The sequence below is a fragment of the Nicotiana tomentosiformis genome, chromosome 6 (assembly GCF_000390325.3).
Source record: "Nicotiana tomentosiformis chromosome 6, ASM39032v3, whole genome shotgun sequence".
Classification (NCBI taxonomy): domain Eukaryota; kingdom Viridiplantae; phylum Streptophyta; class Magnoliopsida; order Solanales; family Solanaceae; genus Nicotiana; species Nicotiana tomentosiformis.
In genome coordinates, this window is record NC_090817.1 from 21,167,660 (window position 1) to 21,239,748 (window position 72,089).

The 72,089-nt window shown below is 39.1% G+C and overlaps 3 protein-coding genes across 3 annotated transcripts; 1 reads left to right on the top strand and 2 right to left on the bottom strand.

The window, feature by feature from the left end:
- Positions 1–37,258: 37,258 nt before the first annotated feature.
- On the bottom strand, positions 37,259–38,301 carry LOC104119840 (uncharacterized). Its single transcript, XM_009631433.2, has 2 exons — positions 38,179–38,301; positions 37,259–37,840 (listed from the first exon to the last, which is right to left on the bottom strand). Exons 1-2 carry the CDS (start codon positions 38,299–38,301, stop codon positions 37,259–37,261), a joined length of 705 nt encoding a protein of 234 aa, XP_009629728.2.
- A 16,625-nt stretch (positions 38,302–54,926) lies between these two features.
- Positions 54,927–57,509, top strand: LOC104119838 (F-box/LRR-repeat MAX2 homolog A-like). Its single transcript, XM_009631430.4, has one exon. It carries the CDS (start codon positions 55,042–55,044, stop codon positions 57,223–57,225), a length of 2,184 nt encoding a protein of 727 aa, XP_009629725.1. The 5' UTR covers positions 54,927–55,041; the 3' UTR covers positions 57,226–57,509.
- An 8,449-nt stretch (positions 57,510–65,958) lies between these two features.
- LOC104119837 (phospholipase A1-IIdelta-like) lies at positions 65,959–67,552 on the bottom strand. Its single transcript, XM_009631429.4, has one exon. It carries the CDS (start codon positions 67,472–67,474, stop codon positions 66,113–66,115), a length of 1,362 nt encoding a protein of 453 aa, XP_009629724.1. The 5' UTR covers positions 67,475–67,552; the 3' UTR covers positions 65,959–66,112.
- Between the last annotated feature and the right edge of the window lie 4,537 nt (positions 67,553–72,089).

Below are 72,089 nucleotides of genomic sequence, written 5' to 3' on the forward strand. Positions count from 1 at the left end.
CAGTGTTATTGTACTGTTGTGTGTAGTGCAACAGCTTTAACAACTGTAGGAGTTGACTTGTATTGTGATCGGAGGAACTGATATCTATATGTTCCCTCTGCTAATTCTTTAACTGATTTCATTGAAACTTGTGCCAGACATTTGACTTGTTGTTCTGAACGCGGAGGAGCTAATTGTATCAGGTTCCTTAGCTGGTTATTATAAAAAGTTTGTTAGATCATCAAAACAAAGGACACATAACTTATCAATAATGAGTTTGTCTTTTATTGAACTTATAAAGAGCTAGTAAAAGAAAGTGGCTCGCACACGTGAGAAATGCGTCTAGAGGAAATGTTCGTGTATTTTCTCCTTGCGCGCGAGATATACGTAAGGCCTAATCCAAATTTACTTAAGATTAATTATGCCTAATTCCAAAATTATAAGTATTTCTTATTTATGATAATTAATCATCCCTATAACGTTCACATTTTTTTCACTCCTATATAACATAGTTCTGTTCCTGTGAGGAAAACACCAAAGCATTCTTCTTCTCTTCTTTGATCTGCGGGGTTTTTTATTATTAATTTTTTGTTGTTTTTGCTCTTGGTTTATGTCAGGTGAGCTCTTTCGAATCCTGCAGATATACTTTACCGGTAAAAAATATCCTTAACAGTGTCTTTGACGTGCCTCAAACTTTTTGTGTATTTCTATGATATTCCAACAGTTTCCACCTTGATAAGAGGAGTTCCAGTTTTGGGTATAAAAAAATTCTAAAAAAAATGTTTCCCTCTCTAATGAGTCTTACACGACATATATCTGAATTAGAGTATAACTTAAAATATCAAACATCCAATAAGAAATCCAAAAAAAAAATATTTACTTAAAATTCCTCCTTGACTTCATTTTCACCCTTGATGCATGTGTGGATATGGAGATGCCAGGTGGATCATTACATTAAAAGGCCATCGACCGTCCGCGGCGAATGGCCTTCGTAGTTCCACTATCTCAACCTCTATTCATGACACGCTTTCGTTTTTCTCCCTCGCATTTTAAATAGTGTTAAAAATATTATAAAATATAACTCAAAGTAACAATATGGAACAAGAAAAAATAAGCTAAGAGATATATAGAAAAAGAGAGAAGAGATTCTTATTTCTTCTTCAATTGTGTGTATTTTCCTATTTATTATAAGGCCTTTATATAGGCATGAAAAGTGAAGAAAATATGTCATTGAATATGTCATTAAACATAGAAAATATGTCATTGAATATGTCATTAAGCATTTGAGATAAAGATCATGGAGGAAGAGTAGACATCCACCATAATTTAATATTTCTTATAACATTCCCCCTTGGATGTCCATAGATAATGTGCCTCGTTAAAACCTAATTAGAAAAAAAAAATTATAGTGAAGGAAAAAGAGTACACATGTTTAGAAATACGCTTTTTGGTTACCTCATTAAAAATCTTGCAAGGAAAACCCAGTGGGACAAAACTTTGTAAAGGAAAAAGAGTACAACACGTATTAACTCCCCCTGATAAGAGCATCAATTCACATCCCAATCTTGTACACTAGTTTCTTGAAGGTTGACGTCGGTAGAGATTTGCTAAACAAATCAGCCATATTATCACTTAAACAGATCTGTTGATCATTAATATCACCATTCTTTTGAAAATCATGTGTGAAAAATAAATTTAGTGAAATATGCTTTGTCCTATCCCCTTTTATGAACCCTCCCTTCAATTGGGCTATGCATGTTGCATTGCCTTTATACAAAATTGTGGGTAGTTTGTCACACTTCAAACCACATTTGACTCGAATAAAATGTATTATAGACCTCAACCATACACATTCTCGACTTGCTTCATAAATAGCAATTATCTCAGCATGATTAGATGAAGTAGCCATGATTGATTGCTTAGTCGATCGCCAAGATATGACAGTGCCTCCATATGTAAACACTTAGCTTGTTTGAGATCGAGCCTTGTATGGGTCAACTAAATACCCAGCATCGGTATAACCAACAAGATCGGGACTGCAATCATTGCCATAAAATAATTCCATATCGGTAGTTCCTTTTAGATACCGCAATATGTGTTTAATTCTATTCCAATATCTACTTGTTGGAGCAGAGCTATATCTTGCTAAGACATTAACTGAAAAAGTTATGTCAGGACTTGTAGTGTTAGCAAGATATATTAGTGCACCAATTGTACTAAGATATGGTACTTCGGAACCAAGAAACTTTTCATTCTTTTCTTGAGGTCGGAACGGGTCCTTATTCATATCAAGTGATCGAACAACCATCGGAGTACTTAATGGATGTGCTCCATCCATGTAAAACCGTTTCAATACCTTTTCTATGTAGGCAGATTGATGAACAAAAATTCTCTTTGCCAAATGTTCAATTTGCAAACCGAGACATAATTTTGTCTTTTCGAGATCTTTCATCTCGAATTCCTTCTTTAAATAATCAATTACCTTTTGGAGTTCCGTAGGAGTTCCAATAAGGTTTATGTTATCAACATATCACAAGTACAACAAAACTCTGATGTTTTTTTTTTATAATAAAAACACATGGACAAATGGCATCATTTATATAACCTTCCTTTAATAAATATTCACTAAGGCGGTTAGACCACATTCTTCCTAATTGCTTTAGACCATACAAATATCTTTGCAATTTGATTGAAAATATTTCCCTGGACTATGAATTATATGCGTCGGGCATTTTAAATCCCCCGGAAATTTTCATGTATATCTCATTATCAAGTAAGCCGTAAAGCTAGCATGTAACCACATCCATTAAATGCATGTCAAGATTTTCATGGATAGAAAAACTACTGAGATAACGGAACATTATAGCATCCATAATAGGAGAATACGTCTCTTCATAATCGACGTCGGGCCTTTGTGAAAATCCTTGTGCAACAAGGCGTGCCTTATATCTTTGTACCTCATTTTTTTCATTCCTTTTATGTACAAAAACTCATTGATACCCAATAGGCTTAACACCATTAGGTGTTTGGACTACAGCCCAAAAACTTAACTTTTCGCAAGTGAATCCAACTCACATTGGATTGCTTCTTGCCATTTTGGCTAATCACATCTTTGTCGACATTCTCCAACAGATTGAGGTTCAAGATCCTCATTATCTTACATAATTCTAGATGCAGTATTGTATGCAAAGACATAATCTACCATTATATTTAATCGATTCAAATCTGTCTCAATATCGATTTGGTTTATTGATAGTTCCTTATTTTCTTGAGTCTCAGTCTCATTGATTTCCTCATGAATCTCAAGATTGGTTAAATCATGGGTTTCTTTATGAGACTCATTCGTAGTGTCATCTTGATTATTTATTTTCTTTTTTCTAGGATTTCGATCCTTAGAACCCAATGGTCTACCACGCTTTAGGCGTGCTTTTGACTCATTATCTATGACACTAGAAGATTGTCCAGCAGGGACATCAATACGGATTGGAACATTCTCTGTAGGGATACGTGATTTCGTTATCCTTTTTAGATCCGTAAATGCATCTAGCATTTGATTTGCTATTTTCTGCAAATGGATAATCTTTTGCACCTTTTTTTTACAAATAGAGGCACGTGGATCAAGATGAGATAATGATATATTTTTTCACAAAATTAATAGAGGCACGTGGATCAAGATTAGACAATGATGTATTTTTCCACAAAATTTCACGTTTGGTTTTACCAATTTCTCCCCCTAATTTTGGGAAAAATGCCTCATCGAATCGACAATATGCAAATCGAGCAGTGAGCAAATCTCCCGTTAATGTTTCAAGGTAGCAAATAATGGAGGGAGATTCAAACCCAACATATATTCCTAACCTTCTTTGGGGATCCATCTTGGTGCGATACGGCGGTGCTACAAGCACATATACAGCGCATCCAAAAATTCTTAGATGGGGTATATTAGGTTCATGACCCAAAACTAATTGCAATGGAGAATATTTATGATAATTTGTCGGTCTGAGACGAATTAGCATTGCTGCATGCAAAATGGCATGACTCCAAACTGAAGTGGGTAACTTGGTTTTCATGAGTAATGGTCTTGCTATCAATTGCAGACGTTTAATCAAAGATTCTGCAAGACCATTTTGAGTGTTAACATGAGCTACAGAATGTTTTACTTTTATCCCAATTGATAAGTAATAATCATTAAATGCTTGGGATGAAAACTCAATGGCATTATCAAGTCTAATAGACTTAATTGGATTATCGGAAAATTATGCCCGTAATCGGATTATTTGTGCCATTAATTTTGCAAATACTAGGTTGCGAGGCAACAATAGGCATACACGAGACCATCTAGAAGATGCATATATTAAGGCCATAAAATATATAAACAACCCACTAGGTGGTGAATAGGTCCAAAAATATCCCCTTGTATACGTTCCAAAAATGCAGGGGACTCAATCCCAACCTTTGTTGGTGATGGTCTAATAATCAACTTGCCTTGATAATAAGAAGTGCAAGAAAATTCATTATTTAAAAAAATCTTTAAATTCTTTAATGGATTCCCATTTGAGTTCTCTATAATTCGTCTCATCATAATTGATCCGGGATATCCCAATCGATCATCCCAAAGTACAAAAGTATTGGAATTAGTAACCTTTTGGTTTATGATAGAATGTGCCTCCATTGCACTAATTCTTGTCCAATATAGACCACAAGATAAAGATGGGAACTTCTCAATAACCCTTTTTTTGGCTAGAGACATTCTTGGTAATGATGAGATATTCGAGATTATTCTCATCTATTGCCTCAATATGAAATTTATTTCGGCGGATATCTTTAAAACTAACAAGTTCCTCTTGGACTTGGAGGAGAACATTGTATTCTCTATGATAAGTATCGTTCCCTTAGGCAGAGTTATAGTAGCTCTTCTAGAGCCTTCAATTAATTTTGTACTAACATATATTCATCAACATCTATATGGTGAATATCTCTTTTAAAGAGAAAGTTTTACCATTATGGTCATGGTCAAAATTAGATGCAAGATCTGTTTCTTGTATTATTGTTGTCCTTTAATAATCACATTGCCAAAATATTTTGGCATACAATAGGTACGTGACCAATGACCATTCACGCCATAATAATGATATTATTTTCTTATTTCATCTCAAACCCCCTTCTCGAGGTAAGTATGGTATATTTACTATCACTAGCACGTTCATATTCTTGCAAGAATGAATATGTATTCATAATGATTATCACATTATTTTCACATTCACTTCAGGAATGGAACATAATAATTCATGCGTGCTTTATAAAATCTCATGCCATATAAATGGCAAACATCATTTTCACAAAGTGAAGGATTATTTTGAGAGCCGTTATTGTTCTCATTACCATAATGATGACGATTATAATTTCGTCCATTACCACGTCCACATCTATTCATACCTCCACGGTAACACCATGTCTTATTTTAGACTTATGGGACGGGTTTCCACTATTGGTGGCAATTGAATTTAATTTGCATATGCGAATTTTCATTAACTGAACTCAATCAAATATAAAGTATCAAGCAAATATAGAAAAATACATAATCAATTAAAATCTATGTGTCCTTTGTGATAATTATCCCTCTTTAAGATGAAAGAGATATGTGATAAAAAAGAAAGGAAAAATATGTGCTCTCTCAAAAGTCTTCACTTTTACGGCTCACTTGATAATGAGATATGCATAAAAATTTCCGAGGGATTTAAAATGTCTGGCGCACATAATTCGAAGTCCTAGGAAATGTTTTCAATCAAATTACAAAGATCTTTGTATGGTCTAAAGCAATCAGGAAGAATATGGTATAATCGCCTTAACGAGTATTTATTAAAGGAAGGTTATATAAATGATACCATTTGTCCATGTATTTTTATAAAGAAAATAACATCAGAGTTTGTTGTACTTGCTGTTTATGTTGATGACACAAACCTTATTAGAACTCCTACAGAACTCCAAAAGGCAATTAATTATTTAAAGAAGGAATTCGAGATGAAAGATCTCGGAAAGACAAAATTATGTCTTGGTTTGCAAATTGAACATCTGGCAAATGGGACTTTTTTTCATCAATCTGCCTACATAGAAAAGGTATTAAAACAATTTTACATGGATGGAGCACATCCATTACATGGATGGTTGTTCGATCACTTGATGAGAATAAGGACCCGTTCCGACCTCAAAAAAAGAATGAAGAGCTTCTTGGTCCCGAAGTACCATATCTTAGTGCAATTGGTGCACTAATGTATCTTGCTAAAACTACAAGGCCTGATATAACTTTTCAGTTAATGTCTTAGCACGATATAGCTCTGCTCCTACAAAGAGACATTGGAATGGAATCAAACACATATTGCAGTATCTAAAATGGACTACCGATATGAGATTATTTTATGACAATGAATGCAATCCCAATCTTGTTGGTTATGCCGATGCTGGGTATTTATCTGACCCACACAAGTCTAGATCTCAAACATGCTATGTGTTTACATATGGAGGCACTGCCATATCTTGGCGATCGACTAAGCAATCAATCGTGGCTACTTCATCTAATTATGCTGAGATAATTGCTATTCATGAAACAAGTCGAGAATGTGTATGGTTGAGGTCCATAATATATCTTATTCGAGACAAATATGGTTTGATGTGTGACAAACTACCCAAAATTTTGTCTGAAGACAATGCAGCATGCATAACCCAATTGAAGGTAGGATTCATAAAAGGGGATAGGACAAAGCACATTTCACCAAAGTTATTTTTCACGTATGATCTTCAAAAGAATGGTGATATCAATGTGCAACAGATCCTTTCAAATGATAATATGGCTGATATGTTCACCAAATCTCTACCGACGTCAACTTTCAAGAAACTAGTATACAAGATTGGGATGCGAAGGCTTAAGGATGTGAATTGATGTTCTCACCAGGGGGAGTTAATGCGCGTTGTACTCTTTTTCCCTTACAAGGTTTTGTCCCACTGGGTTTTCCTTGCAAGGTTTTTAACGAGGCAACCAAATGGCGTATTTCGAAACATGTGTACTCTTTTTCCTTCACTAGGATTATTTTCCCCATAGGATTTTTTCCTAATAAGGTTTTAACCCGATTAAAGGTTTTGACCAACTCTGGTGGAAAGAAGATAAAAATCGATTAAAGTAGATAACATCAATTGGTAGAGACTCGTGCTGATAACATGTTATGAAATAAAAGCAATTTAGTAAAACATGAACAAGAAATAGAGATAGAGGGAAGGAATAGTTATTCTTCTTCAATTGTGTGTATTTTCCTATCTATTATAAAGCCTATATATAGGCATCAAAAGTGAAGAAAAATATGTCATTGAATATGTCATTAAGCATTTGAGATAAAGATCATGGAGGAAGATAACGGAGGAAGAGCAGACATCTACCATAATTTAATTTTTCTTATAACACTCCACCTTGGATGTCTATAGATAATGTGCCTCGTTAAAACCTTATTAGGAAAAACCCTCTAAAAATCCTATTGAAGTAAAAAGAGTACACATGTTTATAAATACGCCTTTTGATTGCCTCATTAAAAACCTTCAAGGAAAATCCAGCAGGACAAAACCTTGCAAGGAAAAAAGAGTACAACGCGTATTAACTCCCCCTGATGAGAGCATCAATTCACATCCTTAAGCCTTCACATCGCAATCTTGTACACTAGTTTCTTGAAGGTTGACGTCGATAGAGATTTGGTGAATAAATCAGCCATATTATCACTTGAACGAATCTATTGCACATTAATATCACCATTCTTTTGAAGATCATATGTGAAAAATAACATTGGTGAAATGTGTATTGTCCTATCTCCTTTTATGAATCCTCCCTTCAATTGGGTTATGCATGCTGCATTATCTTCATACAAAATTATGGGTAGTTTGTCACACTTCAAACCACATTTGTCTCTAATAAGATGTATTATATACCTCAACCATACACATTCTCAACTTGCTTCATGAATAGTAATTATCTCAGCATGATTAGATGAATTAGCCATGGTTGATTGCTTAGTCGATCGCCAAGATATGGCAGTGCCTCCACATGTAAACACATAGCCTGTTTGAGATCGAGCCTTGTGTGGGTCAGATAAATACCCAGCATCGGCATAACCAACAAGATCAAGACTGCAATCATTGCTGTAAATAATCCCATATCGGTAGTTCCTTTTAGATACCGCAATATGTGTTTGATTCTATTCTAATATCTCCTTGTAGGAGCAGAGCTATATTTTGCTAAGACATTAACTGAAAAAGTTATGTCAGGCCTTGTAGTGTTAGCAAAATACATTAGTGCACCTATTGCACTAAGATATGGTATTTCAGGACCAATAAGCTCTTCATTATTTTCATGAGGTCGGAATTGATCTTTTAATTATATCAAGTGATCTCACAACCATCAGGGTACTCAATGGATGTGCTTTATCTATATAGAATCGCTTTAAAAAATTTTCAGTATATGCTGATTGATGGACAAAAATTCCATCTTTCATATACTCAATTTGTAGACCAAGACAAAATTTTGTCTTTCCAAGATCTTTCATTTCAAATTCTTTCTTTAAACAGTCTATTGCTTTAGGAAGCTTCCCATGAGTTCCAATGATATTTAATTCATCAACATACACGGCGATTCTAACAAATCCAGATCCAGATCTTTTTATAAAGACACAAGAACAAATTGAATCATTCTTGTACCCTTCTTTCAACAGGTACTCACTCACGCGATTATACCACATGCGCCCTGATTGTTTCAATTCGTATACGAAGTTTTGAAGCTTTATTTAATAAATTTCTTGAAAACCGTAATATGCTTCAGAACAATTTAAATCCTTTAATGATTTCCATTATACACATATCATGTTTTTCATGTATTGCCAGATTAAAACCTGAAATGACTATATCTACTACAAGAGAACATGTCTCTATATAATCAATGCTAGGATATTTACAAATCTTCTTGTGGCACAAGTCGTCTTTATGTCTATCGACTTGACTTTTTTTTCGCACAAGAACTCATTTATACCTCCACTGCTTTATACTTTCAGGTGTTGAGGCTATCTATCCAACTTCACATTTTTCAGGTGAAGTCAATTTTCATTGCGTATTTTTTATTTGGCCAATCATTTATCTGTCCAAATTTCATGACAGATTTGAGCTCAAGATCCTCGTCAATATTAATAATATTGAGTGCTACATTATATTAACAACATCGTCGACGATCATTTTAAATCGGTTCCATCATCACTCAATAAAGACATAACTTATCGAGATCTCATTATTTTCAGGTACCTAAGCCTCTTCCATGAGGTCTTATAAAATGTTATGTCATGGTTCTCTTATAAAGCACTTGCCTCCTTAGTATGACCATCTTTATCATTTTCTCCTCTCCTTCTTCAAGGAGTTTTATCTTTGGAACCGATTGGTCTATTGCTCTTCTTGCGTGCTGTAGACTCTGTCCCTTATGGACTTTATTCTATTTGGAGCATTAATAGCTGAAATATGATATTTAGCTTTGGGTCAGCAAATGTGTCTGGCAATAATTTGCAAATGAATTATCACTTGAACTTCAAGTTCATATTTTCTTGTACGAGGATCTATATGTATTCATAATAATTCATTCTACGTATCACTTTCTGAGATGCCCATTTTCTCCCCCTAATGTTGGGATCACCAATAAATTTTTCAACCTTCTTTGGAAACCCATCTTTGTGCATTGTGGTGGCATAATTAAATCATATAGACCATATGTATTTTTAGAAGGAAATTATTTGGTTCCTGACCCTGAACCGATTGTGATAGGGACAACTTTTCATAACTTGGCTAGATGCGTACAAGTGTTGTTGTATATTAAATAATACATCTCATACCAAATTTCATTTTGGGAGTTTTGTTCTCATAACCAATGGTTTAGCTATAAATGGAGGCATACAATTTCTGCTAAACCAACTTGGATTTAAACCAGCATTATCAAGATAAATAACTATAATTTATATTCTGGAATTGTGCTTAAATAATTTGAGCAAGAAACCTTGCAAAAGTCAAACTGCAAGTTGATAACAAATGCACATGTGACCATACAATAGACGTATCTATTAAAATCATATAATAGTAAACGGTTCACATGGCAGGTGACTGGCCCCATATATTTATCACCTTTTATTTGTTCCAGAAATTAAGGTATTCAATCCCAACCTTAACTGGTATATCATGAGAATAAGCAGCACACGAGAATTCTTTAAGAATCTTTTATTTCTTCAATATACGTGAATTCCCAATTAATTTCCCCATCATAATTGAACCGGGATGGCCAACCGGTCATGCCAACTAATATTTGTTTCAATAAATTTCTAGTTTACTTGTGGCATGTGATTCCATAATCATGCTTATACTTGTGTAGTACAAATAGAAGAAAAGTCGGGTAACCTTTTATATTTACCCGGCATGATTATAGTAATTTGGAGATGTTCAATCTTCCTTTCGATATAGTCTCGATATGCCAACCACTTTGTCTTGTACATTTGAAACTCAAAAAGGTTTTTTAGACTTACTACAATATTAATATCATCAACATTTTTACCCATCCGGATCATGACAAATTAGCTCTTCCGGATCTCTTAATTGATTTTGTACTATAAGATCTTTTGTCACACCATCCATATGTTGAATATCTCATTCACGAATAAAATCATATCATAATAATTGTCATGGTCAAAATCATCATAAGCATAATCATTTCTTGCTTCAATTTAATCTTTAATAACCTTTTATAAGACGTAGCAAAATATTTTCGGCATACCACATGTACGCGACCAATAACATATTCATGTAACTACACAGTAATATTCATTATCTTTCTTTGTCTCAAACCTCCATTAGAGGAGAGTTATAGTATTTATCCAACCATGCATAAGTACATTATTATGCATAATCCTTATCACATATATATATTTTTACATTCACTTTCAAGAATGAGTTTGCATTTACAATGCTTATCACAAGTCACATTTTCAAGTGGGCTATAATCATATAGGTGTACTTTATTATTTTTATACCACATTGATGACAAATATCACATTCCCATTTTGCAGGAATATTATAAGAACTCTTATTGTTCGCCTTTTTACAATTATCATAATGATGACTATTATTATTTTGTTATTCTGCACGGCCACATTCATTGGTCTCCACTTATCTTCATTTAGACTTATTATGCAACGCTACCATATTCACTTCGAGAAAATCAAGTGGGACAGGCTTCATGCTTTTTCATGAAAATATATATATATATATATATATATATATATATATATATATATATATATATATATATATATTTAATCATTATTATATCATCAATATGGTGCATTGGGACTCAAACCCAATGCCTTACCAATATAAAGGCATGTGAGGCCATAATGAATTGGGTCTCAACCCCAACTTTTATCATCATGGAACATCAGGACTCGATCCTGATGTCTTACCCTCATGGTACATTTGAACTTAAATCCATCGTCTTATCCTCAATTAATAGTATAATAGGCCAATGCATTGGAACTCATCCTTGATCTAAAGTCGATACTAAAATACCGTGTATGTAATGATCCGACCGGTCGTTACGAGAGTTATAGCCCAGTTTCCCTCATTTCTGCTTCTTTTTGTGTTCTTCAGCTATATTATGATATATCGGGTTAGGTGGTTCGGGTCCGGAATGGTTTCAGAGTGAATTGGGACACTTAGTCTCTTTATTAGAAGCTTAAGTTGGAAAAGTCAATCGGATGTTGACTTATTTATAAATGACCTCGGATTTGAATTTTGATGGTTCTATTAGATCCTTTAGATGATTTTGGACTTAGGAGCGCGTCCAGAATGTGATTTGGAGGTCCGTAGTGGAATTAGACTTGAATTGGCGAAAGTTAGAATTTTGACGATTTTGGCTGGCAGTAGAAATTTTGATATCGGGGTCAAATTGGATTTCCGGAAGTTGGAGTAGATTCGTGGTATCATTTTAGACTTGTGTGAATAATTTGAGGTCATTAGGACTTGGTTTGGTAGGTGTCGACGTCATTTGTGGAATTCAGAAATTTCTAAGTTCATTTGGTTTGAATCCGTGTGTAATTCATGTTTTTGGTGTTGTTGAAGGTGATTTGAAGGTTCGACTAAGTTCGTATGAGGTTATGGGACGCGTTGGTATGTTTGGTTGAGGTCCCGAGGGCTTCGGGTGAATTTCGGGTGATTAACGGATCTTTCTTGGCCTTGGTGAGATTGTTGATATCTGTTGCTGCATTTTTCTGGTTTCCTCTTTTGTGATCGCGAGTGGGCTCTCGCATTCGCGAAAAGTGTTTTCTGAGTGCTGAATTTTTTATTCTACGCATTCGTGAAGGGGAGGATGCAAACGTAAAGGTTTGGTATGCTTGTGCATCACGAACGCGGGAGAAGGGTCGCGTTCGCAAAGAGGAGTGAAGCAGTTGGGGAACCCAGGTCCCTGTTCTATGCGTTCGCGAGGTGGTGGTTGCGTTCGTGAAGGTCTGAGCTAGTAAAGCATCGCGTTCGCGAGGCATGTGTCATGTTCGCGAAGAGTAAAATTGTGAGGCAGTCAAGTTGGTCTACGCGAACGCGAGATGACGGTCGAGTTCGCGAAGGGTAAAATCTGGGCAGGCAGTTTAAATTCAAATCGAGGGTTTGAGCTCATTTTTAATATTTTGAGCTAGAGATCACGGATTTGGGTGATTCTTGAAGGGATGTTTGCGGAGTTGATTGGGGTAAGTGTTTCTCACTTGGTTTTGGTTAAATTTCATGATTATATCTTGATTTTTATCATTTAAATTGTGATTTGGGGTGAAAATTGGGGAAAAAGTAAAAGAGTTCTTGAGATGGAATTTTGAGATTTTGAAGGGGATTTTATTGTCGGATTTGAGTAAATTTGGTATGAATAGACTCGTGAGTGAATGGGCTTTCAGGTTTTGTGACTTTTTTTGGATTTTGAGACGTGGGCCTGGGGGCCGGGTTTGAGCCGATTTCAGAATTTGGCTATAATTTGGTATTTCTCTTGTGGAATTGATCCCTTTAGCCTATATTGATCGTATTATATTTCTTGTGGCTAGATTCTGGACGTTTGGAGGCCGATTCGAGAGGCAAGGGCATTGTGGAGTAGAGATTTGCTCGGATTGAGGTAAGTAACGGTAGTAAACCTAGTCCTGAGGGTATAAAACCCCGGATATTTGTGTCATGTGACTATTTGGAGGTGACGCACATGCTAGTGACGGGCGTGTGGGAATTCACCATTGGGGATTTGTGACTTGGTCCGCCCCGTAGCAACTGTAAAGTTGAACAACCTGTTGTAGCTATATGCTCTTTATGTGCTTTAGAAAAATTCACTGTAAATCATGCTAGATACCATGTCTAGGCCTTATTCCAGTATTGTTTGGACCCTTAGAGGTCGTTTCTTGCTGTCCTCTCACAGCTTTAGTTGATATCTCGTACTCAGTCATGTTCATGCATTCTTACATCATAGCTCAGTCTCTGTTATTCTATTTGTTGCATCATGTTAATGTTGTTTGGGCTGATTTCTTTGATTTCTGAGAGACCGAGAGACTGGAGAGGGTTATGACTGAGTGAGGCCGAGGGCCTATATGTGAGGTATTGTATCTTAGCACGTGAGTTATCCGTGCGGATTCTGATATGATATTATAGCACGTGAGTTATCCGTACAACACGTGAGTTGTCTGTGCAGATTATAGTGCTTGGGTTGTAGGAGCCCCTCCGGAGTCTGTACACATCCCCAATGAGCGCATGTACCTACTGAGTGCGAGTACCGAGTGCTGAGTGATTGGGAGGCATAAGTGATTGTGAGGTTGGAGCGATTGGGAGGACTAAGTGATGTTTTTTGCCCGAGGGGCGGTATTTGATTTCATCTGGTATGCTCATAGCTGCTTTGAGTCCTTCTTTGAGAAATGTTGAAGGATATGTTTATTGGTTTTTACCTGAACTGGATTTAAACAAGCCGATTTGACTTAAACACTGGTTTTTAAAGCATGTTGTACTTTACGGAGTTTTGTGATATGAACTATACTTACATCTAGCTCGTCACTACTTCTCAGCCTTTATTTACTATTGTTACTTACTGAGTTGGTGTACTCACGTTACTCCATGCACCTTGTGTGTAGATCCAGGTATTTCTGGCCACGGTAGCGGTTGTTGATATATTCAGTAGCGGATCATCGGAGATAGCAAGGTAGCTTCCTGGCGATCGCAGCCCTGTCATTCTCCTTCTTTATCTTCCCCTTAGTTGTATTGGTTTTTCCCGGACTATGCTAGTCTTGATATTGTCAGACAGTTTGTAGTAGTTGCTCATGACTTAGTGACACCCCGATGTCAGGCTATCTTTTCCGCATTTTATTTTTATTTTGGTTTGAACTCTTTAATGAAGATTCTAGTAAAGTAAAGCTTTGACTTATCTTTTAAATGAAATATCAATGTATTTTGGAAATGTATCGGCTTGCCTAGTACCATGATAGGCACCATCACGACGGGTTAGGTTTTGTGAGTGACAAGTTGGTATCAGAGCCTAGGTTACGTAGGTCTCATGAGTCATGAGCGAGTTTAGTAGAGTCTTGCGGATCGGTACGGAGACGTCTATACTTATCTTCGAGAGGCTGCAGAACCTTTAAGAAATTTCACATTCTTAGATTCTTGTCGTGCAAATCTGTCTATTCTGGTAACTAAACTTCTGTTGTTTCATTCTCTCACAGATGGTGAGGACTCGTACTACCGATTAGGATTGACAGCCATCAGTACCACCAGTTAGGGCCGCGAGAGGCCGAGGTCGTGGTAGGGGCAGAGGTGCAGCCTGCATAGCAGCTGGGGCAGTACCTGCAGATCCACCAGTTACCCCAGATCAGGATTAGATTTTAGTTGTTGATGCACCAGCTCAGGCACCGCCTGTGCCTATTGTGATTCCTGGCCTTCAGGAGGCCCTAGCTCAGATTCTGACAACGTGTACCGGCCTTGATTAGGCAGTCTCTATCTCGACGGTCGCATCCACTTCTCAAGATAGGAAGACACTCAGACTCCCACCGCTCGCACACCCGAGCAGGTTGTTCAGGGACTCCAGACACCGTGGGCACCACCAGCCCAGCCGGTTGCAGCTGCTAAAGACTATGTGGCTCCTGCTATGCCTGAGGATGATCAGTGTAGGTTGGAGAGGTTTGGGAGACTCCAGCCTCCACCCTTCAGTGGCATAGAGAGAAATAATGCCCAGGACTTCTTGGACAAGTGTTAGAGGATACTCCGTACAGCTGGTATTCTGGAGACTTGTGGGGTCTCATTCACTATTTTAAAGTTTTCTGGGGCTGCACTCAGATGGTGGGAGACTTACGAGAGGTGTAGGCCTATTGGCGAAGCACCCCTTACTTGGCAGCAGTTCTCTGTGCCTCAGTCCCGCAGAGAGGAGCTGCGCAGGCAGTTTGAGCAGCTTCGCCAGGGTGATATGTTTGTGACGTAGTATGAGATGCGATTCTCGGAGTTGGCCCATCATGCTATCTGGTTGGTTCCCAATGACAGGGAGAGGATCAAGAGGTTTATAGATGGCCTCACTTATCAATTGGGATTGCTTATGTCCAGAGAGAGAGTGTCTAGTGCTACTTTTGATGAGGTTGTCGACATTGCTCGGCAGATTGAGATGGTTCGCGGTTAGGAGAGGGTTGAGAGGGAGGCTAAGAGGCCTCGAGGATAGGGAGGATTTAGTGGTGCTCCTTATGGGGGTCAGTTCTAGCATGGCAGAGGCCGTCCATTCAGACATGCTCAGCCCGCCCGCCTAGTTCACCGTGGTGCATCATCGGGCCATAGTTCTCACAGTTCACATATGAGCCACTCTTCACTCAATGCCCTACCAGCCTAGAGTTCGTCCCGTTCTCCGTCAGTTCAGGGCTCCTCCATACCAGGTTCTTCTACTAGTTATCCCGGTGTAGGGGCTCCCTTCAGTCTCCGCCGCCAGCACCAGGGAGTTGTTTTGAGTGTGGGGAGTTTGGGCATATGTGGAAGTAGTGTCCTCATTGTTATGGAGGTCTATCTCAACAGAGGAGTCATCCTTCGACTTCAGCACCAGTTACTTCACCACCCGCCCAGTCAGCTCAGGATGGAGGTCAGTCAGCCAGGGGTCGCCCTAGAGGGGTAGGCCGATCAGGCGGTGATCAGGCCCATTTCTTTGCAGGACCAAATGCTATTGCTTCATATGCTGTGATTACAGGTATTGTCTCAGTTTGTCACAGAGATTCCTCTGTATTATTTGACTCTGGTTCCACTTATTCATATGTTTCCTCGTATTTCGCTCATTTTCTGGATATGCCCTGTGAGTCTTTAGTTTTATCTGTTCATATATCTACTCCGGTAGGCGTTACTATTGTTATGAACCGTGTGTATCGATCATGTGTGGTGTCTATTGGGGGTCTGGAGACCCGACTGTTCCTTTTGCTGCTCAGTATGGTCGATTTTGATTTGATATTGGGTATGGATTGGTTGTCTCCATGCCATGTCGTTCTAGATTATCACGCTAAGACTGTGACGTTAGTGATGCTAGGGTTGCCGAGGGTTGAGTGGAGTGGTTCTATAGACTATGTTCCCAGTAGATTGATTTCATACTTGAAGGCTCAGCGGATGGTTGAGAAGCGTTGCTTATCTTATTTGGCTTTTGTGAGGGATGTTAGTGCAGAGGTCCCTGATATTGATTCTATTCCTGTGGTGCGTGATTTTCCAAATGTGTTTCATGCAGACCTGCTGGGCATGCCGCCTGACAGGGATATTGAATTCGGTATTGATTTGGTGCCGGGCACTCAGCCCATTTCTATTCCACCGTATCGTATGGCACCGGCGGAGTTGAAGGAGTTGAAGGGACAACTTTAGGAACTCCTTGATAAGGGGTTTATTTGGCCTAGCGTGTTACCTTAGGATGCACCGGTTCTATTTGTAAAGAAGAAAGATGGTTCTATGAGGATGTACATTGACTACATGCAGTTGAACAAGGTCACAGTCAAGAACAAGCATCCTTTGCCTCGTATTTTTGATTTATTTAATCATCTTCAGGGGACAAGGGTGTTCTCCAAGATTGATTTGAGGTCCGGTTATCACCAGCTAAAGATTCGGGATTCGGATATTGTTAAGACAACTTTCAGGACCCGATATGGACATTATGAGTTCTAGGTGATGTCTTTTGGGCTGACCAATGCCCCAGCAGCGTTCATGCATTTGATGTACATTGTATTCCAGACCTATTTGAACTCATTCATTATTGTATTCATTGATGACATCCTGGTGTACTCTCGTAGCCAGGAGGAGCATGCTCAGCATCTGAGGATTGTATTACAGAGATTGAGGGAGGAGAAGCTTTATGCAAAGTTATCCAAGTATGAGTTCTGGCTCGGTTCAGTAGCATTCTTGGGGCATGTGGTTTCCACTGAGGGTATTCAGGTGGATCCGAAGAAGATAGAGGTGGTGCAGAGTTGGCCTAGATCGTCCTCAGCCACGGAGATTAAGGACCTTCCTTGGTTTGGCGGGCTATTACCGTCGCTTTGTGGAGTGATTTTCATCTATTGCTTCGCCCTTGACAAATTGACCCAAAAGGGTGCTCTATTTAGGTGGTCGGATGAGTGTGAAGAGAGCTTTCAGAAGCTCAAGACTGCTTTGACCACAGCTCCAGTGTTGGTTCTTACACCGCGTATTGTAATGCCTCGAGGGTAGGTATTGGATATGTTCTGATGTAGGAGGGTAGGGTGATTGCCTATGCCTAGTGCCAGTTGAAGACCTATGAGAAGAACTATCCTATCCACGATCTTGAGTTAGCATCCATTGTTCACGCCTTGAAGATTTGGCATCATTATTTGTATGGGGTTCATTGTGAGATCTATACTGATCATCGGAGTTTGCAGCATCGATTTAAGCAGAAGGATCTTAATTTGCATCAACGGAGATGGTTAAAGCTTCTCAAGAACTATGATATCACTATTGTGTACCATCCGGGGAAGGCCAATGTGGTGGCCGATGCCTTGAGTCACCGGGCGGAGAGTTTGTGGAGTTTAGCGTATCTTCCAGTAGCAGAGAGACCCTTGGCATTGGATGTTCAAGCCCTAGCGGGCCAGCGTGTCATATTGGATATTTCGGAGCCGAGTCGGGTATTGGCTTGTGTGGTCTCCAAGTCTTCTCTTTATGACCGTGTTAGGGAGCGTCAATTTTATGACCTTACTCATTCTTTATGACAGGGTTCAAGGAGGTGATGCTAGAGATGTGAATATTGGTGATGATGGTGCGTTGAGGATGCAGGGTCGGATATGTGTGCCCAACGTGGATGAGCTTCAGGAGTTGATTCTTGAGGAGGCCCACAGCTCGTGGTACTCCATCCATCCGAGTGCCTCGAAGATGTACCAGGATTTGAGACAGCACTATTGGTGGACGTGGATGAATAAGGATATAGTTGGGTTTTTGGCTCGGTGTCTCAACTGTCAGCAGGATAAGTATGAACGTCAGAAATCGGGTAGATTGCTTCAGAGGTTAGAGATCCCAGAGTGGAAGTGAGAGCGGATCACCATGTACTTCGTAGTTGGGCTCCCACGGACTTCGAGGAAGTTCGCCTGCATGGTGTCCCAATTTCCATCATTTCAGATAGGGGCACTCAGTTTACATCGTAGTTTTGGAGGGCCGTGCAGCGAGAGTTGGGTACTCAGGTTGAGTTGAGCATAACTTTTCACCCTCAGACGGACAGCCAGTCCGAGCGCACCATTCAGATATTGGAGGACATGTTACGCGCTTGTGTCATTGACTTTGGGGGTTCATGGGATCAGTTTTTGCCGCTCGTGGAGTTTGCATATAACAACAGTTATCAGTCGAGCATTCAGATGGCTCCGTATGAGGCTTTATATGAGAGGAGGTGTAGATCTCCAGTAGGATGGTTTGAGCCAGGTGAGGCTAGGCTCTTGGGTACAGACTTGGTCCAGGATGCATTAGATAAGGTGAAATTGATTCAGGAGCGGCTTCGCACGACGCAGTCTAGGCAGAAGAGCTATGCGGACAAGAAGGTCTGTGATGTGTCTTTTATGGTTGGGGAGAAGGTTTTTCTGAAGGTATAACCCATGAAGGGTGTTATGAGGTTTGGGAAGAGGGGCAAGTTGATTCCCCGATTTATTGGAACTTTTGAGGTGCTTCAGAGGACAGGGGAGGTAGCTTATAAGCTTGCCTTGCCACCCAGCTTGTCAAGTGTGCATCTAGTGTTTCATGTTTCCATACTCCGGAAATATGTTGTTATCTGTCCCTCGGCACGGTTCAATTGGAGGGTGATATGACTTAAAATGTGGAGCCGGTGGCCATTTTGGATCGGTAGATTCAGAAGTTGAGGTCAAAGGATATAGCTTCCGTGAAAGTGCAGTGGAGAGGTCAGCCTGTGGAGGAGGCCACCTAAGAGACCGAGCGGGAGATGCAGAGCAGATATCCACACCTATTTGAGACTTCAGGTATGTTTCTAGACCGGTTCGAGGACGAACGGTTGTTTAAGAGGGGGAGGATGTAACAACCCGGCCGGTTGTTTTGAGAGTTATAGCCTCGTTTCCCCCATTTCTGCTTCTTTTTGTGTTCTTCAGCTATATTATGATATATCAGGTTAGTTGGTTCGGGTCCTGAGTAGTTTCAGAGTGAATTGGGACACTTAGTCTCTTTATTAGAAGCTTAAGTTGGAAAAGTCAATCAGATGTTGACTTATGTGTAAACGACCTCAGATTTGACTATTGATGGTTCCGTTAGATCCGTTAGGTGATTTCAGACTTAGAAGCGCATCCTGAATGTGATTTGGAGGTCCGTAGTGGAATTAGGCTTGAATTGGCAAAAGTTAGAATTTTGGCGACTTTGGTCGGTAGTGGAAATTTTGATAACGGGGTTAGATTGGATTTCCGGAAGGTTCGTGGTGTCATTTCAGACTTGTGTACAAAATTTGAGGTCATTCAGACGAGGATTGGTAGGTTTCGGCGTCATTTGTGGAATTCAGAAATTTCTAAGTTCATTTGGCTTGAATCCGCGTGTAATTCGTGTTTTTGGTATTGTTGAAGATGATTTGAAGGTTTGACTAAGTTCGTATGAGGTTATGGGACGCGTTAGTATGTTTGGTTGAAGTCCCGAGGGCCTCGGGTGAGTTTCGGGTGGTTAACGGATCATTCTTGGCCTTGGTGAGAATGCTGATATTTGTTGCTGCATTCTTCTGGTTTCCGCTTTTGCGATCGCGAGTGGGCTCTCGCGTTCATGAAGAGTGTTTTCTGAGTGGTGAATTTTTTGTTCTACGCATTCGCGAAGGGGAAGACACGAACGCGAAGGTGTGGTCTGCATGTGCATCGCGAACGCAGGAGAAGGGTCGCGTTCGCGAAGAGGAGTGAGGCAGTTGGGGACCCCAGGTCCTTGTTCTACGCGTTTGCGAAGGTCTGAGCTAGTAAAGCATCACGTTCGTGAGGCATGTGTCGCATTCATGAAGAGTAAAATGGTGAGGCAGTCAAGTTGGTCTACGCAAACGCGAGATGACAATCGCGTTCGCGAAGGGTAAAATCTGGGCAGACAGTGTTAAATTCAAATCGAGGGTTTGAGCTCATTTTTCATATTTTGAGCTAGAGATCACGAGTTTTGGCAATTCTTGAAGGGATTTTCGCAGAGTTGATTGTGGTAAGTGTTTCTCACTTGGTTTTGGTTAAATTCCATGATTATATCTTGATTTGTATCATCTAAATTGTGATTTGGAGTGAAAAATTGGGGGAAAAGTGGAGGAGTTCTTCAGATGGAATTTTGAGGTTTTAAAGAGGATTTTATTGTCGGATTTGAGTAAATTTGGTATGGCTAGACTCGTGAGTGAATGGGCTTTCAGGTTTTGTGACTTTTGTTGGATTTCGAGACGTTGGCCTGGGGGCCAGGTTTGAGCCGATTTCGGATTTTGGCTATAATTTGGTATTTTTTCTTGGGGAATTGATCCATTTAGCCTATATTGATCTTATTGTATTGCTTGTGGCTAGATTCGGGATGTTTGGAGGCTGATTCGAGAGGCAAGGGCATTGCAGAGTAGAGATTTGCTCGGATTGAGGTAAGTAACGGGTGTAAATCTAGTCCTGAGGATATGAAACCCCAGATTTTTGTGTCATGTGACTATTTGAAGGTGACGCACATGCTAGGTGACGGGCGTGTGGGCGTTCACTATTGGGGATTTGTTACTTGGTCCGCCCCGTAGCAACTGTAAAGTTGAACAACATTTTATAACTATATGCTCTTTATGTGCTTTAGAAAGATTTGCTGTAAATTATGCTAGATACAATGTCTAGGACTTATGCCAGTATTGTTTGGACCCTTATAGGTCGTTTCTTGCTATCCTCTCACTGCTTTTGTTGATATCTCGTACTCAGTCATGTTTATGAATTCTTACATCATAGCTCAGTCTCTATTATTCTATTTGTTGCATCATGTTAATGTTGTTTGGGCTAATTTCTTTGATTTCTGAGAGCCCGAGAGATTGGAGAGGGTTATGACTGAGTGAGGTATTGTACCTTAGCATGTGAGTTTTCCGTGCGGATTCTGATATGATGTTATAGCACGTGAGTTATCCGTGCAGCACGTGAAATGTCCGTGCAGATTATAGTGCTTGGGTTGTAGGAGCTCCTCCGGAGTCTGTACACACCCCTAGTGAGCGCATGTACCTACTGAGTGCGAGTGCCGAGTGCTGATTCATTGGGAGGCATGAGCGATTGGGAGGCATGAGTGATTGTGAGGTTGAGTCCTTGTTTGAGAACTATTGAAGGATATTTTTATTGGTTTTTACCTGAACTAGATTTAAACAGGCCGATTTGACTTAAACACTGGTTTTTAAAGCATGATGTACTTTACGGAGTTTTGTGATATGAACTATACTTGCATCTAGTTCATCACTACTTCTCAGCCTTTATTTACTGTTGTTACTTACTGAGTTGGTGTACTCACTTTACTCCCTGCACCTTATGTTCAGATCCAGGCATTTCTGGCCACGGTAGCAGTTGTTGATATATTCAGTAGCGGATCATCAGAGATAACAAGGTAGCTGCATGGCGATCACAGCCATGTTTTTCTCCTTCCTTATCTTCCCCTTAGTTGTATTGGTTTTTCCCGGACTATGCTAGTCTTGATGTTATCAGACAATTTGTAGTAGTTTCTCATGACTTAGTGACACCCCGATGTCGGGCTATCTTTTCCGTATTTTATTTTTATTTTGGTTTGAACTCTTTAATGAAGATTCTAGTAAAGTAAAGCTTTGAATTATCTTTTAAATGAAATATCGATGTGTTTTGGACATGTGTCGGCTTGCCTAGTACCACGATAGATGCCATCACGACGGGTTAGGTTTTGGGTCGTGACAGTGTATGTGCATTAGTATCCAACTATTTTAATAATTAGAGAATGCAATATTCAGCTATTTATAAGTAATTTTTACTTGAGAGAGTTTTCAGTTTATGGTTTTGACATAAACTTCTACAATAGAAAGCACATATAAACACTTCCTGTTGTTGCAAGCCGCAACCACCCATGTCGACATTGGTAGAGATTTGGTGAACATATCAGCCATATTATCACTTGAGCGGATTTGCACATTGATATCACCATTCTTTTGAAGATCATGTGTGAAAAATAACTTTGGTGAAATGTGCTTTGTCCTGTCCCCTTTTATGAATCCTCCTTTCAATTAGGCTATGCATGCTGCATTGTCTTCATACAAAATAATGGGTAGTTTGTCACACTTCAAACCACATTTGTCTCGAATAAGATGTATTACAGACCTCAACCATACACATTCTCGACTCGCTTCATGAATAGCAATTATATCAGCATGATTAGATGAAGTCGCCACGATTGATTGCTTAGTTGATCGCCAAGATATGGAAGTGCCTCCATATGCAAACACATAGCCTATTTGAGATCGAGCCTTGTGTGGGTCAGATAAATACCCAGCATCGGCATAACGAACAAGATCGGGACTGCAATCATTGTCATAAAATAATCCCATATCGGTAGTACCTTTTAGATGCCGCAATATGTGTTTGATTCCATTCCAATGTCTCCTTGTAGGAGCAGAGATATATTTTGCTAAGACATTAACTGAAAAAGTTATGTCAGGCCTTGTAGTGTTAGCATGATACATTAGTACACCAATTGCACTAAGATATGGTACTTCGGGACCAAGAAGCTCTTCATTCTTTTCTTGAGGTTGGAACGGGTCCTTATTCACATCAAGTGATTGAACAACCATCAGAGTACTTAATGGATGTGCTCCATCCATGTAAAACTAGTTCAATACCTTTTCTATGTAGTGTCACGACCCAAAATCTCACCTGTCGTGATGGCACCTATCGCAATACTAGGCAAGCCAAAAATCTCAATAAAATATCATATCTTTTAAATTTGAAAACATAATATTTAATTTCAGCGGAAGAAATCTCACAAGTACAAATATAAACACTTCCAAAATCCGGTGTCACTGAGTACATGAGCATCTAAATGATAACAAAGTCTGACTGCTAAAAACACTGTCTGAAAATATAGAACAGTACAAAAACTAAAAGGAAAGAAAGTCAAGGTCTGCGGATGCCAAACAGCTACCTCAATAATCAAACAGATAACACTCTAAAAAACTAGCAACAAATGTGTCCGGAGGTACCTGGATCTGCACACGAGGTGCGGGGTGTAGTATGAGTACAACCAACTCAGCAAGTAACAATAATAAATAAGGAACTGAAAGTAGTGACGAGCTTCATAGTTGAGTCCAATTACAGTAATTTCTAACATAATAATGTAGGCATGCTTTCAAGTTCAACATTTAAGCCCAAAACAGTAATTGCATGTCAAGTTCAACTGAAACATATGATAATATCTCTCAGAAATTTCCCAACAGTGATATATGACATCTGAAGTACAACAATAATGAAATCATATGCATCCTCTCACGACCATAGTCACTCAGCCATTTTATTCAGTCAACACGCATCACTCGCACTCAGTAGGTACCTGCGCTCGCTGGAGCTGTGAACAGACTCCGGAGGGGCTCCTACAGCCTAAGCGCTATAATCCCCATGGACAACTCACGTGCTATAGTATCAATAACTGGATCTGCACGGACAACTCACGAGTTGCACGGACAACTAACGTGCTATAGTATAATATCTGGATCCGCACGGACAACTCATATGCTGCGCTGACAACTTACGTGCAATGGTATAATATCTGGATCCACATGGACATCTCAGGTGCTGCACGTACAACTCACGTGCTATAGTATAATATCTCACAATCAGGCTCTCGGCCTCACTCAGTCATAAATCTCTCCAGTCTCTCAGGCTCTCAATGATCATGCAAATCAGCCCAAACAACAATAATATGATGCATCAATAATAAATAATAGAGACTCAGATAAAATAAACAAGTAAACTGTGACTGAGTACAAAACAACAATTTAACAGATAATTCAACATGTGCACGACCTATGTGGTTCCCTACAGTGCCAACACATAATCTAAACATGATTTGCGGTTCAATTTCTCTACTCCATGGAGAATGTTTAGATAACAACAGATTATTCGACTACATAGTTCCATGGAATTTGACCAAGTCACAATTCCTACGGTGCACACCCACACGCTCATCACCAAACATGTGCGTCATCTCAAAACCGATCACATAATACAAAAATTCGGGGTTTCACACCCTCAAGACCAAATTTAGAACTGCTACTTACCTCAATCCGTGTAATATTTTGTTCTGCACTGTCTTCCATGTGAATTGGCCTCCAAACGCCTCAAATCTAGCCACAAATAATTCGATTCAGTCAATAAAATTTATTGGAATTAATTCTATAAGAAAATACTAATTTTTCAACAAAATTTAAAATTTTGCTCAAACATTGCCTATGGGGCCCACATCTCGGAACCCGACAAAAGTTACAAAATACGAAATCCCATTAAACCATGAGTCTAACCATACCAATTTTTCCAAAATCCGACCTCAACTCGACCCTCAAATCTTCAAATTAAACCGAGAGGATTTTCCAAAATTTTTAACTTAATTCACCATTAAATGATGGATTCAAAGGCATAATCATGAAAACTAATCAAAACTGGATAAGAATCACTTACCCCAAACACCCACGCAAGAATCTCTCCAGAAATCGCCTTCTACCGAGCTCCCAATTCAATTTTGTGTTATGAACTCAAAACTCTCATTTTGGGACTTTTAATTCTGCCCCGATATGCCTTCATCGCGAACGCAGAAGGAGCCTCGTGTTCGCGAAGCAACAAACTCGACTACCCAAAATTAACCCTTCGCCAACACGACACAAGCCTCGCGAATGCGAAGCTTTGCTGTCCCCTCACTTCACGAACGCGACACCCCCCACGCGAACGTGAAGGCCAAACGCACGGGATCCCTAGCTACCTTCTCTTCTTCGTGAACACGATCCCATCTTCGTGAATGCGAAGCTTTAACACCATCTTCTCTTCGCGAACATGAGAACCCCTCGCGAACGCGAAGGGAAATTCTTGCTTGCCTCAAATTCCCCTTCGCGCTCGCGAACGCGAAGAAGGAAACTAGAAAAACACACCAACAGTCTTCGGCCAACATGCCAAGTCCAAAATGATATGTTAACCTCCTGAAATGCACCCGAGCCCCCTAGGACCTCAACCAAACATACCATCAAGTCCCAAAACATCGTACTAACTTAGTCGAACCCTAAAATCACCTCAAACAACGCTAAAACCACGAATCATACCCCAATTCAAGCCTAATGAACTTTGAAATTTCAAATTTCTACAAGCGACACCAAAACCTACAAATCAAGTCCGATGGACCTCAAATTTGGCACACAAGTCATAAATGACATAACAGAGGTATTTCAATTTTAAAAATCGGATTCCGACCCCGATATCAAAAAGTCAAACCCCCCGGTCAAACTTCCCAAAAATTTGACTTTTGCCATTTCAAGCCTAATTCCACTACGGACCTCTAAATAATTTTTCGGACACGCTACTAAGTCCAAAATCACCATACAGAGCTATTGGAATCATCAAAATTCAAATCCGAGGTTGTTTACACATAAGTTAATATCCAATTAACTTTTCCAACTTAAGTTTTCAATTATGAGACTAAGAGTCTCATTTCACTCCGAAATCATTTCGGACCCGAACCAACTATCCCAGTAAGTCATGAAACAACTGTAAAGCATAAATTGATCAGTAAATGGGGAAACAGGGTTATAATACTCAAAACGACCGATCGGGTTGTTACATTCTCCCCCTCTTAAACAAACGTTCGTCCTCGAACGGGTTTAGAATCATACCTGGAGCCTCAAATAGGTGTGGATATTTGCTCTGCATCTCCTGCTCAATCTCCCAAGTAACTTCTCTGACTGGTTGGCCTCTTCACTATACCTTCACTGATGCTATGTTCTTTGACCTCAGCTTTCGAACCTACCGGTCTAAAATGGCCACCGGCTCCATATCATACGTCAAATTACTGTCCATATGCACTGTACTAAAATCCAGAATATGAGACGGATCCCCGACATACTTTCGAAGCATGGATACATAGAATACTGGATGAACACCTGATAGACTAGGTGGCAAAGAAAGTTCATAAGCTATCTCTCCAATTTTCTTAAGTATTTCAAAAGGCCCAATATATCGAGGGCTCAACTTGCCCTTCTTCCCGAACCTCAACACACCCTTCATGGGTGAAATCTTGAGCATAACCTTTTCACCAACCATGTAAGCAACATCACGGACCTTCCGGTCAGCTTAACTCTTCTATCTAGACTGCGTCGTGCGAAGCCGCTCCTGAATCAATTTAACCTTCTCTAAAGCATCCTAAACCAAATCAGTACCCAATAGTCTAGTCTCACCCGGCTCAAACCAACCCAGCGGAGACCGACACCATCTCCCATATAAATCCTCATATGGAACCATCTGTATGCTCGACTGGTAGCTGTTATTGTAAGCAAACTCCGTGAGTGGCAGAAATTTATCCCAAGAACCTCCAAAATCAATGACACAAGCACGTAGCATAACCTTCAATATCTGAATAGTGCGCTCAGACTGTCCATCCGTCTGAGGGTGAAATGTTATACTTAGTTGAACCTGTGTACCTAATTCGCGCTGCACTGCTCTCTAAAACTGTGATATAAAATATGTGCCTCGATCTGAAATGATGGACACTGGCACACCGTGTAGGCGAACAATCTTGCAGATATATATTTCAGCCAACTGTTCCGAAGAATAAGTAGTACCAACTGGAATAAAATGCGAGGACTTGGTCAATCGATCCACAATCACCCAAACAACATCAAACTTCCTCAAAGTCTGTGGAAGCCCAATTAAGAAATCCATGGTAGTATGCTCCCATTTCCACTCCGGAATTTTAAGTCTCTGAAGCAATCCTCTCGGTCTCTGATGCTCGTACTTTTCCTGTTGACAATTTAAACACCGAGCTACAAACCTAACTATATATTTCTTCATTCGCCTCCACCAATAGTGCTGCCTCAAATCCTGATACATCTTCGCGGCACCTGGATGAATGGAGTACCACGAACTGTGAGATTCCTAGAGAATCAACTCATGCAAACCATCTACATTAGGCACACATAGCCTTCCATGCATCCATAATACACCATCATCTCTGAACCGTGTCCTTAAGGACAAGCAAATGGGGATCATCATACTGGCGCTCTATGATGTGATCATATAAAGAAGACCGAGAAACCACACAAGCCAAAACTCGACTCGGCTCGGAAATATCCAATCTAATAAACTGGTTGGCCAAGGCCTGAACATCCAAGGCTAAAGGCCTCTCTGCTATCGGTAAGTATGCTAAGCTGCCCAAACTCTTCGACTTACGACTCAAGGTATCGGCCACCACATTAGCCTTTCCAGGATGATAAAGAATGGTGATATAATAATCCTTAAGCAACTCTAACCACCTTCGGTGCCTCAAATTAAGATCTTTCTATTTAAACTGATATTGTAGACTCCGGTGATCGGTATAAACCTCACAATGGACACCGTACAAATAATGCCGCCAAATCTTCAAGGCATGAACAATAGCTGCTAACTCAAGGTCGTGGATCGAATAATGTTTCTCATGTACCTTTAACTGTTTGGACGCATAGGCAATCACCCTACCGTCTTGCATAAGCACTGTGCCTACACCAATATGCGACACGTCACAATACATAGTATAAGACCCTGAACCTCTAGGCAACACCAATACTAGAGTTGTAGTCAAAGATGTCTTGAGCTTCTGAAAGCTCTCTTCACATTCATCCGACCACCTGAACGGAGCACCTTTCTGGGTCAATTTAGTCATAGGCGATGTAATAGATGAGAAACCCTCTACAAAGCGACGATAATAACCAGCCAAGCCGAGAAAACTCCGAATCTCAGTAACTGATGATGCCCTGGGCCAACTCTGAACTGCCTCTATTTTTTTCGGATCAACCTTAATCCCTTCACTGGACACTATGTGTCCCAAGAATGCCATCGAACTAAGCTAGAATTCACATTTAGAGAATTTGGCATATAGTTTCTCTTCTCTCGGCCTCTACAATACAATACCCAAGTATTGTGCATGCTCCTCCTGGATACATGAGTACACCAGGATATCATCAATAAATACCACGACAAATGAATCAAGATATAGCTGGAATACGCTATTCATCAAGTGCATAAATGCTGCTTAGGCATTGGTTATCCCAAATGACATCACAAGAAATTCATAGTGACCATAACGAGTCCTAAATGTCGTCTTTAGAATATTTGAATCCCGAATTTTAAACTGGTGATACCCCGATCTCAAATCAATTTTGGAGAATACCCTCGCTCCCTGAAGTTGGTCAAATAAATCATCAATACGTGGCAAAGGATACTTATTCTTGATTGTAACTTTATTCAACTGCCTATAATTGATACACATTCGAATAGTACCATCTTTCTTTTTCACAAACAGCACTGATGCACCCAAAGGTGACACACTAGGCCTAATAAACCCCTTATTAAGAAGTTCCTGAAGATGCTCTTTCAATTCTTTTAACTCAGCTGGTGCCATATGATATGGAGGAATAGAAATGTGTTGAGTGCCCTACAACAAGTCAATACCGAAATCAATATCCCTGTCAGGCGGCATACCTAGCAAGTCTGCAGGAAATACATCCGGAAAGTCTCTCACTACCGGTACTGAATCAATAGTATGAGTATCTGCATCGACATCTCTCACAAAATCCAAATATGACAAACACCCCTTCCTAACCATACGTTGGGGCTTCAAATAAGAAATTACCCTGCTGGGAACATGATCTAGAGAACCTCTCCATTCGACCTTCGGCAACCCTATTATTGCTAACGTCACGATTTTTGCGTGACAGTCCAAAATAGAATGACATGGAGACAACTAATCCATGCCTAGAATTACATCAAAATCAACCATACTGAGCAGTAAAAGATCAACTCTAGTCTCTTGTCCCCCAATATTTACCACACAAGACCGATATACACGATCCACAATAATATATCGCCCACCGACGTAGATACACAAACAGGTGAAACTAAGGACTCACGAGGCATATCCAGATAATGAGTAAAGTATGATGATACATACAAATAAGTATAACCAGGGTTAAATAATATAGAAGCTTCCCTATGGCACACTGAGACAACAGATATGATCACTGCATCTGAAGCAACAACATCTGGCCTGGCAGGAAAAGCATAGAATCGGGCCTGACCACCTGATCGGCCTCACCCTCTTGGGCGACCCCTAGCTGACTGATCCCCACCCCGAGATGGCTGAGTGAGTGGCGTAACTGCTGGTGCTGGTGCTGCCGGCTGAGAACTCTGTTGTGGAGCCCCACTCAACAGCCTAGGACAATCTCTCTTGTAATGACCAAATTCTCCACACTCAAAACAACCCCTCTTCTGACGGAACTGCTGCTCCTGATAACCCAAGGAATTACCTGTAGAAGCCTGAGTGGACAAGACATGATGAGAACTCTGTGCTGGTAGTGCACTGAATGAAGACTGGCCTAAGTGAGCATTGTAAGAACTGTGGCTAGCTGATGCACCACGATGAGCTGGACGGGTCGTCTGAGCGGGCCTATAAGGGCGACCCCTGTTGTGGTAGGACTGTCCCCCATAAGGTATCCCACCCAAACCGCCCTAACCTCGAGGCCTCTTAGCCTCCCTGTCACCATGCTCCTAGCTACGGACCACCTCTATCTGTCGAGTTATGTCAACCACCTCGTCAAAAGTGGCACCAGATACCCTCTCTCTAGTCATAAGAAATTGTAGCTGATACATGAGGCCATCAATGAACCTCCTAATCCTCTTCCTATCAGTGGGAACCAACCAAACTGCGTGACGAGCCAACTCAGAAAATCTCATCTCGTACTAGGTCACAGACATGCCATCCTGTCGAAGCTGCTCAAACTGTCTGCGCAACTCCTCCCTATAAGACTGCAGCACGAACATCTCCAAAAAGAGAATAGAGAACTCCTACCATGAAAGTGGCACTGCATCGACTGGCCTGCGCCTCTCATATGCCTCCCACCATCTGAAAGCAGCCCCAGAAAACTGAAAAGTAATGAATGAGACCCCATTGGTCTCCAGAATACCCGCTGTCTGAAGCATCCGCTAGCACTTATCCAGAAAACCCTGAGCATCCTCTGACTCAGCATCGCTAAATTATGGAGGTCGAAGCATCCCAAATCTCTCAAGTCTTCTCTGCTCATCATCTGCCAGAACAGGGACTACCGCGGCCTGAGCAGCTGCAACTGGCTGGGCTAGTAGTGCCCCCAGTATTTGAAGTCCATGTACTACCTGATCTGGAGTACGGGGAATAGGGGTATGAGTACCTCCCCCGGCCTGAGAAATGGCAGGTGCGGCGTAAGCCGAAACCACCTGAGCAAGACCAGTGCAAACTGTCAATATCTGGGCCAAGGTCTCCTGAAGGCCTGGAATCTCAATGGACACAGCTGGTGCCTGAGCTGGAGCAACTGGTGGTACTATAGGTGCTGGTCCCACTGTGGTACGAGCTATACCTCTACCTCGGTCCCGATCTCTACCACGGCCCCGACCTCTCGCGACCCTAACTGGTGGCACTGGTGGCTGACCGTCCGATCTGGTAGTACATGTTCTCACCATGTGTGAAAGAATAGAATAACAAAATTTTAGTTTTCCGGAGTCAACAAGTTCGCATGATAGAATACAAGAAAATAAAATTTTCCTAAGGGTTCGGTAGCCTCTCGAAAATAAGTACAGACGTCTCCCTACAGATCTGTAAGACTCTACTAAACCTGCCCGTGACTCGTGAGACCTATGTAACCTAGGCTCTGATACCAACTTGTCATGACCCCAAATATCACTTGTCGTGATGGAGCCTATCTCAATACTAGGCAAGCCAACAATCTCAATAAAATATCATATCTTTTAAATTTAAAAACATAATATTTAATTTCAGCAAAAGAAATCTCACAAGTACAAATATAAACACTCCCAAAGCCCCGTGTCACTGAGTACATGAGCATCTAAATGATAACAAAGTCTGACTGCTAAAAACACTGTCTGAAAATATAGAACAGGACAAAAACTAAAAGGAAAGAAAGTCAAGGTCTGCGGATGCCAAACAGCTACCTCAATAATCTCCAATAGATAAAACTCTAAAAAACTAGCAACAACTGTGTCCGGAGGTACCTGGATCTGCACACGAGGTGCAGGGTGTAGTATGAGTACAACCAACTCAGCAAGTAACAATAATATATAAGGAACTGAAAGTAGTGATGAGCTTCATAGTTGAGTCCAATTACAGTAATTTCTAACATAATAATGTAGACATGCTTTCAAGTTCAACATTTAAGCCCAAAACAGTAATTTCATGTCAAGTTCAACTAAAACATAAGATACTATCTCTTAGAAATTTCCCAATAGCGATATATGACAGCTGAAGTGCAATAATAATGAAATCATATGCATCCTCTCAGGACCACAGTCATTCATCCATTTCATTCACTCCGCACTCATCACTCACACTCAGTAGGTACTTGCGCTCACTGGGGGTGTGTACAGACTTCGGAGTGTCTCCTACAACCCAAGCACTATAATCTGCACGGACAACTCACGTGCTGCACGGATAACTCACGTGCTATAGTATCAATATCTGGATCCACATGGACAACTCACATGCTATAGTATAATATCTGGATCCGCACGGACAACTCACGTGCTATAGTATAATATCTGGATCCGCACGGATAACTCACGTGCTATAGTATAATATCTCACAATCAGGCTCTCGGCCTCACTCAGTCATAAATCTCTAGTCTCTCGGGCTCTCAATGATCATGCAAATCAGCCCAAACAACAATAATATGATGCATCAATAGTAAATAATAGAAACTGAGATAAAATAAACAAGTAAACTGTGATTGAGTACAAAACAACAATTTAGCATATAATTCAACATGGGCATAACTTATGTGGGTCCCTACAGTACCAACACATAATATAAACATGATTTGTGGTTCAATTTCTCTACTACATGGAGAATGTACAAATAACAACAGATTATTCAACTACACAGTTCCATGGAATTTGACCAAGTCACAATTTCTACTGTGCACGCCCACACGCCCGTCACCTAGTATGTGCGTCACCTCAAAACTGATCACATGAAATAAAAATCCGGGGTTTCATACCCTCAGGACCAATTTTAGAACTGTTACTCACCTCAAGCCGTGTAATTCTTTATTATGCAATGTCTTTTCCTCGTGAATTAGCCTCCAAACGCCTCGAATCTAGCCACAAATAATTCGATTCAGTCAATAAAATTTATTGGAATTAATTTCATAAGAAAATACTAATTTTCCAACAAAATCTGAAATTTAGCTCAAAAATTGTCCATGGGGCCCACATCTCGGAACCCGATAAAAGTTAAAAAATCCAAAAGCAGATTCAACCACGAGTCTAACCATACTAATTTTACCAAAATCCTACCTCAACTCGACCCTCAAATCTTCAAATTAAACCGAGAGGGTTTTCCAAATTGTTCAACTTAATTCACCCATTAAATGATGGATTCAAAGGCATAATCATGAAAATTAATCAAAACTAAATAAGAATCACTTACCCCAAACACCCACGCAAGAATCTCTTCAAAAATCGCCTTCTACCGAGCTCCCAATTCAATATTGTGTTATGAAGTCAAAACCCCCATTTTGGGACTTTTAATTCTGCCCAGATATGCCTTCATCGCGAACGCAGAAGGAGCCTAGCGTTTGCGAAGCACAAACTCGACTACCCAGAATTAACCCTTCGCGAACGCGACACAAGCCTCGCAAATGCGAAGCTTTGTTGTCCCCTCACTTCACGAATGTGACACCCCCTATGCGAACGCAAAGGCCAAACGCACGGAATCCCCAGCTGCCTTCTCTTCTTCGTGAAAGTGTTCCTATCTTCGCGAACGCGAAACTTTAACACCAGCTCCTCTTCGCGAACGCAAAACCCCCTTGCGAACACGAAGGGAAAATCTTGCCTGCTTCAAATTCCCCTTCGCGAATCGAGGGCCTACTCGCGAATGCGAAGAAGGAAACCAGAAAAACATACCAGCAGTCTTCAGCCAACATGCCAAGTCTAAAAATGATCTATTAACCTCCCGAAACTCACCCGAGACCCCCAGGACTTTAACCAAACATACCATCAAGTCCCAAAACATCATACAAACTTAGTAGAACTCTCATATCACCTCAAACAACGCTAAAACCACGAATCATACCCCAATTCAAGACTAATGAACTTTGAAATTTCAAATTTCTACAAGCGACATCGGAAACTATCAAATCAAGTCCGATTGACCTCAAATTTTGCACACAAGTCATAAATGACATAACGGAGGTATTCCAATTTTCAGAATCGGATTCCAACCCCGATATCAAAAAGTAACCCCCCCACCCCCCGGTCAAACTTACCAAAAATCCAACTTTTGCTATTTCAAGCCTAATTCTACTACGGACCTCTGAATAATTTTTCGGACACACTCCTAAGTCCAAAATCACCATACGGAGCTATTGGAATCATCAAAATTCAAATCCGAGGTCGTTTATACATAAGTCAATATCCGATTATCTTTTCCAGTTTATGTTTTCAATTATTAGACTAAGTGTCTCATTTCACTTCGAAATCCTTCCGAACCCGAACCAACTAACCCGGTAAGTCATAAAATAATTGTAAAGCATACATTGAGCAGTAAATGGGGGAACGAGGTTATAATACTCAAAACGACCGGCCGTGCCGTTACATGTAGGCAGATTGATGAACAAAAATCATGTTTGCCAAATGTTCAATTTACAAACTGAGACATAATTTTGTCTTTCCTAGATCTTTCAGCTCGAATTCCTTCTTTAAATAATCAATTTTCTTTTGGAGTTCTGTAGGAGTTCCAATAAGGTTTATGTCATCAACATATACAGCAAGTACAACAAACTCCGATGTTGTTTTCTTTATAAAAATACATGGACCAATGATATCATTTATATAACCTTCCTTTAATAAATACTCATTAAGGCGGTTATACCACATTCTTCCTGATTGCTTTAGACCATACAAAGATCTTTGCAATTTGATTGAAAACATTTCCCGGGACTTCGAATCATGTGCGTCAGGCATTTTAAATCCCTCAGAAATTTTCATGTATATCTCATTATCAAGTGAGCCGTAAAGGTAGGTTGTAACCACATCCATTAAATGCATGTCAAGATTTTCATGGACAGCAAAACTAATGAGATAACGAAACGTTATAGCATCCATAACAGGAGAATACGTCTCTTCATAATCGATACTAGGCCTTTGTGAAAATCCTTGTGCAACAAGGTGTACCTTATATCTTTGTACCTCATTTTTATCATTCCTTTTACATACAAAAACTCATTTATAGCCAACAGGCTTAACACTATTTGGTGTTTGGACTACAGACCCAAAAACTTCACGTTTCGCAAGTGAAGTTAATTCTGTCTGGATAGCATCTTTCCATTTTGGTCAATCATTTCTCTGTCTATATTCATAAACATATTTTGGTTCAAGATCCTCATCCTGTTTCATTATTTCAACAGCAACATTATAAGCAAAAATATTATCGATAACAATATTATTTCGGTTCCATATTTTTCCCGTTGAGACATAACTTATTGAGATCTCTCCATTCTCATCATTTTCAAGTACCTGAACCTCCCTTGAGGTTTTATCATTTGTTATGTCTCTGTGCTCTTCTTGAGACACTACCTCCGTATTATGATCACTTTGATCATTTGCTCTTTTTCTTTTTTGAGGATTTTTATCCTTAGAACCGATTGGTCTACCAGGTTTCAAGCGTAGTTTAGACTCATTTGCTTTAATTGATTGTCCTACCGGGATATCAACTCGAATTGGAGCATTAGCAGCTGGAATATGTGACTTAGTCACCCTTGGTAGGTCAGTGAATACATCTGGCAGTTGATTTGCAATATTTTGCAAATGAATTATCTTTTGACCCTCTTGTTCACATTGATTTGTTCGAGGATCTAAATGAGATAGTGATAATACATTCCAATCAATCTCCTTTTTTAGCTTCTTATTTTCTTCCCCTGATGTTGGGTATATTGATTCATCAAAATAACAATCAAAAAATCTTGCAGTAAATAAATCTCCAGTCATAGGCTCCAGATATTTTATAATAGAAGGAGATTTATACCCAACATATATCCCCAACCTTCTTTGGGGACCCATCTTTGTGCGTTGTGGTGGAGCAGTTGGAACATATACCGCACATTCAAAGATTCTAAGATGGAAAATATTTGGCTCCTGACCAAAAGCCAATTGCAATGGGGAGACTTTATGATAACTTGTGAGCCTTATCCGCACAAGTGTTGTTGCATGCAAAATAGCATGACCCCATACTGAAATGGGAAGTTTTGTTCTCATAAGTATTGGTCTAGCAATTAATTGGAGGCGTTTGATCAATGATTCTGCTAGACCATTGTGTATGAACATGAGCAACCGGATGCTCAATTATTATCCAGTTGATATACAATAATCAGTAAAGGCCTGAAATGTAAACTCATCAACATTATCAAGACGAATTGTCTTAATTGCATAATCTGGAAATTGTGCTCTTAGCTTTATTATTTGAGCCAACAATCTCACAAATATCATATTGCGAGTTGATAATAAGCACACATGTGACCATCTTGTCAATGCATCTACCAAAACCATATAATATCTAAATGGTCCACATGGAGGGTGAATGGACCCACATATATCACCTTGTATACGTTCGAGAAATGTAGGGGATTCTATCCTAACTTTAATAGTTGATAGTCTAATAATTAATTTTTCTTGAGAACATGCAATACAAGAGAATTCGTTAAATTGAAGAATCTTTTGGTTCTTCATTCAATGTCCATGTGAATTCTCAATTATTTTACGCATCATAGTATAACCAGGATGACCCAACCGGTCATGCCAAATAATAAAATTATCTTGATTAGTAAACTTTTTATTTACTATGGCATGCGTTTCAATCCTTCTAATACTTGTGTAATATAAGCTGGGGGAAAGAACAGGTAACATTTCAAGCATATATTTCTTACCTGACTTTATTGTAGTAATATAAAGATATTCAAACTTTTTATTATTTGTAGTCTCAATGTGATATCCATTTTGGCGAATATCTTTGAAACTTAGTAAGTTTTTTTGAGACTTACTACAATATAATGCTTCATTAATAACCAAATTTGTTCCTCTCGGTAGTAATAAATTTGATCTTTCTGAGCCTTCAATTAATCTTGTACTGCCAGATATTGTATTAACATTGGCTTCTTTCATCACCAAATAATAGAAATATCTTGTATCTCTTAAAATAGTTTGTGTTGTAGCACTATCCAAAGACATATATCATCTTTATTGATCTTGGATCTAACTGAAGACTGAGAAATTTTCATATTCTTCATAAATAAACAAAAAGTACATCATAAGAAATACGAAAGACTATAAATAAAATAAACATTAGAAATTACACGAGGAATATAGAAACTAGCATATATGATGCTTTATGAAAGTACACTTAAGAAGAACAAACTACATAAAGACATAATATGAAAATAAGAACTTTTCTTAAAGCTTTATTCCCCAGTAAGATAATCAATTCCTCAGTAAATATCCTCAAAGAAGTCTCTAGCTTCTAAATGAGTAATATTTGCAAGGCCTCCAAAATCATCATCTTTATATGCAAGATTTGCCTCACCATCATCATATTTGTTTGAGGGGCCTGCTTTATCATCATCACTTTGAAAAGTTAAGTGTGCCTCCACATTGTTATATTTTCTTTTATTGGATGCTTGATAAAGTTTGACAAAATGGTCAGATGTACGACAAACACGTGCCCAATGACCTTTCATACCACACATGTGGCAAATATTAACTCTGCCTTTCAAAGGATTATTTTGAGGATCCTTATTGTTCTCTTGTTTATCTCCGCCATGATGACGATAATTATTTCGTCCCCTTCCATGTCCTTGTCCACTTCCATGACTATGGCCACGACCACGATAATGATTTTGTCTTCTTTCAAACTTTTGAGTAGCTGCTACCATATTCACTTCGGAAAATGGTGCAGATCCAGTGGGATGAGCTTTATGATTTTTCATTAAAAGGGTATTATGTTTCTCAGCCACCAAGAGGCATGAGATTAATTCAGAATATTTCTTTAAATCCTTTTCACGGTATTGTTGCTGCAATACCATATTTGATGCATGAAAAATAGAAAGAGTCTTTTCTAGTAAATCCTCATCATTCACAATTTCCCCACATAATTTAAGTTGGGAAGTTATCCTGAATACAGCAGAATTATATTCACTTACAGTTTTAAAATCTTGTAACCGTAAGTGAATCCATTCATATCGAGCTCTTGACAATATCGTTGCCTTAAGATGGTCATATCATTCCTTCAAATTGCTCCATAATTCAAATGGATCCTTTAGGGTTAAGTATTCGGTCTTTAACCCTCATCGAGATGATAATGAAGGAAAATCATAGCCTTTGTTTTATCCTTGCCTGATGTTTCATTTACTTGTATAATAGTATTTTCAAGAGCTTTTGCACCAAGTTGAATTTCAGCATCAAGGACCCATGATAAATAATTCTTTCCGGAGATGTCAAGTGCCACAAATTCAAGCTTTGATAAATTAGACATAATGAAAACTATCATTAAAAAAAATAGATATATTAGAAGCAATTTGGGAAATTATGAAACAAGAAAAAAAAGGTCATGTAATATTATAACGATCCAACCGGTCATTTTGAATATTTACACTTCACTCGGTATTTTACGGGCATGAGTAGCTCCGTATGATGTATTATGACTTATGTGAATCGTCGGTTTTTGATTTTCAGGTTATTCGGAATCAAATTGGAAGAATGGATTTCATTATTGAAGCTTTAAATTGGGAGAGTTGATCAAGTTTGACTTTTTGTGGATTTGAACCCGGAACGGAGTTTGGATGGTTTCGGAAGGTCTGTTGGGTGATTTTGGACTTAGGAGCGCATCCGGATTGCGATTTGGAGGTCCGTAGTGGATTTGGCTTGAAATGGCGGAAGTTGGATTTTTGGAAAGTTTAACCGGTAGTGGATTTTTTTATATTGGATTCGGATTGTGATTTAGAGAATTAGAATAGCTTTGTTTTGTCATTTGGTACTTGTGTGCAAAATTTGGGTTCATTCCGGGTTGATTTGCTATGTTTCGGCATGAGTTATTGAAGTTGAAAAGTTCAAAGTTCATAGATTTTGATTTGAGGTGTGATTCGTCATTTTGATGTTGTTATGTGTGTTTTGAGGCCTCTAGTAGGTCCGTATTGTGTTATGAAACTTGTTGGCATGTTCGGACGGGGTCCCGAGGGGCTTATGTGAGTTTCGGATTGATTTCGGATCATTTTCTTCATGTTTTCATGGTTGGTTGTTGTTGGTTCTGGTATGACCGCACCTGCGGTTGGTTTGCGCAGGTGCAGTGATAGCAAAAGTGACAAAGGAGTCGCAGGAGCAGAGGAGTTTCTAGGAGCAAGAGTCCGCAGAAGCGGAGGTTCATTATCATCTGCGAAGACGCAGATGCGGTGTGAAAGGGCACAGAAGCGAACGTCAGCGCAGGAGCGCAATTTGGACTCGCACTTGCGTGTGCGCAGTAGCGGAGTTTCTACCGTAGGTGAGAAGGCAGACCTCCAGTGCTTCTCCGCAGAAGTATGTTTTTGGTCACAAAATCGACGCCGCAGAAGCGGCTAATGTTCCGCAGGTGCGAGAATGCTGGGCAGAATGCTATAAATCAAGGCTTTGGTTCTTTTATCATATTTTGAGTTGTGGGACTCGGATTGAGGCGATTTTTGGAGAAATTTCATCATAAGGATTGGGATATGTGTTCTACACGTGGTTTTGATCTTATTCCATGAATCTACCTTGGATTGTGAATTTTAAAGAGGAAATTTGGGGTTTTGGCATAAACTTTCATAATATGAATTTTTGAGTTTTGAACGTCCAATTGGAGTCGGATTTGTGTGAAACTGGTATGGTTGGACTCGTAATTGAATGAGTTATCGTATTTTGTGAGTTTTGTTGGGTTATGAGGTACGGGCCCGGGTGTGAGTTTTGGCCGATTTTGGGTTTTTTATTAAGGGTTTGATCTTTATCATTTGGAATTATTTCCTTGGGCTTTATTTGATGTATTTGAGTTGATTTTGGCTAGTTTTGAGTCGTTCAAGAGTCGCTGCGCGCGTGATGGCATCTTTGGAGCATCGCTTGGCTTGCTCGGCATTGGTATTCGCTTGTTCGAGGTAAGTAACTCTTCAAAACTTAGTGCTGAGGGTATGAAACCCCGTAATACATGTTATCTAATCGGTATAGAGGTCACGCACATGCTAGGTGACGGGCGTGTGGGTGTGTACCATGTGAATTGGGACTTTGTTGCTTCTATGGCACTGTATAGTGGTCCTACTTTGTTGATATTCGTGTTTTCACCATGTGATAAAGTAGTTAAGTTGTCAATCATGCTAGATATCATGTTTAGGCATTATGCCTATACTGTTTGGACCCATAGTGGTCATTTCTTACTATTATCTCACTGATTTCATTGATATTTCGTACTCGGTCATATTCATACATTCATACCATATCTCAGTCTTAGTTATTATTTATTGATACATCATATTATTGTTGTCGGGCTAGTTTCATGACATTGTGAGCCCGTGAGTGAGACTGGAGAGATTGATGATTGAGTGAGGTCGAGGGCCTGAGTGAGAGTGACATTTTGGGATCGGGCTGCACGCTGCAACATGTTATCTTGATTACATATTTTGGGATTGGGTTGCACGCCGCAGCATGATATAAAGATTACAAATTTTGGGATCGGGCTGCATGTCGTAGCATGTTATATTGATTACATTTTATGAGATCAGGATGAATGCCACAGCGATATAGCGCTTGGGCTGAAGGAGCCTCTCCAGAGTCTGTACACCCCCAGAGAGTGCAGTCGACTATATAAATGTAGATCGGGTTGCACGCCGCAACGAGCCTTATGGTCATATATGGATCGGGCTGCATGCCACAACAAGTATTGTACAAAGCTGAGTGATTGAGTATGCTAAGCATTAAGCATAGTGAGAGAGAATGTGAGACAGTGAGTTAATTGGCATAGTGAGTGTACAAACTCTGTTTATGTACTTTTCAAACAGATGATGTATTTATTTTATTTTATATTTATGAATTCTATTCTTAGAAGCTCGTGATTTGTACTGCCAGTCCTTGAAAAATGTATAAGATTCAGTAAATTACTTTCGTTTAATTATTTTGTTAATATCATTGGAATTGGATAGTTTTTAATTGGCTTACCTAGCGGGTTGGGTTAGGTGCCATCACGACTAGTTGGATTTTGGGTCATGACAAGTTGGTATCAGAGCTCTAGGTTCATAGGTTCTACAAATCATGAGCAAGTGTCTAGTAGAGTCTTGCGAATCGGTATGATGACGTCCATACCTATCTTCGAAAGTCTATAGGACATTTAGGATATACTTCCCATCTTTATTTCCTTATCATGCGACATTAATTCATCCTGAAGCGTAAATCTTTGAATTTCTTCCACGCATTCGTATGCGCACATGAGCGCTCGGTATCAGCTGTGTATCTCCATCTTGTGATTCGATGAACGAGGTTCGAGATCTGTATTCTGTGTTTTGGTGATGGGCCAGTCTGGAGGACTTGAGGCCATGGTTAGACCGCAGCTTAAGCTCGGTAGCTTCAGTTGTAAATTTTACATTTGGAATCATATGTCCGGTAATGTCCCTACGAGTAGAATTTATGGTTCGATGAGCGGTGGAATGGCTTTGTGATGAGTATGATGTGACTGCGGGATGTGTTAAGACGATTTGAATGCGACGAGAAGTGTTTCCTTGAAATGTAAAGGAGGGGCCATTGGTTGCTTGATTTTTGTTTTGATGTGACGTACAGTCTCGAGTATGAGTACATTAAAGGATCCTTTCTGTTGCTTAATGCTGGAACGAAATAGGTTCTCATGTCTTATTATCGAGATCAGACTCAGGGAGATTAAGTGATTGCTTAGTAGTTGTGGCTGTGAAAAGGTATAAAGAGATGTTAGTTTGAGGCTAAGCAAGTGGGTTATAACCCGCAAGGTAATCTACGGATGTGTGGTTTTTATAATGTTGTGGGGGGGATCTCCTTTCTACCAGTGGGGTATATTTGTGCAATTTGAGTTTGGATCGGTTGTAACAGTTGACAAGACTATCACGAGGATGAATGTGAGATTTGCAGATGATTTAAGGTATTATATGATTTGTGTTACATGGGCTTACAGAGGGTTTAGTTGAATTTCAGTGAGGGATTCTGGCAGTAAAAGAGTATGGGTATTGTGATGATATCGACTGTTTTGTTCTATGGCTTTGAGCCAAGTAGGTGAGTATGCTATCGATGAGTTGATTGCATGGTTATGTGTTGTATTGGTTTCGGTTCGGGGTATACTGGTGAATCAGTTATGACTTGCAGAGGTCGAGATCGAGGATGACTCAGGTAAAGGAAATTCGGGATACAGGTTATATTACACTCTATGGGCATATGGGAATCAAAAAATAATTAAGTGGTTATTCGTAAATGCAGTGTACATGGAGTAGGAATTTGCTCGGTTGCTTAGGAGTGTGGGTTACTCCCTTGGATGTTGGTGTGCTAATGTGGCATAGGTTGTTCAGTCCGTTTGGTCAGTTTAATTGAGATTTGAGTAGAGTGGATGACTCTCGAGAATGGTTCTAATGGATTCAAGATTTATATGTAGCGACTTGAAATTTTCAAGATTTGTATATGGCTAGAAACTGAGAGTTACATTGGATGGTGTCGAGACTTATGGCATTTTTTTTATATCACTGTGGGTTATGAATTTCAGTATCAAGAAGGTGAAGGAAACATTTTTTGGTTCACATAAGGTCTCTTTAGAGTGGGTGTCTCGGTTGTGGTGTTTTGGGGTGCTTAAGAGGGAAGTCAGCGGCTTATGGGTCTTAGGGCGTTGTGGTTTTATACTAGGGTCTCTTGTATGGTGAATTTTGGTTAAGGATCATGGTGTTCTAGCAAGGGGAAGTATCAATTTAAAGGCAATTTGGAAAGGACTTGGAAAAATAGGACAGCTTGGTAGTAGTTTGGATCATTAAAGTAATGGATATAATCGGTTCTTTAGGTACTTATGACATGGCTAGTCTCTACAGGTGTTTCGTGGCAAGGCTCTTGGGTTTGGCGACCTGCGTGGCTGGGTTGAGTTAGAGAGATTCGGTTTTGATAGCTTGGTTATGTGCAAATGGACTTCAAAGAGTTCTCAATGGTTTCTACCACGGTTTGAGAAGTATATTTCCTATTGGCATGAGGAGCATGTGGTGTATAGTGATTTTCTCCTAGATGAAGTCAAATGGAAGGTCCTTGGCTAATTGAGTATGTAGTTGCTTATGACTAGGAGTAGACTATGAGGTTCTCGTATTTTTCATATGATGGCATGGTATATGCGTTGTGTTACGTGGGATTGAGATATGTGAGCGAGATCACAGTTCAGTTTTGAAGGGAATATCATAAAATTCGTAGGCAACATGGACGGTTTCAGATGACTAGGTAAATGATATTACTATTTGGTATGGCTTGATGAGAGTATACATTTCAGAAGGGGCAATGTGTTTTGATTTATGGATACTTCACTGGTACTGTGGCACTCTCCTGGTTGATCGACTGCTGATATTCAAATTTTGCTATGTGGCACAGAAGAATTTTAGAAGTATTCCTCGTGGGATGATCGTGTATGAGAGATGTGTTAGACATTCTGGAGGTGGAGTTAGGGTCAGATATGGTGATTCCTGTGTTCTATGGATTTGGAGACTGGGAGTTCTCAAGATCAGCTTGTTTCATGGTTGTGGACTGTGAATTCATGGAAAAAGCTAGACATATGATATTATGTGTTATGATTCGGTCATTGTGGGCTTTCGGAGGGTTATTTATCTATTTGTGGGTGCCCGGAGTTGATTTGGGGGTCCATTGGTAGGCCCAATTAGGATGTGTATTCTACACCGAGCCGAATTGGTTGGCTTCATACTGCTATTGTCGAGGGATGTACCATTCGGTTGTTGTTGAACTTATTCGTGTTCTGAAATGATTTGTGAGTTACTCTTCTATGCTACGAGGAGTTGTGATCCGTTGGTTATAAGCACACCTGGTGCGGTTCTATTTGGGCTTTATAACGAAATTTGAGCGAGTTGAGTAATTAGGTATTACATGGTTAATGGCGTATGGGTTATGTTCTTTCGGGTTTTGTGTGGCATTGTGTCATCTGCTTCTCCGTGGTTATGGTAATGCACTTTGAGTACTTGATGTTAGATTACACGTGGTTATTGATTTTGAGCATGATGGCTGGGGTATTAAATATGGATCAGTGTTTGGATGGGGTCACGCATTATAGCGGAGTTATGTTGAGATATGATCCCCTATGTTAGATTCGTGTGTTTTGGTTCTGCAGTGTGTGATAAGTTCTTAGCACTGCGTTGTGGTGGTACTTGTTGAGCTTGCAGGACAGTTCTCTCGTTTGAGTCATTTTTCCATGATTGAGTACATTTGGAATGTTGTTTATTGGTACACGGATTGCACAAGTTTTGGCTTTAGATTTTATGGGTGCGTCATGTCACTAAAGTGGTCGCGTTGGATGAGATGAGGTCATTGGACCTAGAATGGATACTATTGGAATAGATTACAGCATGGTTGGAAAGATAATATCGGAAGTCGGCTTAGAAATTTGATAATATCGGAAGTCGGCTTAGAAATTTGCTATAGTTCTTGTCGAAGGAGAGGGAGCTCCATGACTTGTTGATCTGATGAATGGTTACGAGTTTTTACGTGTTTCTGTCATCATCGGTAGTGTACAAAGGTTTTAGAATGGAGTCTTGTTTGATATGAGTTTTATTACCAGGCATTGGGTTGTTTTGAGCAGCTACTGTGATTAGAAATCATTGCTACGAGTATCTGTGTTATACGATATATCATGCGATTGTATCTTGGGTTATGGTTGCAGCTTGGTACAACTTGTTCAGACTTATACAGTGTGTAGTTGCGAGATTCAGATCTTATAAGAAATTTCGGATGTTAGAAATTGGATTCTAAGGCTTGTGGGCTAGGTTGAATTGAGATTTCAGTTATGTTGTGTTATCGGACGTATATGGGTTAGGGTGATGTGGGATCACCCCCGGGTATGTGCATGGCAAGGTTATACGGTGGTTTGATGGCTTTGAGAACAACTTTGGACACGTTCGAAGATGAACGTATGTTTAAGTGGGGGAGAATGTAACGACCCAACCGGTCGTTTTGAGCATTTGCACTTCGCTCGGTAGTTTACGGGCATGAGTAGTTCCGTATGATGTATTATGACTTATTTGAATCGTCGGTTTTAGTTTTCGGGTTATTCGGAATCGAATTGGAAGAATGAATTTTATTGTTGAAGCTTTAAATTGGGAGAGTTGACCAAGTTTGACTTTTTGTGGATTTGAACCCGGAACGGAGTTTGATGGTTCCGGTAGGTCCGTTGGGTGATTTCGGACTTAGGAGAGTGTCCGGATTTCAATTTGGAGGTCCGTAGTGGAATTTGGCTTGAAATAACGGAAGTTGGATTTTTGAAAAGTTTGACTGGGAGTGGATTTTTTGATGTCGGATTCGGATTGTGATTCCGGGAATTGGAATAGCTTTGTTTTGTCATTTGGGACTTGTGTGCAAAATTTAGGTTCATTCCGGGTTGATTTGCTATGTTTCGGCACGAGTTATTGAAGTTAAAAAGTTCAAGGTTCATAGATTTTGATTTGAGGTATGATTCGTCGTTTTGATGTTGTTATGTGTGTTTTGAGGCCTCGAGTAGGTCAGTATTGTGTTATGGAACTTGTTGGCATGTTCGGACGGGGGCTCGGGTGAGTTTCGAATTGATTTCAGATCATTTTCTTTATGTTTTCATTGTTGGTTGCTGCTGGTTCTGGTGTGACTGCACCTGCGGCTGGTTTGCGCAGGTGCAATGGTCGCAGAAGCGACAAAGGAGACGTAGGAGCAGAGGTGTTGCTAGGAGCAGGAGTCCGTAGAAGCGGAGGTTCATTCGCATCCGCGAAGGCGCAAATGCGGTGTGAAAGGGCGCAAAAGCAAACGTCAGCGCAGGAGCGCAATTTGGACTCGCACCTGCGTGTGCGCAGCAGCGGAGTTTCTACCGCAGGTGCGAAGGCAGACCTCCAGTGCTTCTCCACAGAAGTGTGTTTTTGGTCGCAAAAGCGACGCCGCAGAAGCGGCTAATGTTCCGCAGGTGCGAGAATGCTGGGCAAAATACTATAAATCGAGGGTTTGGTTCTTTTATCATATTTTGAGATGTAGGACTCGGATTGAGGCGATTGTTGGAGGAATTTTCATCACAAGTATTAGGGTAAGTGTTCTACACTTGGTTTTGATCTTATTCCATGAATCTACCTTCGTGTTGGTAAGGATTGTGAATTTTAAAGAGGAAATTGGGGGTTTTGGCTTAAAGTTTCATAATATGAATTTTTGAGTTTTGAACATCTAATTGGAGTCGGATTTGAGTGAAACTAGTATGGTTGGACTCGTAATTGAATGGGTTGTCGTATTCTGTGAGTTTTGCTGGGTTACGAGGCGCAGGCCCTGGTGTGACTTTTGGCCGATTTTGGGTTTTGATTAAGGGTTCGATCTTTATCATTTGGAATTGTTTCCTTGGGCTTTATTTGATGTATTTGAGTTGATTTTGTCTAGTTTTGAGTCGTTCGAGAGTCGCTGAGCGCGTGATGGCATCTTTGGAGCATCGCTTGGCTTACTCGGCATTGGTATTTGCTTGTTCGAGGTAAGTAACTCTTCTAAACTTAGTGTTAAGGGTATGAAATCCCATAATACGTGTTATCTGATCGGTATTGAGGTCACGCACATGCTAGGTGACGGGCGTGTGGGTGTGCACCATGTGAATTGGGACTTTGTTGTTTCTATGGCACTGTATAGTGGTCCTACTTTGTTGATATTCGTGTTTCCACCATGTGATAACGTAGTTAAGTTGTCAATCATGCTAGATATCATGTTTAGGCATTATGCCTATACTGTTTGGACCCATAGTGGTCGTTTCTTACTGTCATCTCACTGATTTCATTGATATTTCGTACTCGGTCATATTCATACATTCATACCATATCTCAGTCTCAGTTATTATTTATTGATACATCATATTATTGTTGTCGGCTAGTTTCATGATATTGTGAGCCCGTGAGTGAGACTGGAGAGATTGATGATTGAGTGAGGCCGAGGGCCTGAGTGAGAGTGACATTTTGGGATCGGGCTGCACGCTGCAACATGTTATCTTGATTACATAATTTGGGAACAGGCTGCACACCGCAACACGTTATATTGATTATATATTTTGGGATTGGGTTGCACGCCGCAGCATGTTATATTGATTACATTTTATGGGATCGGGTTGCACGCCGCAGCGATATAGTGTTTGGGCTGAAAGAGCCCCTTCGGATTCTGCACACCCCAATGAGCGCAGTCGACTATATATATATGGATCGGGTTGCACGCTGCAACGGGCCTTATGGTCATATGTCGATCGGGCTACACGCCGCAACAAGTATTGTACAAAGCTGAGTGATTGAGTGTGCTGAGCATTGAGCATAATGAGAGAGAATGCGAGATAGTGAGATTGAGTACTCTGGGAGTGTGATTACATGAGCTCATCATCGTGATACATTGCATTTGTCATGCGTACTTGAGATACATGCATAGAGATGCATTTCCTTCTGCTACCCAGTTTTGGGGACATTTAGGATTTTACCTGTATCTTGACATGTAGGCATAGAGACGTACTTTCCTCATGCTATCTGAAAATGAAACATCTTACTTATTGTTGAAAGGATTTTTGGGAAAATCACAGTTTTCAAACTTACTCGTAAAAGATTTGGCATTTTCGGTAAAAGATTTGGGTTTTCACTGAGATACTTGAAAAGAAACGACTATTTCCTGAAACTGTGAATGAACTGAGCATTTTATTTCTGAGATACCTCTTCTATTACTTGTACTATGTTGTTATGAACTGTTGTAGAATATTGGTGTTGGACCCGACCTTTTTGTTAGCTCGTCACTACTTTCAACCTAATGTTCGGTTTGTTACTTACTGAGTACATGGGGTCGGTTGTACTCATACTACACTTCTGCACCTTGCGTGCAGATATTGGCTGTTGATGTTGCTGTGATCGATGGGAGCTAGATTGAAGATGTACCTGCGTCGCGGTTGTAGCTACCTCTTGTTCATGGTCATCTTAGATCTATAAAGCTTTGTTTATGTACTTTTCAAACAAACGATGTATTTATTTTATTTCATCTCTATGAATTCTATTCTTAGAAGTTCGTGATTCGTACTGCCAGTCCTTGAGAAATGTATAAGATTCAGTAAATTACTTTCGTTTAATTGTCTTGTTAATATCATTGGAATTGGATAGTTGTTAATTGGCTTACCTAGCGGGTTGGGTTAGGTGCCATCACGACTAGTCGAATTTTGGGTCATGACAAGTTGGTATCAGAGCTCTAGGTTCATAGGTTCTACAAATCATGAGCAAGTGTCTAGTAGAGTCTTGCGAATTGGTATGATAACGTCCATACCTATCTTCGAGAGGCTACCGGACATTTAGGATATACTTCCCATCTTTCTTTCCTTATCAATTCAGCCTGAAGCATAACTCTTTGAATTCCTTCCACGCATTTGTATGCGCACATGAGCGCTCGGTATCAACTGTGCATCGCCGGCTTGTGATTCTATGAACAAGGTTCGAGATGTATATTCTGTGTTTTGGTGATAGGCTAGTCTGGAGGACTTAAAGCCATGGTTAGACCGCAGCTTAAGCTCGGTAACTTTAGTTGTAAATTTTACATTTGGACTCATATGTCCGGTAATGTCCCTACGAGTGGAATTTGTGGCTCGATGAGCAGTGAAATGGCTTTGTGATGAGTATGATGTGATTGAGGGATGTGTTAAGATGGTTTGAATGCGACGAGAAGTGTTTCCTTGAAATGTAAAGTAAGGGCCATTGGGTGCTTGATTTTCGTTTTGATGTGACGTACAGTCTCGAGTATGAGTGCATTGAAGGATTCTTTCTGTTGCTTAATGCTGGAACGAAATAGGTTCTCATGTATTATTGTCGAGATCAGACTTAGGGAGATTAAGTGATTGCTTAGTAGTTGTGGTTGTGAAAAGGTATAAAGAGATGTCAGTTTGAGGCTAAACAGGTGAGTTATAACCTGCGAGGTAATCTACGGATGTGTGGTTTTTATAATATTGTGGGGGGGATTTCTTTTTTACCAGTGGGGTATATTTGCGCGATTTGAGTTTGGATCGGTTGTAACAGCTGACCTGACTATCACGAGGATGAATGTGAGATTTGTAGATAATTTGAGAAATTATATGGTTTGTGTTACATGAGCTTACGAAGGATTTAGTTAAATTTCAGTGCGGGATTGTGGCAGTAATAGAGTATGGGTATCGTGATCTTATCGATTGTTTTGTTCTATGGCTTTGAGCCAAGTGGGGGAGTCTGCTATCAACGCGTTGATTGCACGGTTATGTGTTGTATTGGTTTCGGTTCGGGGTATACTGGTGAATCAGTTATGACTTGCAGAGGTCGAGATCGATGATGACTCAGGTAAAGGAAATCCGGGATACAGGTTGTATTACACTCTATGGGTATATGGGAATCATAAAATAATTGAGTGGTTATTCGTAAAGGATGTAGTGTATTGATTTTGAGCATGATGGCTGAGGTATTTCATATGGATCAGTGTTTGGATGGGGTCATGCATTGCAGCGGAGTTATGTTGTGATATGATCCCTTGTGTTATATTTGTGTGTTTTGGTTCTATGGTGTGTGATAGGTTCTTAGCACTGCGTTGTGGTGGTACTTGTTGAGCTTGCGGGACAGTTATCTCATCTGAGTCATTTTTCCATGATTGAGTACATTTGGATTGTTGCTTATTGGTACACGAATTGCACGAGTTATAGCTTTAGATTGTATGGGTGTGTCATGTCACTAGAGTGGTCGTGTTGGATGAGATGAGGTCATTGGACCTAGAATGGATACTATCGGAATAGATTACAACATGGTTGGAAGGACAATACTTAGAAATTTGCTATAGTTATTGTCGAAGGAGAGGGAGCTCTATGACTGGAGGATCCAATTGTCGTATTTTGTGAGTTTTGTTGGGTTACGAGGCGTGGGCTCGGGTGTGATTTTTGGCCGATTTTGGGTTTTGATTAAGGGTTATATCTTTATCATTTGGAATTGTTTCCTTGGGCTTTATTTGATGAATTTGAGTTGATTTTGGCTAGTTTTAAGTCGCTCGGGAGTCGCTGCGCGCGTGATGGCATCTTTGGAGCATCGCTTGGCTTGCTCGGCATTGGTATTCGCTTGTTCAAGGTAAGTAACTCTTCTAAACTTAGTGTTGAGGGTATGAAACCCCATAATACGTGTTATCTGATCGGTATTGAGGTCACGCACATGCTAGGTGACGGGCATGTGGGCGTGCACCATGTGAATTGGGACTTTGTTGCTTCTATGGCACTGTATAGTGGTCCTACTTTGTTGATATCCATATTTCTATCATGTGATAAAGTAGTTAAGCTATCAATCAAGCTAGATATCATATTTAGGCATTATGCTGGTACTGTTTGGACCCATAGTGGTCATTTCTTATTGTCATCTCATTGATTTCATTGATATTTCGTACTCGGTCATATCCATGCATTCATATCATATCTCAGTCTTGGTTATTATTAATTGATACATCATATCATTATTGTCGGGATAGTTTCATGACATTGTGATCCCGTGAGTGATACTGGAGAGATTGATGACTGAGTGAGGCCGAGGGCCTGAGTGAGAGTGATATTTTGGGATCGGGCTGCACGCCGCAGCATGTTATATTGATTACATATTTTGGGATCGGGCTGTACGTCGTAACATGTTATGTTGATTACATATTTTGGGATCGGACTGCATGCCACAGCATATTATATTAATTACATTATATGGGATCGGGCTGCATACTGCATCGATATAGCGCTTGGGCTGAAGGAGACCCTCCGGAGTCTGCACACCCCCAGTGAGCGCAGTCGACTATAGATATGTGAATCGGGTTGCACGCCGCAATGGGCCTTATGGTCATATGTGAATCGGCTGCATGCCACAGCAGGTATTGTAGAAAGCTGAGTGATTGAGTGTGCTGAGCATTGAGCATAGTAAGAGAGAATGCGAGACAGTGAGATTGAGTACTCTGGGAGTGTGAATACATGAGCTCATCATCGTGATATATTGCATTTGTCATGCATACTTGAGATACATGCATAGAGATGCATTTCTTTCTGCTACCCAGTTTTAGGGACATTTATGATTTTACCTGTATCTTGACATGTAGGCATTTAGACGTACTTTTCTCATGCTATCTGAAAATGAAACATCTTACTTATTATTGAAAAACTTTTGAAAAAAATCACAGTTTTCAAACTTACTCGTATTTTGGTATTTTCGGTAAAAGATTTGGATTTTCACTAAGATACTTGAAAAGAAACGCCTATTTTCCTGGATTTATGAACGAACTGAGCATTTTATTTCTGAGATACCTCTTTGGTTTGTTACTTACTAAGTACATGGAGTCGGTTGTACTCATACTACATTTCTGCACCTTGCGTGCAGATGTTGGCTGCTGATGTTGTTGTGATCGATGGGAGCTGGATTGAAAATGTACCTGCGTCCCGGTTATAGCTGCCTCTTGTTCGTGGTAGCCTTAGATCTAAAAAACTCTGTTTATGTACTTTTCAAACAAACGATGTATTTATTTCATTTCAACTTTGTGAATTCTATTCTTAGAAGCTCATGATTTGTACTACCAGTCCTTGAAAAATGTATAAGATTCAGTAAATTACTTTCGTTTAATTATTTTGTTAATATCATTGGAATTGGATAGTTATTAATTAGCTTACCTAGCGGGTTGAGTTAGGTGCCATCACGACTAGTTGAAATTTGGGTTGTGACAAATATGGTATTCATATTTATATAAATAAAATTCACCAAAATTTTTAATCAATAAAATTAACCAAAAATTTCTATGGCAAATTCTTAATTAATTAAGAAAAAAATAAACAAAAATAGAGGTGAACGCTCAGCTGTAATTATGGCAAAATCTTGTTACGAAATGATTTAATATACGTATTCTATATTTTCTTATAATATTTTAATAATAATTTTATAATGATCTTACAATCTAAATTAACTGGTATATGTGCAGATTAGCAATCAACCTTGGGAAAAAGAAAATTCTGACGTAATAACAATGATATGACAACTTTAAAAGAAACATACGAGAAAGCAGAGTGGTGATAGCTAGTGTGTGCCGGATCGGACTTGAGTAGAAGCTAATTTGTGCTGATAACGTATTATAAATATTACTCAAAGTAACAATATATAACAAAGAAAAACAAACTAAGAGATATAGAGAGAAAGAGAGGAAGAGAGATTCTTATTTCTTCTTCAATTGTATGTATTTTCCTATCTATTATAAGGCCTTTATATATGCATGAAAAGTGAAGAAAAATATGTCATTGAATATGTCATTAAGCATAGAAATATGTCATTGAATATGTCATTAAGTATAGAATTATGTCATTGAATATATCATTAAACATTTGAGAAGATCATGGAAGAAGAGGAGACATCCACCGTAACTTAATTTTTGTTATAACAAGTTACACTATTCTCTGCCACTTAGTAGTTAGTATCAAGAAAATAGTAATTTAGATATATAAGGATCTAACACAAAAAGAGCACACAAATCACAATAGGGGAACAAAATGAGGAGTTCGGACTCTCAACCAATCTACTTAAAACAAGCAGCATTACACAAGTACTCTCTTTTGTATCACATTGTAGAAAAACACAAGTACTCTCTTTTGTATCAAGTCTCATCAACATCAACTATAAAATTTTCACCAATGGCAAGGATAACACATACAAATTCATGTCGTTAAAAGAATAATCGCTACTCGTTTACTCCAAAGTGAAGAACAGTAAAAATGACGAGATTATTACTTAAATTATCATTCAGCTATTAAAAATAATGTAATAAAGTCACTTTTTTTTTATTTCAGAACAAAAAAATCACTCAGTAACACGCATTTTTCTTTATTTTATAACAAAAAAATCACTCAACTTGTAACACTTTTTTTTTCGGTAACAGAAATATCACTTGAATATTGCTATGTCACACCAAATATATTCTTAGCAGAAAAGTGTATTTACGATAACAATTGTGACACAAAAATATTTGAAAGCCAAAAAATAATATGCATAAAATCCATCCTTTTAAACCAATATAGGATTATATCCGACTTATGAACCCGACTCCTCTAATCGTTATTTCGGTGAAATTTTTGAGTCAAAGGCTTATCGTTCCCATTCAAAAGGTGGGGTGGGGTGGGGTGGGGGTGGAGGATTGTTTCTCAATTCTTAAAGGTTAAGGGGATAAAATAAAATTTACTTTATTTGTAGTTATAATTTTTATATAATTTTTGCATATTATAGTTAATGATAAAAAAATTAGATGTATTTAACTCCATATTGTAGACGTTTGTTTGACAGAACTTGCAAATTAAAAAGTGACAATTTTTTTCCACAAAATGATAGTGGGCGTCGAATTCACAACTAATATTATACAAACTCAAAAGGCTTAATTTCATCTATAAATTACCGTGGGAAGTTAAAAAAAATTTTGGTTTAAAGTAGGGGTGTCAATGGATATTTAAAAACCGACTAAACCGACCGAACCGTACCATACCGAATCGATTTTTAGATTTCTTTTAATAAAATCGTAGGTTTTTATATAAATCTATAACCGTACCGATAATTAGGGTAGGTTTTTTATTTTATAAAATACCGAACCGTACCGAATAAAATTACATGTGAAAAATATATTTATATATTAAGTTTAAGAATAATAATGTATTAAAATTTTCCTTGGGCCTTGGAATTGTGAAAACGGTTACAAACAAACAAGTAATTAAACTCAAAATCTTAATTCCCAAATCTATAATGCTACTCCTATTGAAACTAGGACTCGTTTGGCCATAGATTTTATCAAAATAAACTTGGATTTTATTTGGCAAACACATGTTTGGCCATAGATTTTGCCTACATTTTGGAGCTGGTTTTGGGCCAAATTTTCACTATTATATTTTTTAAAAATTGCCCCAAACTTTTGTATTTTATAAAAAAGCCCACCATTTATTATTTTATAACGATGTTGCTTCGTCTTCTCGGTCATCTGATAGTGTATCACGTAGTTCATTATGGTCTGCGATAATATAATGAATGTTATTGATAATGGTATTGTTGGGTATTTGTGATAGTTTTTAGAATTTGTGGGTATAAGTCATGTTTCATATTTTTCCAAACCAAACTTCATCCAAAACAGATGTCCAAACACATTTTCATCTTCAAACCAAACTTCACCCAAATCAGATTTTTCAGAATAAATTTGAGAATCTATGGCCAAACGCTAGCTAAATTATTTCCAACATATTCACTAGCAAGACACAAGCTATTCTAGCGATTAGTAGCAAACTACAATGTATTGAATATGTTTCTTTTCATATGATTTAGATTTATCTTTTTGAATATTTAATCTTCTATAGACTTTATTCTTGAGTTCCAGCTTAGTTAATATCTTTTCACTCAGTTAATATCTTTGTTTAGTTTCTTTTACGCTGTTGTAGAATAATTGATGGATCTATCCCCTGACCATCTTTAATATTTTCTTAATCATCACCCTTTAAAGAGTAAAAATATCTAGAGAGTTTGCTAAGTTCTATAAAAGTATGTATGTTATTGCATTCTACTTCTATTAGTGACTTTTACATGACATTTAAAAAAATACCGAAAATTAATCGAATCGTACCGATACCGAAGAGAAACCGATATGATTGAGACGGTTTCAAAATATCTAATTTTAATTATGCATAATAAAATAACTAAAAAATTGATATCGGTATAAATTTTAAAAAATAACCGTCCGCACCATTGACCCCTAATTTAAAGTCATTTAACACGAGTGTTATATTGTTTATAGTCATATAACACGAGTGTTATATTGTTTTAACGCCCAACGACCAACGGGTATGGATCACACGTGACACTCACATGGGTCCTGCTCATCGTCCCACTCCCTGCAACCCAGTACCCTGCTCTATCCCACACCCCCACCACCCACAAACACACAATAGTTTACTGACTTTCAAAAACCCCATAATCCTCCATTTCTCATTCACGACTCATTATTTTTCAACAAGCTTTTTTCAATGGCAACTTCAGCTAGACCCACTACTCTTAATGATCTCCCCGACGTAATACTTTCCAACATAATCGCCGCCGTCTCCGACGTCCGCAGCCGCAACGTCGCCGCTCTCGTCTGCCGCAAATGGCTCGTCCTAGAACGTTCCACCCGCACTTCCCTCACGCTCCGAGGCAACACGACGCGCGACATTTTCATGCTCCCAACTTGCTTCCGGTCTGTTACTCATCTCGACCTCTCACTCCTCTCACCTTGGGGCCATCCCCTCCTCTCTCCACGCGCCGCCGCAGATAACGACGGCGCTGATGATTCAACCCTCATCGCCCATCTTCTCCGCCACGCATTTCCTTCAGTCAGTTCACTCACTGTCTACGCGCGTGACCCGCACGCGCTCCAGCTCTTGCCCATCCAGTGGCCCCAGCTTAAGCAGATCAAGCTTGTCCGCTGGCACCAGCGTCCGCAATTAGCTAGTGGGGATGAGTTCAGCTTACTATTTCAAGGGTGCTCGCAACTGGCCTCGCTTGACTTATCTACTTTTTATTGTTGGACGGAGGATTTACCACCAGCCCTTGAATCGAATCCTGTCGTTGCGAGTAATATGACTGTATTGAATCTTTTAAACGCTTCATTTTCGGAAGGTTTTAAGACGGATGAGATTAGAGTCATCACTAAATGCTGTCCTTATTTGAAAGATTTTAAGGTTGTTTGTATGTTTGATCCTAGGTACATTGGTTTTGTTGGTGATGAGGCTTTGGTATGTATAGCTAAAAATTGTCCCAAATTGTCCGTGCTTCATTTAGCGGATACGTCTGTTTTGTCTAATTGCAGGAGTGAGAGTGATCTAGATGAAGAGGGGTTTAGTATCGACGATGGGAAAATTAGTGTTTCGACTTTGATTGAGGTATTTTCGGGTCTTCCTTTACTTGAAGAGCTTGTATTAGATGTTTCTAATAATGTTAGAGATACTGGTCCTGCTTTGGAAGTGCTGAACAAGAAATGTCCCAAGTTGAAATTGTTGAAGTTGGGGCAATTTCATGGCATTTCTATGCCAATCGAGTCGAAGCTGGATGGAGTTGCACTTTGTCAGGGGCTTCAATCTTTGTCGATTAGGAATGTGGGTGACTTGGATGATATGGGTTTGATTGCAATTGGTAGAGGGTGTACAAGATTGGCCAAGTTTGAGATTCAAAGCTGTAAGAAGATCACAATGAGAGGAATGAGGACGCTAGCTTCTTTGCTCCGGAGAAGCTTGGTTGATGTCAGGATATCTTGCTGCAAGAATCTTGGAGCGTCGTCTTCGTTGAAAGCATTGGAACCGATACAAGAACGTATCGAGAGGCTTCATATTGATTGTGTGTGGGATAGTGTTGAAGAAATTGAAAATCTTGATGGTTGTGTTGAATACGGGTTTGATCTCAATAAGGCCAATGGCGGTGAGGCATCAAGCCATCCTGCTGGATTCGGGGATGCATTTGGATCCGCTGATGATGATCTCATGTTTAACAGGAAAAAAAGATGCAAGTACTCCTATGATCTTAATAGTGTTTATGTGGAAGTGAATGGCCATGGCAATGGATTTGGTGAACGAACATGGGACCGGCTGCAATATCTCTCACTTTGGATTGCTGTTGGTGAGCTTTTGACTCCTTTAGAAGCTGCAGGTCTTCAAGATTGTCCTAACTTGGAAGAGATAAAGATTAAGGTAGAAGGAGATTGTAGGCTATGGTCAAAACCTTCAGAGAGGGCGTTTGGGTTGAGCACCCTTATACGGTTCCCTAAGCTTGTGAAGATGCATTTGGATTGTGGAGATATCATAGGTTATGCACACACTGCCCCATCGGGCCAGATGGATTTGAGCCAGTGGGAACGGTTTTATCTCTTTGGGATTGGACATTTGAATCTCAGGGAGCTTGATTATTGGCCACCACAAGATAGGGATGTTAACCAAAGGAGTCTATCACTGCCGGCAGCTGGGCTGCTCCAAGAATGCCTTACACTCAGAAAGCTGTTCATCCATGGAACAGCGCATGAACATTTCATGATGTTCCTACCTAGAATCCCAAACCTACGAGATGTACAGCTGAGAGAAGATTACTATCCGGCGCCAGAGAATGACATGAGTACAGAAATGAGAGCAGGCTCCTTGAGCCGATTTGAGGCAGCCCTAAACAGACGCCAGATTTGTGATTGATGCAAACAACTGATGATATTGTACAATTTTCCAATATCTAATCGTCCTTGGTTTTATTCATCATAGATGCAAGGAACAGATACTGTTATACAACTTTCCTGTACCCAATAGTCATAGAGTACATTCCTGGGATAGTCATGTTGTCATATTAAATATCCAGGTCCTGTGTGTAGTTTTATGTACCAGTTAATTTACGCATCTTGAACAAAGAAGATGGTCAATTTTGGGAGTGAAATTTCATTGCTGAGAGCAGAAATAGGTGTATGAACACTACTTTTGATTGTGCGGAAGGATGAACGTATTAATATTATGTTTCTAAATCTGGAAAATCACACAACAGTTACAACTTGATCCAGACATCTTTAAAACCTCTACATGTGTTTCTGTAAAATGAAAGAGATTGCAGACCAGCAGAGTGAGTATTCACTCTAGAATCGTGTGAGAACTTCCTCCAACTTGGGACCCGTTTCGCTGTAGATTTTGACAAAATAAATTTGGATTTTATTTGGTAAACACATGTTTGGTCATAGATTTTGCTTACATTTTGGCAAAATCCCAAAACTAGCTCAATGGGCCAAAATATCACTATTACATTTTTTAAAAATTGCTCCAAACATTTGTATATAATAAAATAGCCCACCATTTATTATTTTGTAACAATGTTGTTTTGTCTTTTCGGTCACCTGATAGTGTATCATGTAATTCATAATAAAAATGATAATTTTGTATCAAATTTATTTATGTTTAGGACTATAGTTTGCGATAATATAATGAATATTATTGATAATGGTATTGTTGGGTATTTGTGATAGTTTTTAGAACTTGTGAGTATAAGTCATGTTTCATGTTTTTCCAAAATAAATTTGGGAAATATGTTTTGAAAACTGATGTCCAAACACATTTTCATCTTCAAATCAAACTTCACCCAAATCAAATTTTTCAGAACAAATTTGAGAATCTATGGCCAAACGCTAGCTTGTCTTTTCATTCAGCTCTGCCCGTCAGTTCGCTTACAACAAAATATGGGTAAAACCAGGAGAAAAATAAATGAATAGTCTACACAGGCCTCTGGTATTAACATCTACAATTAGAGATGGCAATCGGGCGGGGCGGGTGCGGGTGCGGGGCAGGTTTAATCTTAACCCGCAAATATTTCAACCCGCTCCGCCCCGCACCACATAACAAAATCTACTGTATTCAACCCGCCCTCGCATAACAAAAAAGTTTTTTTTTTCATTTTTAATGAGTAGTAATTCTGATATTAAATCTTTTTCTTTGACGATCCAATAATATTCCTAAATCATGGAAAAAATAAATATATTCCTCCAACTAATTAGGTTACTCGCACATATTATTGTTTATATACAAAGTAGTTTCTTTAGCATGCACACTGATTACTTTTTGATTATATATTTTTTTGGTTATGATATTAAATTGTGAAATTTATGGGGATTTTTTTTTTGCTAAGAACCAAATAGAGTTCTAATACCAAAAGGAACAAGAAGGGGAATACCTGGAAAATGTGTGCAAAAATGCAAAAAAAAGACTTTCGTCCTTATTTTCCATTTTGTTAACCCTTACATATCGATTTTGTTTCACTCGATATAAACCCAAAAAAAAACCATAATATAAATAGAAAAGTAGAAAACTATTTGGTATTAGTCGATTCCTAGTCAAGTTTAATAAAAACTTACATGGACTCTTATCTTGTTCCTCTCTAACTTTTCAAATTAATATTATAAACATCTTACAAATAGATTATATTTATTTATAGGCAAAAAGTTCCTGAAATGTTAATGGCGATTCTAGCAACGCAAAAGTGGAAATGGTTAGCACATGGCAGATAATTTACAGAATATCAAATAGATCAACCAAGAAAATTTGTTTAAACCCGCTTATACCCGCATAGACCCGTGCCCCGCCCCGCCCCACATCAGTTTCAAAAAACATTGCTTCAACCCGCCCCGCACCAGCACCACCCCGCATTACCTTAGACCCACACCGCCCGCACCCACACCGCCCCATTTTCCATCCCTATCTACAATTGACTGGAATTTCCTGCAATTAGTCTACCAGATGTCCTTCGGGTATCTCTAATCTTGATCTCTTGTCAAAAACAGTATAAACTACCTAAAGGAGGGGAAAAACTTGCTTTGACATAACCATTTGAAATAAAATGTTAATTTTCCTAAAGCGATTAACCCATTAGCGAAATAGCGATGTCAAATTAGCATACCCACTCTGCTTCTACACACACCTTCCCATGGTCTATCTCTAGGCTGCAGAGCTCCAGCTAAAAAGGTCACATTTTTACGTGAAAGGTTCATTAGGAATCAGTTCTGCAGCCATCCATACAGAAGTGCCAACTGATGTAGAATCTCTCATAAGTGCATCTGTCATTATTCTTGAAAGCCCAAAATTATATATACAAGGCATTGAGATCATGTCACTAACTTTATCCGATGTGTGGACATAATCCTCTTAGTTGCCAAGAAAAAAGGATCAGACTTCTAAGTAAATAACATTGAGGCATGGCTTTGCAGAGCTTCTAAATGGTTCTGAAATCAATAGCCACAGGCCCACAGATGAAGAGCTACTTTTAATTTGTTTGGTCGAAGGCTTAGCAGCATCAAATATTCTTTCAAGATTTGAGTGATTGTTCTCTTTTTCTTCTTCTTTTTTTGTTTTTACTTAAAGTTCTTTTGTATTGTTTTCATGTCCTAGGTTACTTCACCCTCATCCAGTTACATTTGTGTTCAGCATTTTCCGATATCTAGGTTATAAGTGTCAAATGCAGTGAACATATATGCAAAGAGAGAAGAGATCGTATGAGAAGGGAGAGAAAAAGAGAAATGGAGATTTGCAGAAGCTTTTCATTATGAAACTCTACTGATACAAATGAGTGTTGTATGTATTTTATACTCCTCTAACCGACTAACTCTAACCCAACTCTAACTAACAACTAACTCTAGTTACATATGCTAAACTATGATTAAGTTAGTACATCCTTTACACTACCCCCCCCCCCTCAAGCTAGGAGGTATGAAGATATTCTTCATTCCTAGCTTGGAGATCATATAGTCATGTTGCACTTTTTCAAGTCCTTTGGTGAGGATATCTGCTTGTTGTTCTGCTGAAGAAAGATAGATGGTTCTGACGAGGCCTTGCTTGATCTTCTCACGGATGAAATGGCAGTAAATGTCAATATGTTTGGTCCGCTCATGAAACACAGGATTGGCAACAATTTGGATAGCTGATTTGCTATCACAATATAGTGGAACAGAAGTATGTGCTGCAACCCCCAACTCCTTGAACAATCCCAGGAGCCAAATGACCTCTGCCACAGTAGATGCTAAGCTGCGATACTCTGCTTCAGCAGAACTCCTAGAGATGGTCGATTGCTTCTTGGACTTCCAATAAATAAGGGAATCACCAAATTTGACAAGGTAGCCAGTAACTGACTTCCTAGTATTGGGATAGGATGCCCAATCAGCATCACAAAAGGCAGACAAAGACTCTGAACATTCAGCCTTCAGTAATATTCCCAACCCAGGGCAAGACTTAAGATACCTGACTACACGCAATGCAGCCTCCATGTGAGAAGCCTTGGGGCAATGCATAAACTGACTTAGGCTTTGCCCAGCAAAGGAAATGTCTGGCCTAGTAGCAGTAAGGTATAACAGCCTCCCAAGTAGTCGTTGATAGGGCCCTGGATCAACCAAAATCTTATCTGTAGTATCCCCTACATGTGCATCAAACTCAACAATGGTGAGCTTTAGATTGGTCTCCAATGGGAAACCCACAGGCTTAGAGCCTGATAAACCTGTATCTGCAAGCAGGTCAAGAGTGTACTTCCTCTGGTGCATGAGGATACCTTCCTTGCTCCTGGCAAATTCAATGCCCAAGAAGAAGCGAAGTTCACCAAGATCCTTAATTTTGAATCTTCGTTGAAGAGTAGATTTAGTATCTTGAATCAACTGAATATCATCACCTGTGATGAGAATATCATCCACATACACCAATACAACCACTATCCTTCCTCCAGATCTTTTAGTGAAGAGAGAGTAGTCTAGGTGACTTTGTGTGAACCCAAAATCAACTAGAGGAGTAGATAGTTTAAGATTCCACTGTCTAAAGGCCTGTTTAAGGCCATAAAGTGATTTGTGCAGCTTGCAAACTAGAGACCTATCCCCTGTTCTACTGAACCCTTGTGGAATTTGCATGTATACTTCCTCATCCAAATCCCCTTGTAGGAACGCATTATAAATATCCATTTGAAATATTTTCCATTGTCTAGAAGCAGCCAAGGAGATCACACTTCTCACAGTGACCATCTTGACCACTAGGGAGAAAGTCTCCTGATAATCCAAGCCTTCTTGCTGATTAAACCCCTTAGCTACAAGCCTAGCCTTGAACCTTTCTATTTCACCATTTGCCTTATATTTAATCTTGTAGACCCACTTGCAGCCGATAGCTTTCTTTCCTTTAGGCAAGGTCATTATCTCCCAAGTGTCTTCCAATGCCTTGATTTCATCCTTCATTGCGGTTACCTATCTGGAATCTTTAGCTGCCTCAGAGTATGATCTTAGCTCCTCCTCTGTGGAGATCTTTGACAAAAAACTGTGGTATTGAGAAGAAACAACAGAGTAGCTAATGAAATCAGATATAGGATACCTGCAGCTATGAGCTCCAGTTCCCCTTTCTTTAGTGACATAGTCTTGAAGCCAAACAGGTGGTTTTGATGTCCTAGTGGACTTCCGAACATCTGCTTCTTGAGAAGGAATAGTTGGCAGTTGTATTGAGGAATCAACAACTGGCCAAGCCTTTGAATCTGCAGTAGAATTCCCATATGCAGGTGCAACCTGCTCCTGCATCATCTCCTCATTTCCAAGATCAGTAGGAACAGGAACATGAGGACTATTGGGGCTTTCTTGCGACCCTTCTGCACTGATGTGATCTGTGGGAGTGTGGACAAGAGGAGTGCTTGGAATTGCAACAGTTGTAGGTGCTTCCTCCACTATGTCATACCTAGGAACAACGGGTATATCAAGGAATAATTGCTCAGATGTGTAAGAAGACTCTTTAAATGGAAAGACATCTTCATGAAATGTCATATCTCTGCTCACAAAGGGAACCCCATTTTCAAGGTCTAACAACTTGTAACCTTTCTGCAATGGTGCATAACCAAGTAGCACTGACCTCACAGCTCTAGGACTAAACTTATCTGTAGTAGTCAGATTAGTAGCAAAGCATAGACAGCCTATGACTCGCAAATGACTCAAAGAGGCTTGCTTGTGATACAACATCTCATGAGGGCTCTTGTTGTGCAACACTGTAGATGGCACCCTGTTAATTATGTATACTGCAGATTGAACACAATGAACCCAAAATATTGCTGGTAAGTGTCCCTGAAATTTGATAGCTCGGGCAGTCTCTAAAATATGTCGTTGTCTCCTTTCAACCACTCCATTCTGTTGTGGAGTGTAAGGGCAAGAGCTTTGATGTAGAATCCCCTGTGATTGAAAAATTCTTTGCAAGTGTTGTTAAAGAATTCACCATCATTGTTGGATCTGAATATCTTAATTGTTTTACTGAATTGAGCATGAATCATGGTTATAAAATCTCTGAGTAGTACAGGAACATTAGATTTGAACTTCATTAAGAATATCCAAGTCCATTTAGTACAATCATCAACTAGTGTAAGAAAGAACCTCATGCCATTCACAGTAGTTGTCCTATAAGGACCCCACACATCCATATGAATCAAATCAAAGCTTTCTAGACATCCAGTAGAACTACTAGGAAAGGGAAGTCTTGTTTGCCTAGCAAGAGGGCAGATTACACACTTATGTGGCAAGTCTATGTGAGAACTAATGGTATTTCTAAGACTTGTTATTTTCTTCAGCACTGCTACAGGAACATGTCCCATTCTCTTATGCCATAATGCTGCAGATTCTCCTCTGTTATTCCTTGTTGAGACTGCAAAAGATTGTGGAATCCCCTGTCTCTTATTCTATGACATGGAATGTAAATGGTATAGCCCATCTAGCTCTCTACCAATCTCCTTCACCTTCCCAGATAAGAGATCCTGAAACATAAAAAATGTTGGAAAGAATATTGCACTACAATTCATCTCTTTTGTCAATTTTGAAACTGACAAGAGATTAAATCTGAATGCAGGAACACACAGAACATTCTTAAGCACATCACCTCCTGTGAGTTGATGGTTGTCCACATGAGTGACTGTTGTAGAATCCCCAGTTAGTAATTGAACTTGCCCTACATTATCTGTTGACATATTATTATTCAATAAAGCCTTATCTCCAGTCATATGATTAGTAGCACCAGTGTCTACAATTCACTTAGAACTCTTTGTGTCATTGCAAGTATAATTACCTGCCATGTTTGCACAAGCTTCATAGTTACTTGCCATGTTTGCACTGACATTGGTGTCACTAAAACTATTTTTCTGCAGCAAATGTAGAAGTTATGTATATTGTTCTTGAGTAAACATTGGAGAGGAGATGCCTGAACTGTTCCCCTGCCAAGTACTCCCATGTGCACAGGTCATACCAGATGCATCATGCTGAGGAAAGTGTGGTCCCCCTCCTTCCATTTGTACTACATTAGCTCTACGTTTCCCTTTAAAATCAGAGGGATATCCCACAATCTTGTAACAAGCTTCTCTTACATGCCCCGGCTTGTTGCAAAAATCATACTTCATCAATTTGTAACATTGATCTTTGGTGTGTCCCTTCAGATGACAGTAGTCACATTGTAAATTATAATTCCTTTTTGATTTTTGACTAGATTGAGCGATGAACATTGTTGTGGGATCTATGTTGTTCCCACCTCCATAGTTATTGCTAGATATAATCAGCTTGCACTACCATAGGGTACGCTTGGTTAATACTGGGCACATTTGGCATCATCAATATTTGTCCCCTAGCTTGCTCAAATGTATCGTTTAATCCCATTAAAAATTACAACAATCGCTGAAATTCAATTTGTTCTACATAATCTTTTACAGGCTAGGTGGCAGTATAGAGTCATACTCTGCCCATAAATTCTTGAGTTTGGTAAAGTAAACAGAGACTGAGGAGATACCTTGAGTTAATGTGAATATCTCCTTATGCAAGTAATACAGTCGTGAGGTATCCACCTTGTCAAAACGTTCTCTAAGCTCTGACCAGACATCCTGTGCATTAGACGAGAAGAGGACTCCGGTTACTAAGTCCTTACTGACACTGCTTATTAGCTAGGAGGTGACTATCGCATTGTAGCGATCCCATTGCTTAGCCAAATCTGCACCAAAATCACTCTTACTTGTTGTACCATTGACAAGGCACAATTTGTTTTTCCCTAACAGTGCAATCTTCATCGCCCTACACCACAGTGTGTAGTTCTCCATTCCTGTTAGTAGCAGTCCCACATTCATCGAACCATGCCCATCGGAAGGGTGCAAATACAACGGATGACTGTGGTCGAGAACCACCGTACCGCCAGCTCCGCCACTAGAGGTGCCACTACTAATACTGCTCGAATTCTCCAGAATCGTCATGTTAAATGAATAATTAGATGTAAAATGAACAGGATCTGTGTAATTTCAGTTCAATTCCTGCGAAAAATTCCGAAATTAGGGTTCTAGAATATCAAAAAATTGCCGATTATCAGAACAAATTTGTGCAAACTCTCTCGATTTCCCTTTGAATTGCACAAGAAAATCCCTAGAATTGCACAGAGAATTGCTCTGATACCATGTCAAATGCAGTGAACAAATATGCAAAGAGAGAAGAGATTGTATTAGAAGGAAGAGAGAAATGGAGATTTGCATAAGCTTTTCATTATGAAACTCCACTGATACAAATGAGTGTTGTATGTCTTTTATACTCTTCTAACTGACTAACTCTAACCCAACTAACTAACAACTAACTCTAGTTACATATGCTAAACTATGATTAAGTTAGTACATCTTTTACAATAAGCTCGAATTAATATGAGAAGAATTTGGAGAAGATATAAACAGAAAATAATATGGATTGTCTCAGTAATGTTTTGCAGATATTCTTTTCTTGCTACAAAAGATAGTAAGAACAGGGGAAGGAGGCCATGAAGGTTTTATAGTTGTAGAATCATTCTTTTTTGGTAACTCATCCTCAACTATTTTATTTATTTTAAAGGAAATAACTGAAGAGCAATTGAAAAGCCCTTTTTTATCTTTAGTCTTGTTTCTTGTTCCCATGTACAAGTCTACCAGAGAGGATTAATTGGCATGGGCCATGATCCTTTAGGTAATTTTTTTTTAGGGCAAGTTACACATTTGGGCGGTCGACCAAAAATAATTACATCTGCTAGCCAGATATATAAAAAATATGTATAAAATATGTATACTATGCATTAATATACAAAAAAATATACATTTTGCCGACTATTATTTTTGGGGTGGCTATATTATATAGTTTTCCTTTTTTTTTTTTTGGTTAAGTTCTTAGAATTGCAGAAGTTAAGTTGAGTGCAGCACCTATAGACAGATCCAGGATCTTAATTTGCTGGGTTCGATCTTCTACTTTCTTCGTACTGAACTCGTTGTACTTTTTAAATTATGAGTTCAAATCTAATTTTTGGCGAGATTTTCTGGAGTTTTCACATAAAAATCTGTAATTTATGTCAAAAATAATGGATTCGTATGAACCAGGTGCCGAAGTAATGGATCCTCCCTGACCTCACCTGACATTAGTACAATAGAACGTCGGTGATAATATACACATCGTTTGCAAGTTAGACATTGGACGCATTCGCATTTACAAGTCCAAAGCAAGATTAACAATATCAAGTAGAAAATTGCAAACTGAACAAACTACTCATTTCCGAAAATTCTGAAAACAAGTCAATACTCAGGGACTGGAAGATCCTCATCTGAAGGTGGTGCCATAATCCACTCCCCATTTTCATCAAGAACCATACTCCTGTTCTTCTCAACCCACCATGACCCTGGAATCAAGTACTCATCTTTCAAGAAAGAAGATGACTTATTCACCAATGCTACACTCCTCTTCACCTGTAGTTCAAACTCTTTATCTTCCCCATTCCAACCAGCCACAACATGTAACATACCCTGCAAGTTGTGCCAGTCACCCGTATCTCTCGAGTCCTTTAAGCTTGGAGATTTTCTGCTATCGATCACTAGTTCTGTACCTGTATTCGCATACCCCAACAGAGCACTTGGATAAAGAGGAATGAGATCAATCTTGTTCTTAACATGTAAGATTTTCAAATTTGAGTATTCCTTGATCTTTTCGTTAAAAGCCTTGTTCCCAACTTGAGGACTCCCAAAGACAATAGCGGATACTGGAATATCAGTAACCCCATTTTCAACCACATCAAATGCTGCTAAAGTAGCTAGGCTAGCACCAAGACTGTGTCCTGTAAAAGTTATGCTAAGATTCTCATCTTTATACTGCTGCCTTAATTCTTCAACTTTTGTCTGCAGCTGTTCTCTTGCACTTAGTTTCGTGAAGGGCGAATTTGGGTTGCTGGAAACGTAAATCTTGAGCCAGCCATCCATTATTTTCGGCTCGTTCTCATCATCATCACTGCTGCTTTTGCTGTTATCGCCATTTACTCCACAAGGTTTGCAGAGACTGGAAGCGAAAATCTTGAGCCAGCTATCCTCAACTTTGGGCGTGTTCTCATCATCAGCATTGCTGCTTTTGCTGTTATCACCACTTACTCCATCATCACCATTTACTCCAATTTTGTGCAGAGACTTGGGACGAAGCAAAGAGTCAGCAGATTCAGGACGGGCACCTAAGACATTGATCCATTCGTAATTCCTTGTTGTGCCACGAAAAACAACGTATATTTCCCTACGGCCTAGTTCTTGGGTGACTTCATCAGTTGTAACAGCTATATAACCAATCCAATTGGATTCTCTGTCCCAAGCTTCGCGAGACAGAGAGTGGAGGAAAATGGCTTCAAGGGCGCCAATACGGGCAGTGGCATAGAGGAAGCCGGAGATTTTGTAATTGGAAGCAGATTGTAACATGACTTTTTGGAAGAATGATTTCTTGCCATAACGGCTGGTGCCACAATACTTGGAATTTTGGTCATTGTTGAAAGCATCATAAGTGGCTTGACAGAAGTCGCCGCAGCGAAGAATTAGCTGTCGTAGATTGAGATTTAATGGTTCAAGAAGACCTTCCCAGTTGTTGCTTCCTAACAGTTCATGCCATATTGGTTCTGTCTCCATTTTATCTAACTATATGTAGACAGATTCTTTTGATGGAGAAGTTTGGTGAAGTATTCAAACGAGGTGTGCTTGAGGCTATAATGCTATCAAGAATTCAAGATTTAAGAAGAAAGCAACTGCATTTTCCTCCACTAGTTTTCTTGATAACAATAGGAGTAGATTTTTAGTTAGATAATGGGAGTCCACAGTTGAAAGAGTATTGGAGTCATCATTATTGCAGGATAGAGAAGACTTATTACAGGCTAAACACATGTACTGGTTGTATTTTTTATTTTCTACAATAACTGTTGTTGCGTGCATCTCAATTAATTCGCGAAGGATTTGTTTGTCCGTAGATTTTTTTTTTTTTCATCTTTTTTGGAAATATTTTTCAAAAATGTGTTTGTCCATGAAATTTTGTGAGTTTTGGAGATTTTTCGAAAATGAATAATTTCAGAAAAAGTTTTTTCCCCACTCACAAAACTGCAATATTTTTTGAAGTGAAATACATGTCCAAACATAATTTCAAATTTCAAAAACTATTTTTCAACTTAACTTCAAAAGTTTAAATACTATTTTTTTTTTCAAAAATTATAATTTTATGTCCAAACGTCTACTAAGTTACTTGCTATTTTCGGGCCAAGAATCGAGAAACTCTAGGATACAAGGCTTTGACAAATAAAAAGAATTCACTTATCGTTTTCAGATTTACAATCCACTGAACTGATGGAAGTAATAGTTATCTTTATCATAAAACACAAGGAAAGGTACTAGCGGTTTACTGTTGTTAAGGTTTTCTTAGTTTGATACGTGGCCTATTGATCACGCTCAACTTTATTTCTAAAAAGGATAAGCGGTCACTGCAAATATAATCTAATCTAAGAGTCTGAAATCGAATTCCACAGAGAACTAAGGTTCAATTACAACCGTTCACTATCACTAAGAAGACAAGTTTGAACAAATTCTGAAGTTATAAGGATTGAGATTTTATTTCTAACTAATTAAAGTAGAATTATTAACCAAAAATACTAAGGGTTAGAGACAAGATTAAGGAGGCTTAGAGTTATGATTTTTTCAATTGTCAGAATTCTCCCCGCTACGTTATCTATAATTTCGCCTAAGTATTCTCTACCGATCGTGAGTACTTCGAGTGTCGTAATTCTCTTCCGAGCAACTACCATAATTTACTAGACATATTCTTTCGAACTACACTAGCTGACACTAATTCACAGCTCACTAAGATCACACCAAGGTTTCTTTATTCCTAATCCCACCTTTAAACCCTCTGTATTAATTCCTCACATACGTTAGGAGTGATATTGTTCTACAACTACCTAAATATGTACCATTTTCCAAACAATACACACTAAATTGGCACAGTCAATTGAGGACCTTTCAATCAACTAAGATAATCACGTAGTTGCATCGACCGCTTATCCTTTTTAGGACTAGATAGGCACGGTCAACTAAGGGCCCTTCAATAAACTAAGATAATCACGTAGTTGAACAAGAAAAGAAAATCCAACGGCAAAATGATGTTAAACGCAACAGAAAAATCATCCTTCAAAAGGTTTTATCAAACCCTAGATGAGAAAGTCTAGCTACACATAACCATACTAACAATCATGATAATAATTGAAAGCATTAAAATACAGATTAAGGAAGAACGGAAGAGAAAACTTTTGTGATTTGTTGCTTCCAAGTGTTCTCGTAGACTTATTGCCTCTCCAATAATGTCCTCCCTCTCTCAAAAACGCCCAACCTCTTCTTAGACATATTTAGGAAGTATTTATAGGCTAGGGTTGAAATCATTGAGTCTAAATCCGGGTCGGAGACTTTTAATTAGCGTACTTTTTATAATCGAGCTATAGACCTCACGAGGCCAGGTTTATAGTGCGGTCAGCCTGGCTACGCCTGGCCTGTAGCGCGGTCAAGCTGGCTATAGAGCTGGCTATGCTTGGCCTATAGCCAGGCTTGGGTACTTCGTGCTTTTGTGCTCTTTTCTCGTATTTTTGTCCTCTTTTTTGTGCAACTTTCACTCGTCTTTATCTTCCGATGCTCCTACACATAAAATAACATAATTTAGCTCAAACGTCGCACAATTAACCACTAAACTAACAACATGAAAGACGAGTAATGTACTAAAAATATAGTATTTTGTCCAAACATCACTACCCCATACTTAAACGTTGCTCGTCCTCGAGTCAACCACCAATTCACACTAACCTTGAGCACTTTATTTTCTTTTAGCTCATTCGAAGCACACCATAGCTATGACTATGGTTGATAGCAACAATTAAACTTTAGCATATGCCTTCAACATATACTTCCCTTTACTTTATGCCATATTTCAAAATTTTATTCAATACCAAGACAACATGCTTATAACAGTCCTAGCCCCGCAAACCGACTCAATATCATAATGCATTCATGGCTTGAATACTTAACATCATAGAGAAATCTAATAATATCACCTATCCTTTGCGAAATCATGTGCCCTCACAAAAAGAATAAAAGAGTAAGTTGAATCCACACATTTGAATCAAATGCTCAAATATATATTAAGAACTCATATGTATCAAAAAAATAATTATCTCTCTCATAAAGAAGTCACATGCACGCACAAAGTACCATAAGCTTGCCCATTATGTAAACTTCTACTAATGTAGGCTTGCTCAATCTAAAATCAATTAGGACTTTTTCTTGGTTGTAATGTGGGCTAAGGGACGGCCAGGATAAATTTAGAAATAGTAGCTAACCCTCCTAAGTAATTTAACACATCACAAATTTAACTTTGTGCGCATTTTTCTTCAACACAACTTCACTTTCACAAACAATATCATCCCCAAAAATAATTTCTCTTTCTTTAACCACTACTTTAATTCATACCCACTAGCAAGGACAAGATATTCTTATTTTCTTTTTCTACATTATTTTTTTCTTTTCAACAATACTTTTTTCCCTTTTTTTTCTCTACCATTCCTGCTAGTGGTGCATTCCTTACAATACAAATGCACATTTCTTTCTTTCATTGGTTCCACTCAAAAGCCACCTAAGTTTTCTCCTTACTTCTTTTAGTGCTCATTTTACAATAAAGTGCTTTAAGAGGTAACAAGATCAAAACAATGATAATTAAGAACAAAGGGGTATAGACTTATAATGTGGTTGCAAAATAAAAGTTTATAGACTCAAAAGGGTTGACTAGGGATAAATTTTATTTGTGGTAGGCATTGAGCTCAAAAAGATCAAAGAAAGCCTTAAATCATTTTTCAAGCCAAGTAAAACCTAAATTTTCGCTTCAACTCACATGCCGGGAAAGTTCTAGACCCTAAATGCAATGACACGGACTATACAATTTATCACCATACATGACACATGATTCACTAAGGACAGTTCCATTCTGATTCTCAAACAATTACAAGTATTCACGGAGCCACGAAATATTAAGCATTAAGCACCAAGTGAACACGGGCCAAGAAAATGAGACATAAGCATCAATAGACATGCTATCTGACTCAATAAGGTATCATAAGCAATTTCAAACTATAGGGAAGGTAATACACATGCTAGAGACTAAATATGTTACTATCAAATAAGTAAAAGGCACCTAGAAATCTCATCTTCCTTCTTTTTATTCCCTAAATCATAATCTACTCTAAAAATAAAAATAAAAATATGACCCGCTTCAAACTGCATCCCATGAAAAAGAACAGAGGCACACAAAAAAACTACGGGGAATTATTACCACCTAAAAAAATAAAAGAAATATTTTTGGATTTTTTTATTTTTTTTATAAAAAGAAATTGGGTTTTTGGTTAGACTTTAAACCCTCAAGAAAATGTCTAATAGACCTATCGTCGGAAAAAGTCCAATCTTTTCTATTTTTCTAAAAAAAATAAAATTATTTAATTAAACTAACACAATAAAATAGCATAGAAAGACATACAGACAATCTCCTCACCCCACACTTAAAATTGTGCATTGTGCCCAGTGCACACTATAACTAATAAGAGGGTAAAAGAAACTCCCTGTAAGGCCAAAGGCCGAAGCACTAGCAGCTCATGGGGTACTCAGACTTCTCCCGGGCATTTTTTTTTATGCGGGCACCCCACAGTTAGTTCTAACTATCTGGCTTGCTGTTGTATCCTTCCAATAGCTTTCCTTTCCATGCTACTACAAAATAAAAAAAAATGACACTACAAAATTAATACAATAAAAAAAATAATAAAAAAGTTTTAAAAAAAAGAAAGCAGTAAAGTTGGGTTGCCTCCCAACAAGCGCCTGATTTAACGTCGCGGCACGATGCAAATCACTTTTTACCTCCACCTCGAACTTATGAATTAAATCTCAATATTGATTCAAGTTTATGATTATGCTCTTGGGGTGGTACAAATTCTTGCGAGCCAAAAATTAAATAAATTCACATGCACTTTTTGGCTCTCAACCGAGTAGGGTCACCTTGCCTAGACGACCTTGAAAATTTCAAAATACAAGGCTATTCTACCTCTTTCCTTGACTTTTCCTTATGTTCATAAGGATCAATTCTCCTTTCACCATCCGAACACAAGGTAGAGAAGCATTTGGAATGAGGTCTAACACGCTCAAATACCTGAACTTCAAAATTTTTGACATGCCC

Bases quoted from the DNA above. Each gene is read 5' to 3' on its own strand.
- LOC104119840 (XM_009631433.2), bottom strand. From the start codon at position 38,301: ATGTCTAATTTATCAAAGCTTGAATTTGTGGCACTTGACATCTCCGGA. The intron at 37,841-38,178 runs GTAAATGAAACA...ATGGTATTGCAG, and splicing joins TTGAAAATACTATTATACAA to CAACAATACCGTGAAAAGGA.
- LOC104119838 (XM_009631430.4), top strand. From the start codon at position 55,042: ATGGCAACTTCAGCTAGACCCACTACTCTTAATGATCTCCCCGACGTA.
- LOC104119837 (XM_009631429.4), bottom strand. From the start codon at position 67,474: ATGGAGACAGAACCAATATGGCATGAACTGTTAGGAAGCAACAACTGG.